The sequence below is a fragment of the Notamacropus eugenii genome, chromosome 4 (assembly GCF_028372415.1).
Source record: "Notamacropus eugenii isolate mMacEug1 chromosome 4, mMacEug1.pri_v2, whole genome shotgun sequence".
In the NCBI taxonomy this organism is placed as follows: Eukaryota; Metazoa; Chordata; class Mammalia; order Diprotodontia; family Macropodidae; genus Notamacropus; species Notamacropus eugenii.
The window spans coordinates 258128944-258201032 of NC_092875.1; the positions used below are offsets into that span (position 1 = coordinate 258128944).

At 37.5% G+C, this 72089-nt stretch overlaps 1 protein-coding gene across 1 annotated transcript; it reads left to right on the forward strand.

Annotated features, from left to right (window-relative positions):
* The first annotated feature begins 546 nt into the window (after nucleotides 1-546).
* Nucleotides 547-50121, forward strand: DSG3 (desmoglein 3). The gene is made up of 16 exons (XM_072604475.1): nucleotides 547-854; nucleotides 15678-15713; nucleotides 16168-16299; nucleotides 17592-17747; nucleotides 17938-18082; nucleotides 25316-25482; nucleotides 26901-27029; nucleotides 27756-27941; nucleotides 30289-30560; nucleotides 34895-35034; nucleotides 36028-36255; nucleotides 39512-39784; nucleotides 41028-41170; nucleotides 41472-41535; nucleotides 43237-43460; nucleotides 46754-50121. Exons 1-16 carry the CDS (start codon nucleotides 807-809, stop codon nucleotides 47549-47551), a joined length of 3141 nt encoding a protein of 1046 aa, XP_072460576.1. The 5' UTR covers nucleotides 547-806; the 3' UTR covers nucleotides 47552-50121.
* The last annotated feature ends 21968 nt before the right edge of the window (nucleotides 50122-72089 follow it).

Here is a 72089-nt window from a genome sequence, read left to right on the forward strand (position 1 = left end):
AGTTATATGATAATGATACTGGGTTTTGATATAGGGCTTTAAAATTTAAAAAGAATTTTACATACATTATCTCATTTGCTTATCACAATAATCCCCAGAGGTATGCAACTACAGATACTGTTTTCTCTATTTTGTAGATAAGAAAACTGAGGCACAGAGGAGTCAAGTCACAGAATTAGTAAATCCCATGATAGGATTCACTCAGACGTCCTGACTCCGAGACCTGAACTTGTTCCACTATTTAAGTTGACATATTCTGCTGGTTCCTTGAATACTTTTTAAAACTTTTTCCTGAAACTTTTGTTTAACTTTTTGTCCCCTACATGTATTTCTACTATATGTATGTCCAAAATTTACATAAAAACATAGTCTTTTATTATTATTATCATTATTATTTTAAAAGTCTAACCAAATGGAGAAACTTGGCTACTTCTTTCTCATTGTGATCAAGGGTGATTTTTTTCATTTCCACGTGATAAATTTATTATTCATCTAGCATCTTCCTATTACACTTTGTCTTCAGCCTGTGAAATTTCCTTTCAGCTTCCATCAAAGGATTCAATTCACAAGGAATAAGGTGTGTCTAAGGTTTTACCTGGAAGCAAAAATGATGCAAGTCTTTCAGGTGAGGCCAACCCAAGGTTTTAAGGTGGAGAATCACATAACAGCTGCATGTGCACACTCTAGAAGGGAGGAGACACACTGCTGAGATCCAGCTCCTCCAAGTTTTCCATTTCAAGAAGTTCAATCCACAAGGACTGAAACAGCCGCTCACTGGGATTTGTTTGCAGGAAAAATAAGAGGCCATGGGCTGGTTTGCTTTAAGAACTGCCGGAGCTCTGGTCATTTTAATGGTAAGTTTTCCCTTCTCCCCAATCATTACAATCTGCTCCTTACATATTAATTACATCTTTTTTTAAAGGATGATTATATGGAAATGTTGAGTTCTTATAGATATTGAGGCGAATCTATAAAAATATAACTGTGCCTATGAAAAAGTTGAAATTGCTCTTTTAAAGGTTGAGTTTAGCAATATTATTGTTTTTGTTTTTCATTGGGATACTATAATTCACATTTTTCAAAATAAGCCAGAGATAAATGTCTATTCTACAAATCACCATCAAGCATTTCTTCAATTTAGTGAACACTATTCTGTGTTTTCTATAGAGGAATGCTAGATTATTTTAAAAAAAAAAAAAACAAGCTGATTTCTTCCTGGCTATGCCTTCACCACCTAAACACAGCAACTAATAGAAAAATCTTAGGAATTAAAGGGAATTTAGATATCAGCTCATCCAGTCTCCAGCCTAGGGTGTGAGTTCTTTCTAAGATATCCCCTACAACTGAGCAAACAAAATAGAGCCAATTCTAATTCTCACAGTTACCTATGACCAGATATCTTATATGTCTGTTCTTGACCCTTGAGATATTTTTTTAATATTCAAGGTTGCAATTGAAATTGTCTTTAAATCAATGCTTTGTTTTATTGAAATTTGAAGTATACTAGTGGCTCAATGGAGAAAGCAGTAGATCTAAAGTCAGGAAGACGAGTTTAAATTCAGCCTCAGATATTAAATGTATGACTGTGGGCAAGTAATTTAACTTCTGTCTGTCTCTGTTTCTTCAAATGTAAAAAGGGAATAATAATAGAACCTATCTCCCAAGTTTGTTATGAGGATAAAATGAAATAATATTTGTAAAAAGTGTTTAGAACAATACCTGGGCACACAGTAGGTGCTATCTAAATGCTCACTCCCTTCCCTTCCCTTACAATTGGATAGGTTAACAAAAGAGTCATTTTAGCAATAGTGCTATTATTAAACATTATAAGCCATTACTAAGAAGACATATTGTACCAATATCAACCATTTTCCTGCAGAAAAGGACTTAGACCACAGAGGAGCCAAGGAATTTTGACCCATTTTTCTGAAGGTAGCTTGTATTTTGTATTTTAGTTGTTACATATACATGTGTTTCTATCTCTACAGAGACCCAGATATAGATATAGGTGGTTTAGATATAGATATGCAGCAGATCCCAAAAACCTTAAACTTTACTGAGGTATAAAAGCTTAAAACTGCACCAAGACTTTTGGAACACCCTGAATAAAATAACTATAAATTACAGAGATAGAGAAATAGGAGTGGGCTGGAGCCAGAGAATATTGTCTCTCAAAAGTCAACTGTTAAATTTTTATTGTGAGAGGTTATACCTAAGCAATTCGCAAATACTACAAATCAGGCTTGATTTATTGTTTTGTGGATTGCCAAACTTAAGTGAGTGATGGAGAAAATGTTAATAAAGAAGATTAAATTCAAAGGCATAAATTTTTATTGGAGACCACTGTTAAATATTTGACAGCAAACCTCTGATTATAGGATGATATATAGGATGATATTGCATATGTGTATATATGTGCATGTGTGTATACATATATACATACATGTACATATACCAAATACACATATATACATATATATACACACATATATATGGGCAGGCAGGTATCACAGTACACAAGCTCATGAAGAATCAGACAACTGAAATGACTAAACGACAACAATACAACATACACACATACATGAAAAACTGATCTCTATTCTAACTCTAGAATGAAAAAATACTAGCTTGGATATTATATGTTGTAAAGTGGTTTCAGTTATGTCTGACTCCTCATGGCCCCATTTGGGGTTGTCTTGGTAAAGATACTGGAATGGAAATGGAAAGGCCATTTCCTTCTTTGTTTACATGGGAGGACCTGAGGCAAACAGGGTTAAGTGACTTGCCCAAAGTTACACAGCTAGTAAAAGTATCTGAGGCCAGATCTGAATTCCTGAAGATGAGTCTTCCTAATCCCAAGTCAGTGCTATATTCACTGCACCACCTAGCTGCCCTGGGATATTATCTATGTATACTATTAATTAACTATTATATTTCTTTTAAAAAATCACTTAGCCTAAGGGTATTAATAAAGTACTTTATGAAGCTCGATGTGTTTTATAAATGTTGGTTGTTTTTATTATTATCATTATACTGAAATAAATCATGAATATAAATCAACAACCACACAGTCTCGCTTTTCCACTGGCTGGTTTCATAGATTTCTAGTTGGCAGAGATATCACAAATCATCTGATCCAACCCTCTCATTTCACAGATGTGGAAACTAAGACCAGAGTGATCAAATAACTTGCTTAAAGTTGAATAAGTAGTAGGTAGCATGGCCTGGACTAGAATCCAAGTCTTTTGCCTCCAAACCAAGGGCTCTTCCTCCCTTACTATGTCACTCTGGGCACCAAAAAAACAAGTCTTTTGTATCCAGAAAACTGAAATAAATAGACCAACAAGTAGTGACAAATTTTGACTCAAAAACAGAAAGAACTTTCCAGTTACAAGAGCTTTTGATTAATGAAAGGAGATGCCTTTTGAAACAATGAATTCTCAATCACTGCAAGCGTTCAAGCAAAAGCTATATATATCTAGGTCTAAGGTTGGCTTTCCAACAGCAAGACTCACATTGCAATTCCATTTTTGTAATCTCACATTTATCTATTTATCAAGAATGTTCTAGAAAGAACTAGAACAGTTTAATGGTCTTTCCCAATACCTCCGAAGAGTCAAGAAGTAACCAAAGTGTAATTTGCCACATAACAAAAGTGCCCATGTCTCTCAGATATATATTTATAGCAATTTAAGACTTATGAAATATGCTCTATTCAACAATCCTGCCAGGGAGGTATAAAAGTTTATTATCCCCATTTTACAGAAGAGGAGACTGAGGCTTGGAGTATTTTGTCAGTCACACAACTGGTTAATGTCAGAACTGGGATCTGAAGCTAGACTTCTAGCATTCTTTCCATTATTTCTATGCTCCTTTTGGCTTTTTGCACACTCCCTGATTCTTCTCCTCCCTGGGTGTCTTAGACAGTAGCTGGGCATAAGACATGACCACTATTGAGATTTCTTTATGAACTAAAAATAAGCTCAGACGTCCTATGTTTCCCATTGTGGCCCACAGCTAGCCCCCAAATCCCAGAGGAACTCTCTGGGATCTAAAATGGTTCTAGGGCCTTCCTACACTGAGGAGAACTCTTAGGCAGCCCTAAAACTGCTCTGCTCCCACAACCCCCACATGGTCAAGTCTCTGGATTAGTACCAGACCTCCAATATGCTCCCAAAGCAGCCACAGTCCTGCGCCTGCTGCTGTAGTGTAGGCCTGAACCTCAGAAGTTCTGAAAGCCTTGAAGAGTCTACAACACCCTACAGCTGGAGGTTGCATGTTCTTGCAGCAATGGACACAGTAGGCTACAAGGAATACCCAATACTGCCATAATTTCTTGAAGTCCATAGTAGATGGATCTTGAGCACCCCCATATTCATCCTAGGGCACCCTTAAAGGTCTGTTGTGCAGCATCAATCAACAAGCAAGCATTTATTAAGGGTCTACTATTTGCCAGGCCCTGAATAAAATAATCCCTATTCTCAATAAATTTACCTTCTAATGGGGAGAGACAATATGAAACATATGAATAAACATAAAGTGAATGAATACAAATACATACCAAGTGGTTAAAGACAAGGTATTTTGGGAGCGAGGGCACTGGCAGTTTCCGGATCAGGAAGGACTAAATGAAAATGATCCTTCCTAAAGGAAGAGAGGGATTTAACAATAGTAATTAGTAACTATATAAGTACTTCCAGTTAATTTTTTTCAGTCATGTCCAATTCTGTATCTTCCCCCTTGGGGTTTTCTTTAACATAGATACTAGAGTGATTTGCCATTTCCTTTTCCAGCTCATTTTGCAGATGAGGAAACTGATAGAAACAGGGTTAAGTGACTTGCCCTAGGTCATACAATTAGTAAAGTAAGTGAGACTAGATTTGAACTCAGGAAGATAAGTCTTCCTGACTCTTGGCCCAGCACTCTATCTCCTGCCACACCTAGCTACCTACTATGTGCTGGACACTAAGCAACATACTTTATAACTATTCTCTCATTTTATTCTTGTAATAATCCTAGGAGATAGGTCCTGTTATTATCCCTACTTTACAAAGGAAACTGAGGTTAAGTACCTTGCCCAGGGTCACACAACCACTGTTTCAGGTTGAATCTGAGCTCAGATCTTGGCCCAGCACTCTATCCACCTGGCGGCCCCAAGCAAAGGCTCTATTCACAAGACTGAAGTAAGGAGAGAGAACATTCCAAGCATGGGAAATAGCCAATATGAAAGGAAGGAGATGGGAAATAGAGTGCCACAGATGAGGAGCAAAGAGAAGGTCAGTTTAATACCAAATGAAAAAGACTGAGTTTTTCAGGAGAAATCAGTAGGGCATATTACTAAAACCCATTGAAAGACAAAGAAATTTTCAGTTGCTAAAGAAAATTCTCACCATGAGAGGTACAGAACAAAAGTTATATTCATTCAACATAAAATACCATAGAGCAACATCCACTGAGAAGTAGCATAGCCCAGAAGTCTTGCAGTCCCATCCTGCCACTGATGTATACAGGCTGTGTGATGTCCTCGCAAGTCACTTAATCTCTCAGTTCTACCAAATGAGCTGCTGACCAACATCAATGCAGAAAGAGTGCGCTCAGGGAATTTCCTATACCAATGGCATCACAATCTAAGAATCAAAAACAATTCATTAAGAAATGATCAAAATGCACGAGTAAGAACTTATATCATGCTTGTTTGTGGTTTTTAACTGAGTAGACCTGAGTTGAAAGTTGATGAGATCAATAAAAAAAAGACTAAAAAAAGAAAGTCAATGAGGGAGAATAAATACTAAAAGTGAGGAGAATAGAAACGGTCAAAAATTTTACGGGCATATGAGTTACACATATACAGGTTCAGAGGACAAAACCAGACTTGAGACTAAAAGTTACAAGGGGGTAAAAATCTGCCCAATTTAAGGAAGAACCTTATAGTAATTAGGCTGTCCTGAAATGCCATGGCCCAGGGATGAAGAACCTGCGACCTCAAGGTCACATGTAGCCTGAGTCCAAGTTTTACAGAACAAATCCTTTTATTAAGGAGATTTGTTATTTGAAGTTTGGATTCAGTCGATGGGCCACACTTGAGGATCTAGAGGGCCACATTGGCCTCAAGGCCACAGGTTCCCTTCTTCTGCATGGTCTATCTAAAGAGTCCTCTTATCACTGAAGGTGTTTAAGCAGAGGCTAGAAGATCATTTGTCAGAAATACTGTAAAGAGAATTGTTTCGTTGGGTCCAAAGTTTGATTCCCTTCTAGCTCTAACACTCTATGATTTTTCAAAGGGCTCATTGAGTGCCTTCTGTGCCAAGTGGTTTGAGATATAAGAAATGTAAATTGTCCTTAAGAAAAATAGCATAGTTGGAGAGATAATATCTGCATTTTAAAAAATTTAAATAACAGGGAATAATAAGTATTAAATTGTATGGCTTTAAAAAAAACATATAAATTCAATGGAAGATCAAAGAGAAAAGAGATCAATACAGGTTTGAGTGATTCAATTTGGAATTCACAGACCTTGGTCCTGATCCTGGTTTGACAAACCTTTTATGATTTTAGGCAAGCCATTCTACTTCTTCTGGGCCCAGTTTCATCTGCCAAGCAGAGATTATATCTGCCCTACCTACCTCAAAGGGCAGATATGCAAAGAAAATGAGATAAGTGTTTACAAAAGATGTTTTCAAAAGCCTAAGGTGCTATGCAAAATATTATCATGAATATTGTCTAGATTATAATGGATAGAAATAATAAAGATGGTGTAGATGATGATGAAAATGGTTATCTCTTTTAACGTTCTGATTGTTTTCAAGGACCATGAATATTATGTTATCTTGGCAAGAAATTAAGCCTAGGGTGATCACAAGTTTCCATGAACAACAAAAACTTTTTTTTAAAAAAAAAGGCAATTGTGAAGTTAATGATAGTGAGACTACCCAAAGAGTAAAAGGTGTTAACTTAAGTCAACATGGGTGTGGAAATTTGACAAGGTGTCAAATGTCAAGTTCCATTCAACATTTTAATTTTCAACTCTACAGTGTGGCATTTCCAAAAAATTTACATCCCATACCCTAGGATTAACAAAATGTTTAAGCTTAGATCCCCAATACATGTATTACTAATTTATAAATTATACACATGTTGCTATCGCAGTGATTGTATACATTGTGAAACTTACAAAAAGTATAGAAATTTACAAAGGCAAAGATTACGTATTTGATCCTTGAGTGAATGAGGAGTCACTGCAGTTTATTGAATTAAAGGAGTGATACAGTGTATAGGGATATCATTTTTGTATTTATGTGGAATACGCATTGGAAAAGGTAAAGACCTGAGGCAGGGAAACCAATTAGGAAGTCCTTGCAATAGTTCAAATGAGAGACAATGAGGAACTGAAATGGGCTGGTGGCTATGTGAACAGAGAGAAAGATAGGATTCTGAGAGATGTTGTAGAGGTAGAAAGGACAAGGTTTGACAATTGATTGGATAAGTCTGGTGAGAGAAAATGAGTATTGAAGGACAGTGACAGGTTGTAAACCTGAGTGACTAGAAGGATGCTGCTGTCCTCAACAGAAATAAGACAGTTTGGAAGAGTGCTGTGAGTCTGGGAGAAAGAAAATATAATCACAGCCTGTCTATGCCTGTTCATCCGGTGCTACTTTCTCCTACGGAAAAAGTGTTTGAGGTCTTTCCAGGCATTCCTCCAAAGCATGGATCCCCCAGGTAGAGGATGCACAGTAGCCACAAGGAGAAGAATGGGAGGGCAGGATGTGGAGATGTTAGGGGGAGGAGGATACAACAAGAAATTTTTCCTGCCATCCCTAGCATAAGTGTCTGGATCAGCTAGGTTATAACCACCCTGTGGAACTGACCCACAGACTTCACAGTCCTGAAAAATCAGAGGTGATAGGGGTAAACTATCCCCTTGTTTAAAGAGATAGTACAGTTGTATATAAAATAGGCCACCAGTTAGCTACCTCTCATTGATTGATCATATATGCTTTGGGGGTCAAACAATAGACTCTCCCTCTCAGGATTATTCCATATATTCCCACTTTGGAGACACTTTACACATCGACTGATTGGGGGCAGGAGAGAGGGAGAATCTTCCTCATGTTAGAGAAGAACATGCCATTTGTTAAAGGGGTTTTTTTGGCATTGCTTGAATACATTTTCATGTACACTGGAAATGTACACATTCAAAAATAAACATTTAGGGGCAAAATAACCTATATGTTTAAAAATGCTCATGGTGTATAGGCAGGGCTCTCATCTCCAATTACATGTTTTGTACTCAAAAAAACATAAAGCATATTTTTGTCAAAGATTTGATCTAAAAACATGAATTTTTAGGGAATTTTAGTTTCTTTTGTTTCATTTACAAGATTAGATTATTCTACATTTTATGTAGATTAAGTTCAGAGTTTCAAGCATAAGGGGAAGAGGACTGGGTTTGGAATTAGAAAAAGGATTCTGCCAAAGTCCTACTTGGCCATGTAGGACCTGTGTAACCTTGGCCAAATCACTTCAGATTTCTAGAACTCAATGTCCTCTTCTGTAAAGTGAAGCAGATGATTTCTAAGGTCTTTCTAGCTCTACATCGATAATCTGAAGTAGTTCAATGTACCAAAACTCTGATTTAATGTTTTCAAAATGTTGGTAAAACTTACTCTAATAAAGACATGAGAAGACACCTCCGTTCTTCCCTCACCTTTTTGCAAAGGTGGAGGAGAAGGGTGGAGAAAGGAGGGTCTACAGATATGGAACTCTGCATATATTTGCACCATATTTTTTGGTGGACTAATCAGTTTTGCTATTTTTTCTTTTTCCTCTTTTAAAAAGAATCCATTGCTATAAAGTATGGCTCTCACAGAATTGGAAGAAAAGGAGGAATATAGGACAAAATTTTAAAACAATGTAAAAAGTAAAAGCTGTCAAAAGTTTATTTTTTAATGCCAATAGTAAATATGCCTAGGCTTAAAAATCTGGGGAAAGACTCATAAATGCATAGAATTCTAAAGCTGAAACATATCATTGGTTTATAAGGGACCTCAAAATCTAGAGCTCTCCAAAGTGGAAACTATAACCTCCTGGGCCTGATCCCAAGGAGTGTGTGATCAACCAGTTAGAGGGAAGGCGGGTGAGCTGCATCCCATTCTCTCTTAAAAAGCCTATCACAGCACTTGTCCCTAACACAATCATACCTGAGTTGATCTCCTAATACTTCCAAATCTGCCCCAGTCCCTCAAAAGTTTCCAGCCTTTGCCCATTCTGAGCTAGATGTAGGTCCTTCAGGGCCATTATAACCAAATCATAATCCAGATACCACAGTCGCGAACCCTGGGAAATTTTTGTAATAAGCCTTCCCACCACACCAACAGCTTGTTCATGCCTTGACTGTGTCAGTCACCACTTGGGTGGTGGACTTCAGGGCAGTGGCCAGTAGGACGTTCTATTCCCCATTTTTCCTGGTATTTTAGGTGAGACTGAATGAATCATGCCGGATGAGCAGTCATGGACAAGTTGTGACAGTTCTTTTCCTCCAAACTTTCCCTTCTTCTAAACTTCCTTGACTGGGTTGAGGAAACCACTTTCTTTCCAGGTTCACAGCTTATATGTACTTTCAAACTCCTCAGTTTCCCTCACCCCACATATTTAATCAGTGGTAAAATGGTCATTTCCACTTTCACATCTCTTGCATCTGTCCCCTTCTCTCTATTCAAACAGCACTCATCAACTACTGTAGGCCTTCATCACCTCTCAAAAGAACTACCAAAATACCTTCCTAATTGGTTTCCTTGCCCCATCTGTCCCCTCTTGAATCCCTCCTCCACACATCTGCCACACCTCCTGAATCTCAAGTCAGAATATGTCACTCCCATGCTCAATGCTCTCCAGAGACTCCCTATTAACTCTAGCATCAAATATTATTTCATCTTTAACTTATCCTCTTCTCACTTCTATTTTTTATGTAAGATTTATAAATAATTATCAGTACATTTACACTTACATATGTATGTGTGTATACATATGTATGTACATATAATTTATAAATAAGTAGATATGCACATATTTGCTTAACAATTTTAGCTGACAGGACATTTGATCAAAATGTTTGGAGGCCATCTATCTAGCACAATGTCTTCATTTTACAGATGAGTAGATTGAGACCCAGATAAGCCAAATAACTTGCCCAAGTTTGTATGACTAATAGATAACTAATAAATAATAAGTCCAGATCCAACCCACCATTATATTCTACCTTAAAGAGTTTTTATTCCAACCCCCTCATTAAGAGATAAAGAAACTGAGATACAAAAAGTCAAATGACCCCTAACTTGCCCACATTTAAATAAATAGTTAGGGTTAAATTTAATACTATGGCCCAGGTTTAGCTTCAAATGTCCTAAGTTTACAATCATCGGAGAGAGATCATTACAATAGGCTAGGTGAGAAGCTTATAATCATAGACTTGTAGGGTTCAGAGCTAGAAGAGAACTTGGAGAATATATATGGTCCAGCCTCCTAATTCTGTAGCTCAGGAAACTGAGGCCTAGAAATATTGAGTGATTTGCTATCACAAAGTTACCAAGTGGCAGAAACCATTTTTCAAAAGAGAAAGAGAGGAAGGAAAGAAGAAAGAAAGAAAAGGACATAAGAAGGGAGGGATTTTTTTGCTGAGAATTTTAGGGGAAATTTTTTTACAACTACACAAAAAGACAAAACTCTAAATCCTAACTCACACAACTCTGATTGATTTAGGCCAAAGTATAGGCAACATTAGTTTCCATTTGTATGAACGTGTATACACAATACCTTCCTTAATCATGGCGCCAATGAAACCTATCCCAGGTTCAAGGAATGATTTAGGTAAGCTTCTCTCTGCTCAAAACCATAGACCTTACCAATGTTCCTTTTACCAGATCAACTATATCAAAGCAAAATACACTTAAACAGCATGAAAAGAGAAGGAAAACTCTGCCCTACTATACACATAGCACACACTCTTCCACAGATCATGCTGTCCTGAGAAGAAAGAGAATACAACTGACACCACGGATAGAGAGTGCACACAGATGATAAGGGGACATACATTCATCAAGTATTTATTGTCAGGCACTGTACTAAACGCTGTGTATTTAGCAAAAACAAAAAGGAAACAGTGCCTGCCCTGAAAGAACTTACATTCTATTGGGAGAAAATAACATTTACATAGTTAAGTAAATACAAAATATGTTGTTGTTAAGTTGTGTTCGACTTCTCATGACCTCGTTTGGGGTATTTTTGGCAAAGATACTGGAGTGGTTTTTTTCAGTCTCTCCAGCTCATTTTACAGATGAGGAAACTGAGGTAAACAGGGTTAAGTGACTTGCCCAGCATCACACCACTAGTAAGTGTCTGAAGCCAGATTTGAACTCAGGAAGATGAGGCTTCCTCACATCACGCCCAATACTCTTTCCATCGTGCCACCTAACTGCACAAAATATATACAAGGTAAATATAAACAGTATTGGAAAGTGGAGGTACTGATAATTGAGGGAATCAGGAATAAACCTGCTGTAAGATGTCAGAACATTCTTCACTCTTCTTTGTTACCATTCAGTTCTGTCTAACTCTTTGTGATCCATTTGGCAAAGATACTGGAGTGCTTTGCCATTTCCTTCTCCAGTTCATTTTACAGATGAAGGAACTGGGGTAAAGGGTTAAGTAACTCCCCCAGAATCACACAGCTAATGTAAAATGCCTTTATGTGTGAATTTTGGCATGATCCTTTTAGCTCTTGGTCCTTTCTTTCTAGCCATAGCAGCACTGAGGATTCACTAGGGATGCTACTAGACACTGAGACATCATTCTTGGTGATCTAAACAACTTTCTTTTAAATATGAGTTTCTATTTAACAGCCTTTTAATGGTTGGATCATTGTGGCTGCTATCCCTTTAATCTTGGTTCTGATCTAGGCCATGCTAACCCATTAGTCACTTCAAGAGTCAGTCCTACCTACCTCTAGTTAAGAGGAAACCAGGAGTCTGACCCAAGAGGCTTTGCTTATTAAATCAGGGAGTTTGAAGGTCTGGCTTCATGATTCCAAGGCCCCCATTCATTACAAACATATTAAGTGAAACTGTTATTCCATTTTTCATGTTTTATCTTTCCTTTGGATACTTCACAGGAATATAGGAATTTGGGTGAGTCGGGATGTGTGTGTGTGTGTGTGTGTGTGTGTGTGTGTGTGTGTGTGTGTTTTAAGGACAGATGAGCCACCTACTGCCACAAAGGATTTGAAGAGGCCTCAATAGGAATTGTACTTTGTATACCTGTAGGAAAAAAAAATCTGATCTTTTGTGTGGTATCAGTTCTAAGCATTTCTCATAGTTTGTGAATCATGACTCTTCCACTTCTTCCAGTAAAAAGAATTGTATTATCCTGGGCTTTTTTCCCAAGGACTTAATAGGAGGAGATTACAAGGTGGTTGCTTAATAAAGGGGAACAGAGGTGAGACACAGACATGATCAGACCTGCTGTAACCACATTTCCTAGTTTTTATTCAATGACTGGAACAAGTGTTCATTAAATATTTGCTTCAACTCAATGTCTTTGATTAGGGGCCTTGGAATCCCTTGGAATGGTGTTCTTTGTTTCTTGGTTCTATCCTGGGCTATGCCTGCCTAACAAGCTTATAAGAGTTGATAAACTGTGTAGCAATCAATCTATAGGGTTCCAGAGCAACCAAACTTTTTGCCAAATTCTAAAAATATAAAATATTTCTCACCTTGGCCTTCCTTCCCCTACTGCTCCTTATAGAGCCACTACTTAATACCGCTACATATTTCTATGAATAAATTTTCCCAAACATTTTAAAGTGTTTTAAACTGTTTCTTTTTAGCTCATGTGATCATTTCACCAATGAGTATAGACTGGGTATCTATTGAAATGCTTAGACTCCTGTTAAGTTCTGTGGTGAATACAAAATAGTAAAGGGCCTAGTATTTGGCCTTGAAGACATCAGGATCTAGTTGAGGAGGCTAGATTCACATATGTGATTTAATGGCGAACAATACAAAATAACTGTGTCAGTGTTAAAGGGAATGGGGCAGACTAGAAAAGCTAGTAGGAGTTCAGTGAAGGGAGAAATCAGTGAGGTCTATAATATAAGGCCAAGATTCCTGGAAGAGGTGAGACTTAGACTGGCCCTTGAAGTATGGGTAGACTTTCAGCCAGAAGAAGGGAGAAGAGAGAGGAACAAAATGAAGGACAACATGGGGACAGATAAGCGAAAGGTGCATTCAAGAGAAAAGGAAGCAGCAGTTGTTTTTTTCTCTTTAAAAAAAGCTATAAACTTCCAAGGTCTTAAGTCTCTTAAATACATTTTGTTCATTTTGATAAAAACTAACTACAAGGATAATTCTTGGTATACTGTGAGTAGGCATGGTCCTACCTCCAATAATACTAGTAGTGTAACCCTGAGCACATCATTTAAACTCTTTGTGCCTCAGTTTCCTTATCTGTAAAATGATGGGGTGGGACTTGGTGACTCTAGGGTCCCTTTGAGCTTTAAATCTATAATTCCTTGATGTGGGTCTTTGCTCTACTAGTACATATTCCAATCCCAAGTAATTTGCTTTGTTCGTGCCCCACTTACCGCAAATCCTCCAAGATAAACTCAACACAGCGGTGGCCTTTCTTTTCTTTGCTTTTTTTTTTTTAACATTTAATCAAAACCAATGTAGCAATTGGGCTATCTATTAGTCATCCCTCGCTCTTGACGCGTGATTGGTCCATCTCCTTTCTTTAATCTAACATTTCTTTGATGCTATGAGAAATAGTGCGATGTACAGAAAGAGGATCTGAATTTAAACCAACTTCAGCTACTTTCTACTTCTGTAACCTTGGGTAAGTCAATTAATCTCTCCAGACCTCAGTTTCCTCATCAGAAAAATTAGAGGGTTTGACTGAATAATCTCCTAGATCCCTTCCAGCTCTAACGTAATCATATTTTTTATATATTTTGTTTCTTGAATAGGTCATTACTAGCAATATGTAGCAGCCCGTTAATGCCAATCATATGTCTCTCCATTGCTTTTGGGTCACTCACAATTATTATGCTTTACAGATTGTGTTGCTAATTATTTAAAGTCATACAGGATCATCAGGAGAATTTTAGGGAAAGGAAAGGGGGAAGAATAGGCATTTATATAGCACCTACTATGTGCCAGGTACTATGCTAAGCACTTCATATATATTATCTCATTTCATCATATTAGTATTTTTAAAGGGTAAGTTACGTTAAGGATGACTGAAAGCATTTTCTATTTTCCCAAATGTCACCTAGTTAACTGCCTTTCTCCAACACAATTCTTGGTTCAGCTTATGGTACTTCTTTCCTGCATAAGATTTGCGCATGTACAGGCAGACTAATTCAATAAATTGCCCATCCAACTGCATGCCATAAAAACATATCTAGCAGTTATATTGTGCTTTAAGATTTACAGAGCATTTTACAAATATTTCATTTCATTCTCACAACCCTGGGAGGCAAGTGCTATAATTATCCCCATTTTACAGATAAGCACTATTATTATCTCCATTTTACAAATGAAGAAACTGAAACAAATAGAGGCTAAGTGACTTGTACAGGTTCACAGATCTGTGTCTGAGGTAGGATTTGCTCTCAGGTCTTCCTGACTCCATGTCCAGTGCTCTTTCCACTAGGCCACTTAGCTGCCTACCTGCTTCATAATCTGGAAAATGGGCATTCGTTATCCACTCATTAAATTATTTTGGTTCAGATAGTATGGATGGATAGTATGGATAACAGATTAACAAACACATGACAAACTACATTTTGTGAATTTGAAAGGATATAATCATCTTTTATCTTACCCAGACCTTGACCAGCTACATTCTCCTCATCCACCAATATCCAATAAAATATATCTCTCCACCATGAATGCTATTAATTTTCTATGAGAAATGGTCAACATAACCTCTAAGCTGGCCTTTTACTATGAAGTGAAGGGGGCTTTGAATTTTAACAACTCCTTTTGGCATTTACTTTAATGAAACTCATCATAATCACACTCTCCTTTGGCTTTAATAGCTACAGGTATCCATTTTTATTTAGAAGGAGATAAAAAAATTGGAGAGCTCTAGAAACAGACTGCCAGGCATGCTTTTTCAAAGTCAATTAGGTTATTTCTTTATTAGTAAAATTATCCTTGTCAGAGTAAAGAACAGGAAGAACTTGTTCCTGAGGATGTCTCATTTCCTGTCAATGACTTCTCTTCAAGTCTTGCTCATCAAAAACCCATGCCCTGTGAAATAGATATCTGTACTTCAAGATCTATCACAGTGACCTTGGATTCAAGCTCCACCTCTGGACACATACTGACTGTGTGAACATGAACAAGTCAGTCAACCTCTCAGTGCTTCCTAGATCCTACTCTAAGGCTATAAGTTACACACAAATTGCTGACCTATCATAGTGGAATGAATTTCCATACCAGAAGTTCCTTATATTGATGAAATCAGAAGTCTAGACCCAGATAACTCCCACAACTTCATGTGTGTATGTGTGTATATGTGAGGTACAGGTATAAAAACAAACATAAACATAATAGTGATTATAATTTTCTTCTTAATTCCAAGAACCCAACTTTGTTCTAATTTTCTCTCAATGCTTACAGGTGGCGGTGGAGGTCAACAGTGAATTCTGGGTAGAGGTAATGTATGAATAAATTATTTTGACTAAAATACAGATAAAAACAAATGAAAGACAAAAATACAGAAAAATAACATGTAACATTAAAGTTGAAACATTTACGCAAGGAAATGTTTTTATTAGATTTCTGCCAAATTTCTAAACAATTTTTACAGACCAGATTTTTATACATGTCCACACTGTAATTCCTCAAATGCATTCTTCCTTTTAATCATCACTCTCTATTAAACAACTGTGCACTCGAAACTCTTAGATATTCTGAGGTGCACAAAAAAGTATGAGAGTCTCTAATCTCAAGGAGCCTTGTCAAGAATATTTAAGTACTTCTTTTGCTGACAAGGTAAACAAAAATTTGGTCTTTGGTCCTAGAAGTTTGCAGACTTCCCTAGCTTAGTGTAAGGAGGCATATGTTAGGATGGAACCTTTTTTATTTCCTTTTGGGTTTTTTGAATAAGGTAAAAGAACAAAATGAAGAAGACGGTACTGCATTGCAGAAGCCCCTGAGAAGGTATAAACGTGAATGGGTCAAATTTGCAAGACCTTGTCGAGAAAGAGAAGACAATTCAAAGAGGAATCCGATTGCTACCGTAAGTTGTACATGAAATAGAAGTATGAGTACCAAAAAGATTAGATTTAATTGGAAATAACAGGAAATAGGACATTTATTGATCATTTAAAATAACAAAATTATTGTGTTTATTGGGCATCTCCTAAATGTTCAGTCTTGGGTTGGTATAGGAGGGGAGCCTGAGAGAAGATTATCTCTGTCATCATAATTTAGTTGGGGAATGATGATATATTCATGAAACTGCTAGGGAAGTTTGCAAGGCTGAATACGGCTAAATGCCAAAATTAATTGTATGAATAATAATTGCTCTGGAGTATCGGAGAAGGGAAGAATATAATATAATATATAATATAATATAAGCTGGTGTGGTCAGTAAAAGTCCATAGGAAATGAGATACTCAAACTGGGCCTTGGAGAATGGATAGAATTTTGGTAAGTGGAGATGAAGTCTTGAGGGAGTCACATGAGCAAAGATTAGTTGGAGTTAAAATTAGCACAGCACATGAGGGATGTAGGAAGGAGATTGGTCTGGTTGGACTAGAAGGTTTGTGTTTCAAGAGTAGTAAAAAAGAGAGTTGGATGAGTAGGGTAGGCCCAGGGGCAGCTCTAGATTGTAGAGGGCATCAAACACCACAATAAGAGAAGTTTATGGTCTGGTCTAATCCTGCCATCACATTCTACCACTTGGTTATCATCACATAGGAATTAACAAGCTTTTGGCAGGACTATATTTGGCCTCAGAGGCCATTTAAAACCACCATCCTTTTACAGATGAAGAAATTAAGGAGGTCCAAGAAGTACCACAAAGAGTAAGCATCAGAGGCAGCATCTCATCTCAGGTCCTCTGATTCTAAAATCAATACTCTACATGGCTTTCTTTCCTTCCTTCACATTTAACCCCTTGGACCTGCAACTAGAGGTATCATAAAATGCTTTTAAATAACTGAAAAATCTAGATTGATCTTTGCACATGTTTTAAAATCTCTCTGCCTGTGGACTTAAGCATGGTACCTAGACCCCTCACCATAACCCTAGTTCTAATGCACAAAGGCCTCCTTAGAAAGTTGATATGCTATGTACGAAAAATAAATGATCCCTTCTTGATATCACTGACAGTTTGCATGTGAATTTTTTTAAGTTCCTCAGTATTTACAGATTAGGGAAGGAGCAGATGGAGACAATAAAGGAGGGCAGAGAGACTGTCCCCAAATAGAGAAGAGAATCTATAATGAGAGGTGTTTGGAGAGGGAAAGGGATTTATAAATTGTTTTTAACGGTGATCCCAATAATTTTTCATATATTTTGATGCAGATTACTTCAGATTTTCAAAAAACCCAGAAAATTACATATCGTATCTCTGGAGTGGGAATTGATAAGCCCCCTTACGGTATCTTCGTTGTTAACCCCAGAACTGGAGAAATTAACATAACAGCAATCGTTGATCGAGAAGAAACCCCAATGTTTCTGGTAAGTAGTGCCATAATACAGTTCTGAATTTCCCCTTCTGTTCTACGATTGATGATGCCACTTCTTAATTTAGAAAAATTTATTTGCGCTTGCATTATAATGTACAATTAACCAATCTATATAGTACTTGTCAATTTAGAGTCATGGATATTTCCTCTGATAGTGAATGCCATTTTCATTTTTCTCCTAGATCAACTGCCAGGCTCTGGATGAAAGGGGAAGAGATGTAGAGACACCACTTGTGCTTACAGTCAAAATTTTAGATGTCAATGACAATGCTCCAGTATTTGCACAAAGCGTATTCTACGGTGAAATTGAAGAAAACAGTGCTGCAAGTAAGCCTTCCACAGAACCCACCATTATAGAGTTCTTTCTCACACTAGGCATCACTGTGGTTTGCTAGACGGATACAACAAATTGCAAATCTCATTTCTCAGAATAATCCAGTGAATGTAATAAGGAAGCATTTTTCTAATTTTACAAAGAAGGAATTTCAGATGAAGTGTAATTTATCCAAGATCACACAGTAAAGTGTTAGTTGAACTGGGTTAAGAGCTCACCATTCCTGAATTTCAAAGCTAATACCTTTGATGTATGAGTAACATTCTCTTTGAACTGTATTAATAGCATTATTGCATATCATCAATAGGATACGCATGTATGTGTATATGCATATGTGTGTATGTATGTATATGTAAATATATATGTATGTAGGTATGTATGTGTATATTTATAGTCCCAGGGCTCTATCCATTGTACCATCTAGCTGCCCATGTATACCATGCATATAGATACAGATATATAATATTTACATGTGTATATATTATATAGCATATAATATTATGAAGTGTATTATACATGTATGCATGTGCACATATAACATGTCATATATTTACATATATATTTGAACTCAGGTCTTCCTTACTTCAGGTCCAGTAGTGGACACTAGTAGTAGTGCCACCTAGTTGACCATATATATATATATATATATGCACACACAATATATATACTTACGATATCTATATGTTTATATACATATATAATATATTGCATGCATATGTATATATACATATATAACATATATTTAATATATTTAGAGTTGTCTACCTGACTTCAGGCTCAGTACTCCATCCATTGCACCACCTAGCTGACCATATATATACACATGTGTGTATGTGTATGTATATGTTTGTGTGCATATACACATAATATCCTATATATATGCATGTATGTATATGCATGTGTGATATATCTTACATATACTGTGCATATGCATATGATGTATATACATGTGTGATATATTATAAATATATATATTATATATACACATACGTAGACCAGTGGATAGAGCACTGGGTCTGAAGTCAGGAAGACCTGACTGAAACAACTGAATACACACATACACACACACACACACACACACACACACACACATACACTTAAGTACTATGTGTACCTTTTTGAGAGGTAGATGGCCTTCTCTTCAAGTCCTGTTCATCTAAAAATCTATGCCCTTTGAAATAGGCATTTGTGTTTCTCGACTTGAGGAGGCAATGTAATGTAGTAGTTAAAGGGCCTGGCTTGGAACCAGGAAGACCCAGTATCAAGTATTGTTTCTAACACACATTAGCTATGGGACCATGAGCAAATGCCTCTAAGTGTCCTAGCCAACTCTCTAATAATCTAAGTTGCAGAGAAATTACCAGTGTGCACTAAGTGAAGGCAATTTCCATACCAAGAGTTCCTTATGGTAAAGATTTCTGTCTTGATCCCTCTACTTTTTGGAGCTCTCTCTTTCCTCAAATGATCTTGTATTTATTTATCCATGTATCTATTGAATCTACTCCAATCAACAAGCATACATATGAGACTAATACGTACCAAGGCAACAGTCCCTGCCTTCAAGAATCTCATTATCTAATGGGGAAAGGAGGAAGGGAGACAACATGCAAACACTATATAAAAACAATGTATACAGCCTAAATTAGAAATAATCTCAGAAGGAAGACATTAGCATTATCAAAGGACTGAGAAAGGCTTCTTGCAGAAGGCAGATTTTTGTCTGGGGCTTGAAGGAAGCCAGGAGGCAGAGAAAAGGAAGGGGAGAATTCTAGGCATGGAGGACAACCAGTGAAAATACACAGAGTGAAAAGATGGAGGCCAGAGTTACTGGACTGTCCATGGAAGGAGTTAGGTAGAAAGGTTATGAAGGCATTTAAAAGCCAAACAGAGGATTTTATATTTGATCTTGGCAGGTATACAAAATTCAGACCAAGGAGAGTAGGGAGAGAAGAAGGAAATAAGGAAGTCTAGGTGGTCTTTGGGATTTGCTTTGAATTAATCTTGATCTATGAAGGTAACAATAACCTACTGTATTGCCTTAAAAAATGATCAAATTAGTACAGTGTCCAGTAGGGCATAGCCCCTGAGATGGGTATGTTTTTAAAAGGCATAAGGAGCAACGAATTCAAGGGGCAAGAGCTGAAAATTCTGCCCTGATACAAGATCAAAAGAGATAATGAGTCAGGCTATTTGGTAGTACTGCCAAAGAAAGTCAATAAGCTACTCTGTCAGGGAACTATATTAAATATTTGCCTAGTCAAAGTGGTTTGCTTGAAGAGGACATATTAGAATCCTTGGAAAAAACCTACTTAACCAGGCTACTCTGGTGATCTGAGCCAGTGAGAAAGGTGTTGGCAGCCTGCTGAAAATATAACCTAAACCTTGATGTCTGGTTTCTACTGAAAAACAATGAGTGAGAAGGAAGAGAAAAAAAAACATCTGACCAATAAGAGAATGAGGGGCTACTACCTGACAGAAAATGGGTCTAGTGCCTAGCACAGTGCCTGGCACATAGTAGGTCATCAATGAATCCTAGTTAACAGATTGACAACAACCAAGGCAGGGTGAAAAGGGCTTTGCAACAGGGTATCAAAACAAGATGGTGACAGCTCTTGTAGTATTCAACAGCATAGAAACAACACTTTAGTAACTACTTATTAAGAGTAATTAAACTTAACAATTTCAAATAGTGGTTTTGGAGTTAGCTTCTCCTTCAACTATGGCTCAACTGGGGGTACACTTCATACCCTGCCCACAGTATAATTTGTGGTGTTTGCCCTGCGTGCAAAGGGTCTTAGAGCTCTGTTTAAGGGGAGTTAAGATAAGTAGATCCCAAGGGTATAGCATATAAGGCTGATAGATACAATGAGAGACTTTTCTTGAGACAACTTTGTAAAATAAAAGCACACATTTTTATGGCAGGAATGCTCATAATGGCACACATTCAAGTATTTTTTTGATAAGGGGGTACTGCAGATATAGTCAGCTCTTGATAAGGAGGGCTGCAGAGTTTGACACAGCTCTGGGAAGAAAAATTGTTAAATCTTCCATGAGACCATTTATACTTTGGAAACCAGAAAATACTACAAGTCATGGCTTGATTTATCCTTTTGTTGATTGTCTAGACTAAAGAAAGTGATAGACAAAAAGTTAGTAATATAAATTAAACTTAAAAGTGTGTCATGCAAACTTTTTTTAGGCAAGTTGGTTGTCAAACGTTTACTAACACACCTTTGGGTGTAGAGTTTAGGGAAGGTTCAGAGTCATTAAAAGTAAATTGAGTAGAGTCTCAGGCAGGTATGTGTTAGATTAGATGATTCATAGATAACCTAGAGATTCAGTGATCTATGACCTGACTGCAGACAAATGACACTCATCTGCTTCTCAGGATGATATTAAAATTGATTTCCCCAGAAACTCTAAATCTAATATAAAAGCAAGTGTCAATGACATCCATAAATAGAGATCATTTGTCCAAAGAAGGAACAAGGAAAGTTACCTATATTTAGAACTAGATAATATTTTAGCAATTATCTAGTCCAACCCCCTCATTTTGCAAATGAGGAAACTGAGGCCTGCCAAGATCTGCCTAAAGTCATACAGGTAGTAACTGGTTTGGGTAATTCATTGTTGAGGATGTTAATAGTTATCATTATTAAAATAATAAATGCTAATTTTTAGTTATAGCTAGTTGTGCTTGGTTATGACCAACTAAGACAGAAGGTTGCACATTAATCTAAAGAATGAGAGGACTGTAGGAAAGCAGAAAACATATCCGACAATAATCCCATTTGGCCCATGCCTCCTGAAGTTTCCAGGGAGAATTTAAGAGTATAATCTTCCTCTTTACTAAATTGTGCAAGACCTAATTGGCATAAGTAGGTTGAAGCAAAATTTACATATTTGGGATACATGTTTTTCAAGGCAAGAAAAAGAGTCAAGGTGGTTGGTTAAATAGAGTAATTAAAGGCTTTTGCTTTTAACAAAGCCTAGAGCTAAATTCAAGACAATTTAAAGGCTGTGTCACATGAAATGAAAAGCTATAATCATAGAAGATTTTTGAAGACCATTATTAGCTTCGCCTGCGTTGTATGAAGAGAGCAAGAAATTATGGTCATAAATAAAAATGGAGTAGATTATAGGATAAGGTAGAGTAAAACACACTCCCTCTAGGAAGCAAAGGCATCACCTAGAAATCCCACTCTTTCTAATTCAATTTGGTGTTAAAATATATTTGAAGAAGTTATAGTTGTAAAGCATGGCTACTGGACAAATCAACACTAAGTCACCCCTGACAGCTGTGTATCTCCCTCAAGATAGGCTAGGCCGATTGTTGAATGAATTGGATCAAAAGATAAATAGACAATCTATTCAACACTTAAACCTATGTGTTAGGCATTACACTAAGAGCTAGATGTACAAATACAAGAAAACAAGATAGCCTCTCACCTCAGAAAGCTTATATTCTAATGGGGAAAGATAACACATAAGAGTTTTCTGTAAAGCGAGTGTGCACACAGTGGTGATGGATGGGAAGTGGCGAGGAGGTAGAGGTCTGGGCCCTGGCAAGATAAGACAAAACCTTACCTTTCAAAGCTTGGGGGAAGTGGGAGAAGTGAGTGGGAGGAGGCAAAGAGTGGTATCCAAAGGGAGATGAGGATAATGACCACAGAGCTGAAGGCATGTGTGGAGACAACTGGGAAGTAAAGGATGCCTAAACAATGCCAATATAAGACAAAAGAGAAGGGAATTGCTTGACTATTCCAAGCACCAACTCTACCATCCCCTTTCTTTGAGCTCCTGTAGCACTTCTTGCATTTGCCACTCAGTGGGCACTAAGTCACAAGCTGTCATATAGTGCTATTTTAATCTTGATGCTGAATGCCCTGCCCCCACCCAGGCGTTAAGGGTGCCTCAAGAGAAAGAAGTTATATTCCTTTTGTATTTGCCACCTCCACTATATTCCTGTCACCCACCTAGCACACCAAATGCTATCCTCCCCCTACTAAAAATAAAAATCTACTTATCACATCAAATTGGATTCATCGAATGTGGAGCATAATTTGAATCTGGACTAAAATTGCTCCAATTCTTAAGTCCAATAAAAGTGAATTCAAGCCATTTCTGTCCCCTTGAAGTAGAAATCTGAAAAAAGATTAGACCAGGTTCACTTGCATCTGCAAAGATATAATAGCATATTTACTATCACCAATAATCAAAAATAGCCACAAGGCTACTTCTATGTGCCCTCAATTCAATTTGTTAAACATTTATGAAGTGTTCTGGGCACCGTGCTAGGAGCTGGGGAATGTGCAAAGTTTGTATAAGACACAGAAATAACAGTGATGCACAATAATGAAAGACGCATGCAGAAATGAAGCACAATGTGCTATGTGAGGTCTGAAAGGGAAAGGTCCACTGCGGAAATCAAAGGCATCATAGGAAGGCATTTGAAGCAAAATTTTTTTTAAAAAGGAGCAACATAAAGTTGGAGCTGCCCTTGGAGTTCATTAGATCTGAATTCCAGTTCCAAAGAGAGTGGGCAACTCTCTGAGACTACAAGTAGCAGGTGTAATGGTCACTCTGACAGTGAAACAGTCCTTCCAGCAAGGAAGAGACTGCCTACCTTGAAAGAGGGCCCTAAATCACAAATTACTCTGAAAGTTGTATTTCTTCCTAGTTACAGAAAAAAAGGAACCTATTAGAAGAACAGAATTAGAGGGCAGAATTTTTTCCAATACACTGAGAGTTTTAGAAATCTACCTAAAGAAAAACAGAGAGAAAAGGGTTTAGCCAGGGTTGGGGAACCTATGGCTTTTAGGTCATATGAGGCTCTCTAGTTCCTCAAGTGTGGCCCTTTGACTTAACAGAACAAATGTATTCTTTGAAACATCACTTCATTTCTCCTAATGACTTTTTTATGCTTTCCAAATTGATTTATGTATTTTTCTGGCAAGTTTAATGCCTTCAATTTGATTTGAGAGATGTTCTAATCTTATAAAGGTATCAGAATCTTGTTAGTTACTTTGGGATGAGAAGTTACAGATTCAATCAACCCGCGCTCTTATACAGAGAAGGTATCAATGTACATTGGTAAAGGAAATTTCCTCACAAAGGAGCTCCCTATACCAATGAAATAACATGCCCAGATCCTATTCCTTTGTATGTGAAATTACAAAAATTTGCTTTTTTGTAGGAAAATGATTAAATCAATCTTTCTCATGAGTTATTTCAATTAAATCTGCCTGGCAGTATGACCAATGAAATTCTTCTTTGAAGTTATTTTTATCACTTGAATCATTAAATTTGGAGACATTCTCCACCCCAAATGTTCATATGGACTATTTCTGCCTGACCTGTGAGCCTTCTGAGCTCATACTGGTCTGATCAGCCACAGTTGGACACGCTCTAACTTGAGTCCAACATAATGATGTCATTTTGGTCCTCTTTGAGAACAAAGGACAACGACCATTGCTTGAATCATCCAAGAAATTCCTCAATTCTCCCCTCATTTTTCTTTTTAAAAAATATTTTATCATTAACTAGAAAATATTGCTTTCCTTATTGAAATAATATTTCAACTTGTGTAGACAAAACCTTGTTATTCAAAGTTACAACAGTATTAAGACATATTAGAGCTAAAATTGTGCTTGTAACAAAACAAACTAGTTCTCAGTATTCTTGCTAGTATACAAAAGTCAGCCCTGGAGACTAGTAAGTGAACATGGCAGGTGTTGTCTTAATTGGGCAGTGAGAGGTTAAATGACTTGCCTGGGCTCATCCATCAGGTATATGCCAGGGGCAAGATTCACACTCAGGTCTGACTTTCAGATAATATCCTATCACTACATCAGGCCATACACATCCTCATTTATGCAAGTCAGCTCATCTGACTCTCAGAATGTCAAATCTGGAAGGGACCTCAGAAACCACCCCTGAACAAGGATCTCCTTTATGCCATCCTCAACAGGAGCTCATCTAGTCTTTGCTTGAAGATTTCTAAATCTGCATGTTGCTTTTTCAGCTATCCAGATCCCATGCCTTTAACAGCTTTTAAAATCTGACTCAGTTAACTCCTGAGTATACTGTTATATCCACAAAACAACTATAAACAATAGGCATTTTAAAAAATAAATTTAGGAACAAAATGAAATTTTGTTGATTCTTTTGTGTAAATATAACAAAGCTTTGTAAGTATTCATTTTATTCAACTTCTCTTTCCCTAGATACACTGGTGATGGTGTTAAATGCGACAGATGCTGATGAGCCAAATCATCTAAATTCTAAAATTGCCTTCAAAATAGTCTCTCAAGAGCCTGCGGGGCAACCTATGTTCCTTCTCAATAGACACACTGGGGAAGTGCGTTCAATGACCAGCACTCTTGATAGAGAGGTAAAGTAAAAACATTTTTAGAGACTTCCTTGCCAAAAGATTTCACTTGAACAAAGCCAGAAGAGGGAATTCCCCAGGCTTACATTTCACCAAAAGACAAAAAGAGAAAAGAAGTTAGAACAAGCCCAAATTAGTTAGTTTGGGTGTGGATTTGTTGTGCAAAATACAGTCCTTCTAAGGCTAGAGATACAAGTCACCTACATGCTGTGTGAATTTAAACATTTGAGTGGTTGCAGAGCAAAGTATGGGGATAACAGAGGAAGTATTGGACTGAGAACAAATCCTCAGGTTACCAAAAAAGAGGAGAGATCTTTGAACAAAAAGGAGAGATTTTATTGGAATCCATTTCAAACCTTTCTGGAATTTCAAACTGCAATCCTCTAGTCTTCCCCATCTGTAGCTTACTGCTACTTTCTTTTTCTTTGCCTACCATCTCTGGCTTCTTTCAGTTTCTCTCCTGCCTCTTTCTACAATAATCAACCTTCTTTATCCCTTCCCCTTTCCCTCTTGAATTCTCGAGTTCTTTTCTCTGCATTGGGTTCTGGAAATGGACAAAAACAGGGAATCATTATCCGTGAAATGGAAAATCAATTTTCTTTCTTCCTTCTCAGGGGTACAACCCCTATTACCTTCTGCCCATTTCTACTCAAAGAATATCAACTTGTTATGGACTGCCTGCCACACTGTGGTCTACAAAACCCACAGGGCAACAAAGCTTCCTAGAGCCCATCAATGGAGCATCCTATAAATTCGTAACCATCACTCCTCAGGCTACAAGAGGCAGCAATTAAATAGTTACCTATCAAAGATATGTAGTGAAAGCAACTTCTGCTATACTTTTCATGATGGCTGACAACATCCATAGTCCAACCACCAAATGTAACCTAAGATTCATTTCTTTCTGGAGCTAAATATTCAAATCTCCTAGGCAATAAGAAACATAAAATAATTTTTAGTAATGTTTTTACTGGACCTGTGATTTCACTGATATGGGGAGCTCCCACTGAGAACTTCCCTCTAAGAATCTAGGTTGGTGATCTCTCTGGAATATATTGTCTCAGAGATTTGTCAGGGACCATGAGAGAGTAAGTCATTTGTTCATGGTTTCACAGAAAATACTTATCAAAAACTGATCTTAAACCTAGATCTTCCATACTCCAAGGTCAGCTAGCCATCCACTGTGATATCATTGCTTTTCCGAAGCACTTTAGTGTGAATACAATCAACATGTTTTTTTCCCCAAATGTAGTTCTTATAAATCCTGAATGGAGCTTTATTTTCAGTGTTTGATAATATAGTTCTTCCCTTTCAAAGAGTTATTGATTTACACAAAAATATTTTTATTCTGGGTGTTCAAAATAAAATATTTTTAAAGTTTGAATAAATGATTTTCTTTCTTTTTCTTTTATTAAATTTAGGAATACAGCAAATATAGCCTGACTGTAAGTGGTGCAGATCTTGATGGAGCTGGGCAGGCAACTGAATGTGGATGTCAAATTACAATTAAAGATGTCAATGATAATTTCCCAATTTTTGAAAAATCAGAGGTATGTTTTTACTTTCTGACAAACCTATTTTTGGTAGACAGACAGATAGATAGATAGATAGATAGATAGATAGATAGATAGATAGATAGATAGATAGATAGATAGATAGACAGATAGATAGATTGCTTTGGATTCCTCTCTGCAGTTAGATGTTGTTAACCTTGCCTGTTTTCAACAATCCCTAATACAGTGTTTAGCAGCTCACTGGCCCTGTGTATGGAGTGCCAGGCTTAAAGTCAGGAAGATTCATCTACCCTGAGTGCAAATATGGTCTAAAAGACATATTATCTATGTGACCCCCAGTAAGTCACTTCACCCCATTTGCCTCAATTTCCTCATCTATAAAATGAGCTGCAGAAGAAAATGGCAAACGACTCTAGTGTCTTTGCCCAAAAAACCCCAAACGGGGTCATAAAAAGTCTGACATGACTGAAAAGACTAAACCACAAAAATAGCACAGTATTTTACACTCAATGCATGTTTGTGAATTGAAATGAATTAAATGACACCATTGTGATCATAGATATATACTAGTGGACTAGGAATGCCAACACACTCTAGGGGAGCATTCCCATTGATCTTTATACTTTTCTCATGGTGGGCAGCCCCAATGTCTCTCTTGTAAGTGAACATCTCCACTTTAAAGAAGAAAAAAGTAGAGCAAAAATGCCTTTGCGTAAAGGACTAATAATTTAACCTTAATAAATTCTGCAACTCTCTTTTCAGTATTCAGTAAAGATTGAAGAAAATACTCTTCGTTCCGAAGTGATTCGGTTTCAAGTAACAGATCTCGATGAAGAGTTCTCAGATAATTGGAGGGCAGAATATTTCTTCACCTCTGGAAATGAAGGGAATTGGTTTGTAATAGAAACTGACACAAAAACCAATGAAGGAATCTTGAAAGTGGTTAAGGTATGTTGCTTGGGGGGGCAGCTAAGAAGAGCTGTGATTTGCCTGTTGTAGGTGGTTCTTCATGAGGGGAATTTCAACAGAGAACAACTGCAATTTATACTCAAGAGAGTGGCTTGAGGACACTGAGAAGTTAAATGATTTGTCCAGGGTCACACAGCCATTATTTTTTAGAGTCTTAAACTCACCTTCCATCTTATGTGGAAAAAAAATACTAAAATTAGATTCTTAGCAATGATAAGAGCTATGACCTTCACAAATAGCATTAAAATTATAATCTTAATTGAAACTACATTTCCCCAACAAATTCAAGTGAATATATTTGTTCAGTTATTTGTATATATATTACTATATATATCTGCATATTACATTATCACAAGAATTTAAAATAAAATCAATGTATTAATGTCACCCACTGTAATTGTCCAATACTCAGGAAAGATGGGTTAAATTTTGGATTATGGGATGGGATAATGAGGCAGTTCTTACTGAAATGTCCCTCTAAATGAGTTCTAGCTACATGAAATAGCTAGGGCTGAAAGACTAAAACTAAAGACTATCCCTGGAAAGTGGAAATATCTTACTTGAATCTCCTGGGGAGAAAAATAATGGAGAGACAAGAATACCAATGGAATGGTACAAAGACAGGAGAGAGATATCAAATATCAAATAAAGAACAACAAATAGGTTGTTATGGCCAGATATTATTGTGGTAGATGAGAGTAATATATAAGAAGAGTGGAAAAGTAGGCAGGAGCTAAGTTGTACAAAGTTTAAATGTCAGATGAGAGTTTTTAGTTATTTTAAAGGCAATTGGGAGCTATTGAAGTTTGGGGAGCAGTAGGGTGGCATGATCAAACCTGTACTTTAGGAAAATTACTCTCCCAGGTGTGTAGAGATGGATTAGAGGGAGGGCAAACTTAAGGCAAGGAGACCAATTCAAAGTCTACTCTAATAGGTCAAGCAAGAGGCGTCAGGTGATGGAGTCCTGAACTACTGAAGTGCTTTTGTGAGTAAAGAGATGGAGAGAGTGGTGACAAGATTAGACAACTGATTGTATTAATAGAGTGAGTGCATGTGAAGAATTGACAATGTCACTAAGCTGGGGAACCTCAATGACAAAGAAAAAGTGGTACCCTCAACAGATGAGGAAGGTTAGCAGAGAAGAAGGTTTGGGAGTAAAGATAACAAGCTCTGCTCACTTTCCATTTTGGCAATATAATTGTAGGTCATCTCCAATCACTTACTAGCTCTGTGACTGGGAACAAATCATTTCTATCAACTTCAGTTTCCCCATCTACAAAACGGAGGTGATAAAACTTGTGTTGTCAGATTCACACTATTCACAGAACCATAGAATACTCGAGCTAGAAGTGACCTAAGAGATAATCCAGTTTAGCCAGCTCATTTTGTAGGTGATAGTTGGGCTGACTTGCCTAAGATTGCATAATCAGGAAATGACAAAAACTAGACATTAATCCAGGTTTTCTCACTTCAAGTTTAGTTTTCTTTGAGGAAGGCACTATGTTAACTTTAAAGTGCTATGTAAACATGAATTATTATTCTTACCTTTTTTCATTTGTATATAAACAAGAGTGTAATGAGAATTTTCAGGTTTATAAGACTAGACAGCCATCAGACAAATTCTTATGTTGCTAGGTCACCTGACAGTTTCCAGGAGCGGTAGATGGTCTGCCCTAAGGCTACTGGGTAAATGCCCAGTTGTCTTTTATATACATATATATATACATGTGTGTATGTGTGTGTATGTATTATATATATGTGTGTGTATAGATATAGATATAGATAGATAGATAGATAGATAGATAGATAGATAGATAGATAGATAGATAACATGCTCATCACATCTAAGAAATTCTGAAAGTCAAGACAGAGGAATTGTATATGTAGCCAGTGAGGAATCTCTGAATATTAGGAGGATACTTGGATAGCCTAAGAAGATACGTTTTCTCTAAGCATCATATATTGGACTTGGGTTTGAGGAATTTAGGCGCCAATAAATCCCTCTCTCCAAATGATCTCTTCATTTGGGTTGATATGTACAGAATAAGGATACATAGCATATGACCACAAAGTACTCTGATTCCCTTTCTAAGGCAGCATTGCCAGTGGAAACAGCACAGGATGACAGGCAATCATAAAACCTAGTTTCAAGTCATGCCTCCCAACACTTAGCTATGTGACCAGAGGCATATCCTTTCATATCTGAGTTCCCACATTTGAAAGATAGGAATGAAAATAAACAAAAATTTTAAGTTGTCTGTCTTAAAGAATTAGATATCATTAATGCTTCCTTTCTTTTCTTTTTTTTTTTTTTTTAACATTTCAGGCTCTGGATTATGAACAATTTCAAACTATGCAAATTGGTATAGCTGTTAAAAACAAGGCTCCATTTCACCAGTCAATTATCTCTCAGTATCGAATTCAGTCGATTCCTGTCAAAGTTGAGGTTATAAACGTAAAAGAGGGAATTGCATTTAAACCTACTTCAAAGACTTTTACAGTACAGAAAGGCATAAGTTATAAACAATTGACCAATTATGTTCTCGGACCATTCCCAGCCATTGATGAAGATACTGGCAAACCTGCAACATTGGTCAGGTAAGATTAACTTTCACACTAATGTTTATTATTCCTTTAAAACATCTCAGTTTCAGACGATATCACAAATGAACACATCAAGATTTTCAAAAAAATCAATTTTACATTTAGGATCTTTCACAAATGTGGTACATGGAAACGTATTCATAAAACTCGGTATACTACTATATCTTACAGCTTAGTAATAAATAGGAAATGACATTATTTCCTTCCAATAGGTATAAAAGTTGTCTGAAGTTCTTATTTCCCCATAATCATAAAGCCTTTCATAAAATAAGAGACATCACAAACAAAAACACACTGGTGCTTACCCAATTATCTGACTGGATAAAAATCCTAATTAATAGAGGTTCAACTGTGACTTTTTTAAAAATTTTGACAAATAAAAATTTTTTTAAATAATCATTGGCAACGTGCAAAACATTTGAATAGTCTGGTTTTAATGAATAACTTTTTCAATACAAATTTAATTCATATCCAAAATACACATTTAAAAATTTTAAATTAGCTACAAATTCTACATTGAATATTTGTAAGTAGGCAACTTGCTAAAAAGGCATATAAGACCATAGGATCACAGATCTTCTAGAACTTGAAGGGACTTTAAAGGTCATGTCCAACAGCTAAGGAAGCCACACCAGCTTTTAAAGTTTTTGAATGGATAAACTTCAACAAGATCTGCATTTTATGCATAAACAAACAAATAAATAAACAGATAAATAAGTAAATAAATGCACCTTTAAGATGTTTGCACCATTTTAACAGCTAACAATGTTTTCTATAAACTTCATCAAATCAAAAAAAAAATTCATAGACTGAGTTCCAAAAGAATAAGGAATGACCAGAGTGAGGAACGATTAATAAAGGGAAACTTTCTGGAGTTGATGAGCTTTACTCAAGGTTTTGATGGGAGGACACAGATCTGTGAAAGGAGCAAAGAGTAAAGGGTTACATGTGATAAAGCACAAGCAAGTCATATAGGGAACAGACTAGATTAGTTCTTCTGGAGTAGGGTCTAGACAGATATTCCTATGGGATCAGCAAGAAGAGAAAATAGGGGAAAGAGAGATAGTAAGCAATGAACATTGAGAGTCAGGAAAAGCCATTAGATTTTAATATGAAGGTCATAAGGAACCACTCAACCTTGTTGAGTTCGCGTCATGATGAAAATGGTGTTGTATACAATGAATTAAAAATGTAAAGCCCTCTGAACTTAGAATCAGAAGACAAGCTCAAGTTCCTCAGTTTCGACACTTACTAGTTGTACTACTGAGGCAAGTCATTTAGTTATTTGAACCCCAGCATTTTTATCTTTAGGGTGGATAAAAGATATTTATTTGGTTTCTCTCTCAAGGTTGCTATAGTGAAAACAAGGTGATGCAGTGGAAAGCTCACTGCATTTAGGGTCAGAAAACCTAGCTTCAACCTAGGCATCTGCGTGATAGAACAAGGAAGTCTGGGGTCAGGAAAACCAGAATTCAAATTCATTCTCAGACACTTACTAGCTGTGTGATCCTATGCAAACCATTTAACTTCTGTCTGCCTCAGTTTCTTCAACTATAAAATGGGGATGATACTAGCACCTACCTCCCAGGGTTGTTGTGAGGATCAAATCAGGTAATATTTGCAAAGCACTTAGCAGAGTCTGGCACATAGCACTTCTCTCTTTTCAGTCCCAGATCTGCCACTTACCACCTCTGTGACCTTGGGCAAGACACTTATCTCTCAATCTCATTTAATTCCAGTCAGAGGAATGGACTGAGTAAATGACCTGTAAGGTCCCTTCCAACTCTAAATCTCTAACTTTCCATGAAATGAAATAATTAAATAAAGCAGCACTATGTAAGCTGATAGTAACATTAATAAAGAGAGGAGTAGTTAGAGAGATTGGGGAACTAGGAGAATGTGAATTTCTTATGAATTCCCCTTATTCTTGATTATTCCCCTTATGAATCAAATAAATTCTAGATTCATCCTCTACAATGAACTAAATATTCAACTCATAACTCTGACCCCTCCTAATAATCATCTGCTATTAGTTCTTTTTCTAGCCACCTAGAAAAGCTCTTTAATTGTTTTTTTAATTGATTTATTTGTTTTCAGTTTTCAACAATCACTTCCCTAAGTTTTAAATTTTCTCCCACTCCCTCCTCCCTCCCTTCCCGAGATGGTATGCAATCTTCTATGGCTTCTACACATACATTCTTATTAAACACATTTGCACATTAGTCATGTTGCATAGAAGAATTAAAACAAATGGGAAAAACCATAAGAAAAAAACAAAACAAAACAAAACATAACACAAGAGAAAACAGTCTGCTTCATTCTGCATTCTGATTTCATAGTTCTTTCTCTGCATGTGGATGGCATTGTGCATCAAGTCCTTTGGGAATGTTTTAAGTCCTTGCATTGCTGTGAAGAGCTAAGTCTGTCAGAAACAATCCTCGTACCCTGTGGCTGTTATTGTGTATAATGGTCTCCTGTTTCTGCTCATTTCACTTAGCATCAGTTCATATAAGTCCTTCCAGGTTTTTCTGATGTCCTCCTGTTCATCATTTCTTATAGCACAATAATGTTCCATTACATTCATACACCACAACTTGTTTAGCCATTCCCCAATTGATGGACATTCCCTCAATTTCCAGTTCTTGACCACCACAAAAAGAGCTGCTATAAATATATTTACACATGTGGGACCCTTTCCCATTTTTATGATCTTACAATAGAGATATTTAAAAATATTAACATGAATTTTACTTCTTTGTGGTACAGGACTTACTGCTTTGAGCTATGTGCTCTCCCTTTGTTTATTACAAAATAGAACATAAAAGGGAGAAGATTTTTTTCAATTAATCAACAATATTAAGCTTTCATTAACATTACTATACCTACTATGTGCCAGGCAATACGCTATTACAAAAAGGGAAACAGTTTTTGTTCTCAAAGAGATTATGTTCCACTGAGACAGACGTGTGTACATACACACATATATAGGATCAATACAAAATCAATACAAGGTAGTTTACATATGCATATATATGTGCATACCTGTAAACATACATATGCATAATATATACAAAATTAATACAAGGTAGTTAAATATCAGACAGTCCAGTAGGATAGGGCACTCATAGTTGGGGATCAGAATAGGCTTCACTTAGAAGGTATTGTTTGAGCTTTATCTTGAAGGAAGGGAAAGATTCTGAGATAAAGTTGGAAGGGGATGTATCTTAGGTAAGAACAGTCATTGCAAAAGCATAAAAAAGGACAGCTAGGTAGTGCACTGGGCCTGGAGTCAGGAAGATCTAAGTTCAAATTCAGTCTCAGACACTTACCAGTCATGTGACCCTGGACAAGTCTCTGAACCCCTAGTTGCCTCAATTCTTAATCTGTAAAATGAGGGACTGAAGAAGGAAAGGGAGTATCTTTGCCAAGAAAACCTCATGGACAAGTTCAAGAGGTCATAAAAAGTTGGACACAACTGACCAACTGAACATAGAAACAGTAGATGGAGCGCCAGGTGTAAGGAACAGAGCTATCTTGGCTGGGTTGTCAAGTGCAGGAAGTGGAGTAATATGTAATGAGGTGGATTGGGCCTGGTTGTGAAGGGTTTTCAAAGTTAAACGGAAGAGCTTAGGTTTTCTCTTACAGGTAAGCTACTTGAGCTTAGTGAGTGACATGGTTGGAAAAATCACTTTTGGTAGCTTTGCAGTTGGTGGATTAGAATAAGCAGAGTCGAATCAGGGAGACCAATTAGGAGGAGATTACAATAATCTATACAAAAGATGATGAGGACCTGAATGTGCTGGGTGTGAGAAGGGAGGAGACTGGTGCTAGAGAAGTGGCGGAGGGAAAAAGAGTAATATTTGGCAACTGATCGGATATATGGGGTGAGGGAGGATCAAGTTATGTGGCTGATTACTATTCCAATTACAATTCACTGACATAAAGAAGAAAACTAGGACGCCAGGCCATGGTAGACTAAAGTTTATGAAATTATGTTTGTAAAATAATTTGATAAAAGTTTTGTTTCAGTTCAATTTTCTTTTCTCTGGGGTTCAGATTCTTGTTCACGATAATTATGACAAGCTTCATGTTTTGTTCTTCTCATTTATATCACTATAGTCATTACACATTATTATTTTCCTGTCTTCACTAACTTCATTCTATATCCCCTCAAATCTTTCCATGCTTCTCTGAATTCCTCATATTTCTGCTACTTTTCTCAATGTTAATGTTACATAGTCAATGTAAAACTATACTTTTCAGCTGAAAATATATAACATTATGTAACTGCCAGGGTCCTCAGGGTTGTTTTTTTCTGTCAAAAACAGATATGCAATGGGACGTAATGATGGTGGTTTCTTAGCCATTGATTCAAAAACTGCTCAAATTAAATTTGTCAAAAACCTTCATCGAGATTCTACATTCATAGTCAATAAGACATTAACAGCTGAAATTCTGGCGATAGATGGTAAGTAAAAAGATTTCAATTACTTTTCAAAATAGCAATATATTTTGCTTAAAATTAAGGAATCAAAAAACCAGATCAGCAAAGGCTTTGGTTCCCAAAGTGTGTTAAATAAAAAATGATGTTTCCTTTTCACGTGTATGTCAAACTATGATACAAGGTTTTGGAGTAAAAAACTGTCATTAAAAATAAAATATTGAGCCTATTTTCTCCACTACAGTGAACATGGAATTATTTTTAGGAGCATCCTATTTGCAGTGAACATGTCAGAGACATCCTTCATGACAGGAAGCATGATACTGTGCAAAGACAATGGTTTTAGAATCAGATAACAGGGTTTTAAACCATGCTTAGGAAGATATGTACCACCTACGTAAATTTGAACAAGTGACTTAACCTCTCTGAGCCTCAGTTTTCTCATCTGTAAAACAAAAGTGTTGGTTGGACTAAATGATCCCTTCTAAAGCAGTGGATAGAGCACCAGTGCAGGAGTCAGGAGGATCTGAGTTCAATCTCACCTCAGACACTTGACACTCACTACCTGTATGACCTTGGGCAAGTCACTTAACCCCAACTGCCTCATCCTGGGTCATCTCCAGTAATTCTGATGAATATCTGGTCACTGGATTCAGATGGCTCTGAAGGAGAAGTGAGGCTGGTGACCTGCACAGCCCTCTCTCACTCAAAACAAAGTCAAGTGCAAGTCATGTCATTATTTCTCTGATGGCATGGTTTTCTTCGGCAACGAAGGACGAACACACACATATGATCCTTACTTCAAAAAATGCTAAAGTAATATACAACAAGGTCAAGTCATATGAGCTGCCCAACTGGGAGAATTTTTACAGTCAGTCTGATTTAGAAGGTTGAAGTATTTTACAGTTTTAATATTTACTAATAAAACTTCTCATGGTCAGTAGGTTCCATGATGATGTTTTTGCATATACTAGCAGTTGCTTTTTACTGTTCTTTAACTCCACAATGTTATTGTTACAGATAACACAGGGAAGACATCAACAGGCACCGTTATTGTTAGAGTACCAGATTTCAATGAAAATTGTCCTATGGTTTTCACTGACAAGAGATCGGTTTGTCGTACATCTGCATCAGTTGTTGTCACAGCAAAGCCTCTGCCAAATCAGCCCAACAATGGACCCTTCACATTTTCCTTGGTTGAACAGCCTCTGGGGACCCAAGCCATGTGGAGCATTACAACAATAAATGGTAAGTAAAAATAATTTTCTTCTTTTATCTTAACATTTTGTATTAACAAGTACTTCATTTCTCTTCTTCCTACTTCTCCACCTCAAATGAAATGAAAAATAAAAATACAGCCCTTATAACAAATAGGCATAGTCAACCAGAACAAATCCCCATGTTGGCCCTGTCCAAAAATGTGTATCTCATTCTGAATCTTGAATCCATCACCACCGTGTCAGGAGGTGGGCATCACGGATCATCGGTGATGTTTTCAAACAGTGGTTGGTCATTGCACAGATCAGAGTTTTTAAATCATTCAAGACCATCTTTACAATATTGCCGTTATCATATCAATTGTTCTGGTTCTGTTCCTTCACTCTATCAATTCATATGCCTACCCAGGTTTCCCTGAAAGTGTCCGCTTTGTTATTTTTTATGGCAGAATAATAATCAATTACCTTCATGATCTGTTCAGCCATTCCCAACGGATGGGACCATCTAATTTCTAAATCTTTAATGCCACAAGAAGAACTACTATAAACAGAAAATGAATTGCCCATTCATAAATAAAAAATGCTTCTTCTTCATTTCCAGATCACTGGCAAGAGCTCATTTAGTAGGCCCTAGTCCAGTTACAACCAGAAAACTTAAAGATCAAATGTGATCATTCCACTGCCTAAGTGGGAGATAGACTGTTAACACAATGTTCTCATTGCAGCACTTCTCTAGTTTTAAAAAAAATTAAAAAACAAAAACCTTCACAGGGTCTCTGTTGCCTACCAATTAAGATCTGGTGAGCTAAGTTACACAGACCCAGCCACGTGTCTTTTCCACATTGTAGAACAGAAGCAACCAGAATATAATACCATTTTCTCCATGTACTAATCTTTGACTGCCTCTCTCTGCACTTTCTCTGATGATCTCATCCACTCTTCTGGCTCCTCTTGTGTCCTTTATCCACCTCAACCTCCCCTCATATCTCAAGATATGTGCTGGATATATCTACCTACCCATAATGCTGGCATATCAAATCCAGTAGGTTCAAAACTGACCTCATTATCTTCTTCCCTAAATCAAATCCTCATCCTAACTTTTCTGTTTCTCTTGATCACGCCACCCTCCTCCTAGTTACCTAGGCTCATAGGGGCAGCTAGGTGGTGCAGTGGATACAGCATCAGTGCAGGAGTCAGAAGGACCTGAGTTCAAATCTCACCCCAGACACTTGACACTCATTAGCTGTGTGACCTTGGGCAAGTCACTTAACCCCAATTGTCTCATCATGGGTCATCTCCAGTCATTCTGATGAATATCTGGTCACTGGATCCACATGGCCCTGGAGGAGAAGTGAGGCTGGTAACCTGCACAACCCTCCCTCACTCAAAACAAAGTCAAGTGCAAGTCATGTCATTATTTCTCTGATGGCATGGTCTTCTTCAGCAACAAAGGACGAACACACACACACCTAAGCTCATAGCCATGAAGTCATCTTTGACTGTATCCCTTCTACCAACCCTTGTATCTAATCAGTTGCCAAGTCCTCCCTTCACAATATCCCTCTCACCCATCCTGTACTTTTAGCTCCTACTATGAATGCTTTAAGTCCCTTGTGTTTTTTTAACCTGGATTACTGTGTAATCCTTCTAACCTTTCTTCCTAACTCTAGTGCCTCCTGCTTCTAATCCTTTCTTCACACTACTGGTCAAGTAATATTCCTGCCTTACTCCAATCATGTTTCTTCAAAAACCTGCAGCTACTCCCTATTGTCTACTGAATAAAGTATGACTATCTGGTGCTGGCATTCAAGGCCTCCTACAATTTGACTCCAATCTACCTTTCCAGGCTTATCGCATATTGTTCCCTCTTACTCTATATTCCAGCCAGAGTGGACTACTCCTTTACTTTTTCTCCTCCTGTTCTTGACAATGCTTTTGCCCTGGCTACTTGTCATATTGCAAGTCTAAAATATATTCTGCCCAGGTTCTCCTTACACCTCCATCTGTTGAGGTCTCTTCCTTCTTTCAATGTACAATTCAAGTGGTAACTCTTCCATGAAACCTTCTCTGACCTTCCAGGTAAAATTTCTTATACCTTACTATTGTTGAATTGTATTTTGCATTATTGTATTTGTATATGGTACTTTTGTATATTTTTTTATTTTGTATATTTTTGGTATTTTTTATATATTATATATCTATATAATTTGCATATTATATAACTGCATTATTATAGTATTGAACATACTATATCTTACTATTGCTACCCAATATAACTTACTATTGCCTCTGTCCCTCCTTTGCACATATTCTGCTCTCCCCTGTATCAGTCATCTTTGTATATTTCTCTCTTTTTCCCCTTTCCTTGAGAGTAGGTTTGGTGCCACACCTTTTCTTGTATCCCTACTATGTCCACCATGGTTTGAACATGATAGACACTCAGTGAATATCTGTTAAGTAGAATGACCTTCTCTCACCAAGTCAGGTTCCAAAAGGAGATTATTTTAGCATGACCATACAAGATTTAGTGCCAACCTGAGCTGAAATTTTGGTGACCAATATTCAGGCTACCAAGTAAACAATAAAAAATACATGGAGCAAAGGTAAATAAACTTGCTAAGATATTTGATAAATTTGGAGAAAAAAGAATAAAAATGAAATTCTACTTCAACCTCACAATGTCATATAAATTACAGTCCTATAGGTAATCTCTGAAAGACCCAAATGATTATTTAAAAATAAACAGATCATTCCAATTTCTTAGATTTTCCAATCACTACTCTGTTCTTTTGAAAGTTTAGCCAAAGTAACTACGGGGGTAAAGGAGGCTGGGGACTGGACTGCTTCCTCTTACTGTCGCATCTTTGCTAGTCTCTAGACCATTTTAATTCAAACAATATCATATGGACTTTAAGTCTTTCCAGGATTTTATTAATATGGGCACTGACATCACAGCTTAGTACTGTCTTATGAACAAAAAGAAAAAATCGTAACCTAAGGGCCACTGGTGATGAGCCTCTCTGAATTAAGCTTAGATGGTTTCTAGTCTACAGTCTGTCACAGGGCAAGAATTCTAAGCCTTTCTAACTCTGCAGGCGCCCACAACAGTTGGCATGCCACTGATACAGCCTTGTAGGTCAAGGGTCAGATCCATACCCCAATGAGCTATGAGAGGAGGACTTTACTAGCAAAACAGCTACTTTGAATATAACTTGAATATTATCATAAGAAGTCAGTTTTAAATTTGTAATAATAATCATTATCTCCTATTCCTTCTTTCTCTATAGATACCTCTGCAAATCTGAGAGCCCAGAGAGCATTATCTTCTGAAACATATGCACTTTCTCTCATAGTAACAGACAGGCAAGGGAATAGTTGTGAAATACCAGAGACTCTGGAATTACAAACCTGTGACTGTGATGAGAGGCAAACATGTTTAAGTAGGGTTCCCTTCCCAACTATAAAACCTGATGACACTAACAGGCAAAGAGGGACACCGCTGGCAAGCCTTGGTCCTGCTGGCATTGGGCTGCTCATTCTTGGCCTCTTGATGTTGCTGTGTAAGTATTACCTTCCACTTTTCTACTCTAGTTGTAACAAGCTTGTGGAGTGGAAAGGCTCATTTGGGAAACTTCTTCTGAATACAATATTTTTATACATAATGTTTTTCCCCATGGTGTTACCTGCATGCAGGAGCTAACTGCTATAACCAGCTTATATGTAAAACATATAGAACATATAAAACAATAGAAGACTTATTTCGGTTTGAAGAACCATGGGCATTTTCCAATATAAGTAATCACTGGGGGAAATGGACTCTTAGGAGGATTTGAAGGTGTGACTTGTCCTTTGACAAAGCAAACGATGTAGTTTATCCATGTCGGCAACAACACAGATTATTTAGCTCAAGGTATGTGTGTTCATCTTTTGTTGCCGAAGAAGACCATGTCATCAGAAAAATAATGATCTGACTTGCACTTGACTTTGTTTTGAGTGAGGGAGGGCTGTGCAGGTCACAAGCCTCACTTCTCCTCCAGAGCCATCTGGATACAGTGACCAGATATTCATCAGGATGACTGGACATGACTCAGGATGAGGCAGTTGGGGTTAAGTGACTTGCCCAAGGTCACACACTTGTCCAGTGTCTGAGGTGAGATATGAACGCAGGTCCTCCTGACTCCTGCACTGGTGCTCTATCCACTGCACTACCTAGCTGTCCCAGTTCATGGTATATCAAACAGAACAAAGAACTTGGAGTCAGGATGCTCACTAGCTGTGTCACACTGGGGGGAAGGGGAATCACCTCAGTTTCCTTTTCTGTAAAATGAGATTCTTAATACTATGACACTGCTAGGCACCTAGGTCATGTAATAGGGAGCTAGGCCTGGAGTCAGGAAGACTTGAGTTCAAATCATGCCTCAGACATTTGAAGCTGGGTAAGTCACTTACCCTCAATTTGCCTTAGTTCCTCACCTGTAAAATGAGGATAATGATGGTATCTATTCCATAGGGTTCTTATGAAGATCAAATGAAATATTTGCAAAGTGCTTAGTAAAATTTAAGTCATTATATATTATTGTTAGCTAGCTAATTACTTAGTGAATTAGCTCTTATTATTAGGTAGGAATAAATGAGATTATACATATAAAGTGTTACCATGGTTTGGGAACCTGCCACCTCGAGGCCACAGTTCCCCAGCACTTTAGAACTACACAGTGTCCACTGTTATAGCTCTCACTGACTTTGGATATTCAGATATAATTTTCAATTAATTCAAATAGCTAATTTTTTTCTTTCTTGCAGTGGCCCCCCTTCTGTTACTATTTTGTGATTGTGGAGCAGGACCTGGTCTAGGTGGCGTTGGATTCGGATTTCTTCCTGTGCCAGATGGGTCAGAAGGAACAATTCACCAATGGGGGATAGAAGGTGCTCAGCCACAAGATAAGGTGTGTACTTAGTTTGTAAAACATTCATTTAAATGTCATAGAGAAAACTAGATTTGATTTTGAGAAGGGCAAAGGAAGAAGGAAAAATGGGGAGTAGAATGTACGTAGTTTGGGGCTCTCACCATAGCTCTTAGAGGCATCATTAGGTCTCATAGGGTATTTTGTTCTTGAGCAAAAAAATGAAAGAAATTATTACTCCCACGTATTTCTATCATTTGTAGAATGTTATTGCATATCAATATGGTTACAGAATCATAGCAATTCATTTTAAAATCAGCATTTTTCTGATGATGATTTGTAGGAGATCACAAATATCTGTGTGCCTCCAATAACAGTCAATGGAACTGAACTCATGGAAAGTTCTGGTAAGTGAATATTTACTTTTTTTTCCTAGACAGGAAATTCGCATTATACAAGCAGATTCCCACAATTGTGTGCTCTATTGCCCTTTCCCATTATATTTCTCACTGTTATCATCTAAAAATGAGAGGCAGCATGTTGTCATGGATAGAAGGCCAATCTTGGAGACCAAATCTACCCAAATTGTAACACATACTAGCTGTGTAGGTATGATCAAGTCACTTAATTTCTCAGCACCTCTTGAGGCAGTTCCCTAAGACCATAAACTACCCAATGTGTCCTCCTGGATTCCATGAGTATCTCAAACTCAACATGTCTAAAATATAACTCATTATCTTCACTAACTCCCCAAGTAAAGCCCACCTCTCTTCCTACCTTTCCTGTTTCTGTCAAAGATACCACTGTCCATCAAGTCACCCACTCCACTTGCAAATCTGGTGTAAATCCTGACTCTTTCCTCTCTTTCTGTCCCCTTATCTAAATCAGTTGTCAATATTGTGTCTACCTGGTAGTGCACTTGTAAATGTAAAATGCATATAGTAAATGTCTGACTATTCTACTCAGAAACCCTAACACTTCAGTAGCTCCCTATTGCTTCTTTGATAAAACTTAAACTCCTCTATTTGAAATTTAAAGTCCTTTTCAGCATCTGGCTCTAGACAATCTTTCAAGACAGGTTCCACATCACTGCCTTTCATGTTTTCTTACACAGCACTCCTTTTCCTGCCTCCATGTATTTGCACAGACTGTACCCCTCATGCCTGGAATGTTTCCTATCATCACCTCTACACCCTGGAATTCCTAGCCTACTTCAAGTCTCAACTGAAGTGCTACATCCTACATGAGGCCTCTCCTCTTGTAGTCATTTTGCATTTTCTTATCTTATGTACGTGGTCACTTCACCCCCATGTCAGGTAGAACATAAGCATATTGAGAGCAGGGACTACATCATTTTTGTCTTTGTATCCCCAGAACTTAGCACTGTCCTGCCTATATAGATGAGGCAGCACAGTAGGATGGAAAGAACACTGATTCTGGAGTGAGAGGACTTGAGTTCAAATTCTGCCTCTGATACTGCTTGTATGACTTTGGGCAAATTTCTTTATGATCCTAACTCTCAGCTTCCTCATCTATAAAAGGAGGAGGCTGAACTAGATGGCTGCTGATGTCCTTTCCCCCTCAAGATCTATGATCCTATCATCCTGTACAGTAGGCAATTAATCAATGCCACTTTCCCACCATTTTCATACCATGCTGAAATGCATGAACCTACTACCCTTCCCCCCTCCTGCCTTTCTAATGCTCCTTTATATGTTTTCTTCTCCTATTAACATATAAGATCCTTGAATATACTGAATTGAGGAATTGATCTGAACCTGTGGAAGAAATGCCCATACCAGGAGTTCCCCAGATTAACAAATTAGTAGGTCCAGGCCAAAATTATCTTTTAAAACTATTTTTTAATATTCAGCTATAGTTTTCAATTAATTTTAATTACTTTTAGAGTTCTCCTTTTCCTAGTAACCCACTCCTGCTCTGACAAATAGGAGCAAGAAGATATGATTATACTCTTTTAGATACAAAATTGCATTTTCTCTCCCACTGTGTATTTACTTCCTGAATAATATTCCCAGCAATCAAAAGTCAAGCAGCAGAGAATAATGATAAATCACAGTACTGAACATAATTTTCTCCCCTGCTTTTAGAAGTTTGTACAAATGCCTACGCAACAGAGACCGTGGTAGAAGGAACTTCTGGCATAGAATTAACGACCAGAGTGAGGGCGGCTTCAGGATCAGGAGGAACCCCAGGCCTGGGAGGTACTGGCTACTCAGGAACAATGAGGACAAGACATTCCACTGGAGGAACCATTAGGGAATGTGCTGAAGGATCAGTCAGTATGACTTTCCTGGACAGCTATTTCTCTCAGGTAATTGGGTCAGCATTTTTGTGGCTATGGGATAATACATCATGTTGAAAGTCTTTTCTTTGGGTCCTAATCTGGTTTTGTATTGAGCTTTACTGAAATCTCAAAGATTGTTTACAAATGTATTTCTAGCTAAATTAGCTATGTTACCAAAGTGTTAATAATGCTTGGGCATGATTCTAATGAGGTCAGTGCTTCAGGTTCAGTCCTCATGTGAACCAAAAGAGGTTCATAGAAAAACTCAGCTCTGACTGGTGAGCTTTCACCTAACCCTGCCCCAAATTAGCCTTCTATGCCACTTTCCTGCCATTTCCATACTGTGCAGAAATAAAATACCTACTCCTAACCCTTTCTCATGTTCCTTTATGTGTTTTCTTCCCCCACTAAAAGGTAAGGTCCTCGAGAGCAGATACTATCTTGCCGGGTAGTATTATTATCCCCAGCACTTACACAGAACCTGCCACATAATGAATGCTTAATTAATGTTCTGCCTATGATTAGAAAAATCATTGTGCTCTGTTTATGATGTTTTCATTAACATATCAGAGAGATAACTGAAATTCAATGCCCTTTTACTGAAGATTATTTGCATTAAATAAATTTTCTGTAATTAAAGAGTCTAATTTCCTTATATGTGGAGGGGAGTGTCAGTTCAGGTGTATAAATAAACTCAAATCTTTACTTATTCATGTTGGCTTTGGAGTCAGACGATACAGGTTCACATCTTATCTCTGACACTATCTGTGTGAATTTGGGCAAGTCATTTCACCACCCTCCTTTTCAGTTTCCTTATCCCTACTATGAGAGAGTTGGAGTAGTAGTAATCTTTCAGGTCTCTTCTAGCTCTAGATATAGGATCCTATGATCTTAGCTCTGAACCACCTCATGAATATAAACTTAATAAACCTTCATGAGGTAGGAAATTTTGCTCTGTATCATCATTATCAATACCAGAACTCATGATTATGAAATGTAGAAACATACAGTTAGAAGGAGTTTGGAGATCAGCTAGGTCAAGAAAGACTGCTCTCTACTATCCTCGACAATGGTATAATGAGAAAGGACCAGACTAGAAGCCAAGAGACCTATATCCTAGAGCTGATGTTACCTTAGCTTACTGGGTGACTCTGAATAAGTCATTTAGCCTCTTTTGGTCCAATTTCTTGTCCTAATATCTTTAAATAGTCTAAAACTATACAGGTGTGATTCTAATACTTGATCATGCAGTAACTTCCCCTTGAACACTTGTAGCGATAAGAAAAGAGCTCACTATCTAACAAAGTAGAATACTGCATTTAGGAATAACCCTAACTGTTAGAAAGTTTATTCTTATATTGAGCAAAAGTCTACATCCCTATAACTTCCACCCTTTGGTTCTTCTTCTGCCCTCTGGTATTACACAAGATGTCTATTCTCTCTTTCATAAGACGACCTTTCAGATACTTGAGTACTGTGGCCATATCCTTTTCCTTCCCAAACTGAATATTCCCAGGACACTGAATCACACCTTATAATGACAGAGGTTTGAGGCTTCTCGCTATTCTGGTCATCATTCTCAAAATGTCTGCTGGTTTGTGAATGCCTTTTCTAAAATATGGAGGCCAGGACTGAACACAGTACTCCAAATATAGGCCAACTAGCCCACAGCGCAAAACAACCCTAGGCTCCCTAGAGCTGGACTCAGGGTTTCTGCTGAAGCAGCTAAGATGGCATTAGATCTTTGGGCTGTCATGTCACACTGTTAATTCAGGTGGACAAAAAACAGAAAACAAAACAAACAAAAAATACTGCTTATTTGCAATATACTTTTTCTTTCAAAACTTTTCAACAGTAAAAAGAGATTTAAAAAAAAACAAATCTAGTGACTTCAACCTTCCCACATAACATAACAGCAGTAGGGAGCTGGTATTAAGCTTAATAAGTTCTGGCAAACTCTCAGTCACATGTCAACCACATAATCCATGAAGACAATATATTGGTTAATTATCCATGCCAAATCTACATGTGGCTGTTTTTTAACCCCTCGGTAGGGAGTCATCAACAACCACAACATTTTTCTTCCTCTTGGTCTCTGTAACAGACTTCTATGCACTTGCTATTTGTGAATCTTCATTAGCAAATGCTTTTACTAGAGATAGTCCACATTTGCATTTCCCTGGGAGGGTTTCATACCTGTTATAAAACTTCAGCAATTCAGAATTTCTTCTCCTTTCCTTTCTCTGCTATATTGTTTTCTTCAAATTACAAGATTCTTGACATTAATATCAATTGCAACCATCTCATCAATTTTTTTTCCTCCTGGCTTCCTTAATAGAGCCATTTTCTCCCTCCTGTCCATGACAGTTGCATCTTCTCTAACATATTAGAACAAAAAGATACGTTTCTCAGGCCTATTCCTCTTATGCTTAAGCTGAAAGTTTAACTTGCATTTCATCAACATATCATTGGTGAGTGCTTCTGGAAAAAAGACAAAAGTACTACAAACCCTTTGATCACTGGAACAGTGCCTCTGGTTTCTGTGCTTCTTAAAGATCCAGCCCTTGATGGCTCTCCTTGGAAATCCTCTTTGAAAAGTCCACGGTCATCAGACATGGACAGCTCCTTTCAGACAACTGGGTCGCTGGAACACAGAGCTACACTTGAACTGTATTCTATGGAAAACTATCTGGAAGGAGTTTTTTGTTATTGTCTGAGGGAGGGGGCTGTTTGTTTTTGTTTAACTGTTTTGTTTTGCTGAGGAAAATTAACCTTGACATAAGTGAGCATTCAGAAGCTGGTCACTATATTTTGTTAAGGTGTTAAAGTCTCTTGAAAATATTGGGTTCTAAAATTATAAAAAGGAGTAATGTACCTGTACAAAAATACAGTTCGTAGAAATAAAGAGAACTAGAAGGGAACTTAGAGATTACCTAATCCAATATTTATATCCTTCAGATTGGGAAGAAAACTATTTCTAATAGCTTAAAAACTAAAACCATCTCTTCTCCCATGCCTTCTCCCCATTCCCAACAAACTCACAATTACTTATCCCTGATAATCTTTTCTCGGTAACCAGACAGGAACCATTTCTGAAGTAAATATCAACCATATCTGTTTTGAATCACCAGTATCTGTGCAAAGAAGTCTGAAATATAATTTGCATTCTAAGGATATCATTCCAGTCCTTAAAAGGCTGAAGGGTTGCCATATAAGATGGATAATAGTTGTTCTGCTTGACTTTGAACATAACAAGAATCAATATATGATCAAATTAATTTTTTAAAATACTTCATCTTTCTCTACTTTTCTGTTTTTAGAAAGCATTTGCCTGTTCAGAGGAAGATGACAGCCAAGGAGTAAATGACTGCCTCTTAATCTATGACGATGAAGGAGGAGAACCCCCTAGTTCTCCTGTAGGCTGTTGTAGTTTTATTGTAGATGATTTCGATGACAGCTTCTTGGATTCCTTAGGACCAAAATTTAAGAAGCTAGCTGATATAAGCATGGGTATTGATCATGAAACCAAATTCTCTCAGGCATCTGGGCAAACAAGCATTACTACAACTGAAACACCTGGATCACAGTCAGCATCTGCCACGTTCACTAATGCTACCTGTCAGCCAATCACCAATGCTACTTGTCAGTCTACCACCAATGTTACCTGTCAGCCAATCACCAATGCTACTTGTCAGTCTACCACCAATGTTACCTGTCAGCCTACCGCCAATGTTACCTATCAGTCTACAACTAATGCTACCTGTCAGCCTACCACCAATGTTACCTGTCAATCTGCCACAGGATCAACTTTCTATAGCAATGAAACTTCAACTTTCTCTGCTTCTGGGTCTCTCTTGCAGCCTGCAATCCCAATACCTGATCCTTTGCTCCAGGGTAATTTCTTGGTGACTGAGTCTTATACTACTTCTAGTTCATTCCTACAGCCTTCCACTGTAGTCCTTGATCCTCAGCACACAGAAAACGTGACAGTGACAGAAAGAGTGATTTGCCCCATTCCAAGTGTTCCTAGTATTCAAGGCACCTTACATGGTTCTACTCAGTTAGCAGGGTCATGTAGTGTGACCTGCACAGAGGATCCATGTTCTCGACTCATATGATCAAAATTAACTTCAGTGGAATAATGATAAAACTTGGCCATTTTGTCCTATTTACATAGCCCAAAGATGTTATTGGCTATTTTTGTATCTAATGACTAGGATTATGACCCAAATTCTTAAACTCAGACAATATCATGTTGTTATGGTTGATATAAAAACATTACTTGAATTATGGGGATTCTGACATCAAAAAGAAACCTAGTAACATTTTCAACATGCAAAACTGTGTGAAGAAGGTTTGAATCATTCTCTTTTTGTAATACTGGTAAGGGTAGCACAGCATAGTACACAGAAGACCAGCCACAGAGTCAGAAACACTTGGGTTCCATTTCTGTCTCTGAGACGTACTGGCTCTAAGATCATGGATAAGTCAGTCGATCTCATAGTCACCTGCACTACTCTCTACAACACTAAGTTACAAACAAGTTGCCCATATGTATTGGTGGAGGGAGTTTCCAAGCCAGGTTTTCCTTTGCCTAATAAAATCAGAGGTCCTAAAAAAATGAATGAAGGTAAAAGAAGTAGATTTGTATTTCCAAAAGTAATGCAGTTTAGAGAATTCAGTCCCAACTATGAAGGCAGAAATGAGGTTTCTTCTTGACTGTTACCCTTTCTTGTGCCTTATTATTTTGTAGGCATCAAAAGCTATCTTCAGAAGCACTATAAGCTGCTAGGAGAGAAAAATAATAGTCTATGTTCAATGCAGTCTATTGCATCTCTTGGTGTTGGGAGACATTTGTGCATAATAGATATATGAAGCTGCTGTCATTATGCTTTAAGCTTTTGCTATGTCTCCATACTGATGAGAAAATAAGCAAATTGTATACTAAGGACTAAGCAAATTGTTATTGATTTGTGAGCAATAGAGAATATATTCTATCACCTTGAAAGAATCCAAAGATTCCATTTTATCCTTGACATTTACAGCTTCAAGTACTTCTCATAGCGAGAGGTAAGCATGATGACTGTCTTTGAAAAATGGCTCCATTTTAAACAGTGTTTGGTTGAAAGATGTCATCTATATAGGTGGTCAGCTACAGACATAATGGGGATGACATGAGGGTTCTCCTAATAGGTGGCGCCTGATTATGACAGACATGCTCATGGCATCCTACATAATCTTTCAGGAAAATTAATCACCAAATCACTTTCTGATAAATCACATGGATGTGGCAAGGCATCAACATTTTTAAAGGCCAGTGGCACTAGCACTACAGCTATGATGAATGCAGTAATTTTGTGCCCTGCCAGGGGTGGGTGAGTTGAGCTTTGAAAGGTCAGAATACATTGCCATGAAGTTCAATATTGTTTTCTTAATTTTTCAAGCTTTTCCAGTCATTCAAGAAATTCAACCTTCAGATTATAGAGATTCACATAGCCTACCCTTTTATGCATACTCTTACCTTATTTGAGACTCTAAAAGATTACTGTTAAATTCCATTACTTCCAATTTTTTATAAAATATAAAATATTTGTTTTTCTCCTCACTTTCTAGACATAGTCCAGCAAATATTTTGTTACTTTCTCCAGATTCCATGCAAAGTAATAGAATTTGAGGATTACTGATTACAGAATTACAGAATTGTTCTCTGTAGGAAAGCACTAACTCTACAATTCATGAAGGAGAATGGACACACTACAGTTCTCTCTCCCATGGCCCTTAAGAAATGTTTGACTGTTGAGTGAAAGACATTAAGTACAATTTGAAAAATATTTACTGAAGGTCTTCTCCAGGACCATATTTGCCCTACTCTTTCATCAATGAGATAGAAGTGGCTTATTTTGAAGCACAAGAGTGCCACTGTGGACATAACAGCACTAGTAAGGTGAAAGCTGACATAACACCGTCATTGGGGAGATTATCAAAAGGAAACTGGGTCTAGGGAACACACAGTTTTGGTACATATGAAAGCGCACAATTCATCAGTGGCCAAAGTGTCGATCTATGCACTTTTGGGGTATCTTTGCCTCCTCCCTAGTCCTAGAATATCAGACTTCTTACATAATAACAATGTGTTTTATTACATTAACAAGAAACAGAAAAAAACAATAGGAATTATATAGTATAATAGAAAGAGTATTGGATTAGGAACCCAAAGATGTGGATCAAAGTCCTGTCTTTATCATCAATCAGCTGTATGACTTCCTATATCTCCTTTTGCCTCAGTTTCTCTATCAGCAAAATTAGGTGGTTGGACTAGATGATCTTTAGGTCCTTTCTGGTTCCATAGCTTTATGAATGCTTGGGGCAAAAGGTTTCTGTTTGTTGTGGGGAGTGGAATTTTGTTTAAATAAGATGTTTATATAAATGAAAAATGAAGACGAATTGTATTTTAGGTTGAAAAAAGTGCTATTGTTTGAATTTGTAATGTAGCTTTGACTTTCCATGTTGAATTCAATTCAACACTAAAATGTTTCTTTTTTTGGTACTTTTTTCACCAAAGTAAAATTTGAGGTAAAGACAACAGGAAAACAGTTTGATATTTTTATTCGTATGTATTATTAATTCTAAATAGCAAATGTGTATCCTTTTACAATGGAACTTTGTATATTAAAATATTTTTGCCAAATTTCTGTTTTGTGAATATTTTCTTAACTATTTAGTATAAGTCAAAGCATTATCCACAAATCATAACTGATGAACTCAGAGCTACAAGAAAATAAGGGTATGCCCCTGGGGGATGGAGAGAACTGAAAACAGATACTGTTTTTTTTTAATCAGCATTTCACTCTTTTCCAGTATTTCACTTATTGGAATCTTATGCCTCAATATATTGCAGGTACCAAAAGCTGTCTTCAGAAGAACTTTGAGCTGCTAGGAGAGAAAAATGACAGTTTGTGTTCAATGTAGTTTGTCTTATCTCTTGATGTGGGGAGATATTTGCACAAAATATAGGCACAGGGACAAAGACAGGTCAGCCTCTGTTCATGCCCAGACCACACTGGGGATAGTCAAGACAGAAAGCTTAAGGTTGACTGTGGATGTTGAAAGTGGTTCCTTTTTTTGCAATTTGCCCACTAGGCAAAACTCTGACATTCCACTGGGAATGTGTCATAGAGATGAAAAAAATAAAGAACAGAAAACTACTCTTAGACCTGGTACAGATGAGAACAGGGGAAGGGGAAGAAAAGGAAGGGAAAGTACACCTGTTGTGCTAGAGAAATCTACCAGACCCAGATACTTTTGCACTGCATCTGGACTGCCATCAAAGAACCCCTTTGGTTTTAAAGAGAAAAATACTAATTATTGTCAAAAAGTGTTTAGCTGATACTACAGGAAGAGATTTTTTTAATGCAGACTTGCAGATAAGGTAAGTATAAAAAAAAGGTTACCTATTTGCATAGCTCTGCCCCACTCATCCAATTCATGCACAAGTCAAGTCATTAGCCTTGGGATGTCATTGGTCCTCTTTGAGAATGAAGGACAAACAAAAACTACCTATTTGCCATTTTATTGGAAGTACAAGGAATGAAAATAAAATTAATGTTTTATTACCATAACTTTTGAAAACTAGTACTGGCCCAGTTATGTGGGTAAATTCCTATTTGCTTTTGGTGAGTTGGAAGATTCAACTTGATATGACCAAGAAAGTAAGAAATGCAAGGTAAGGACATGTTTCCCTCCTTCATACTACAAAAGGTGAAGTTGAAACTCTCCAATTTATGACTTGTTCACATGTGCTCTGTGGGAGAAAAAAATCAGAAGAAAGTAACAACAATAATTTAAATAAATTGCAGGTTCCTGAAGCTGAGCCATTTTTATGAAAAGTCCAGATCTTTTTCTGCTTTTCCTGAGCCTGAGTTTGCTGACATTTCAAGTATCACGTAAGACATCTGACACTCTTTTAATGTTCTCTTTTTGGGGGCGTTATTTTATTTGATTCTGTTTGTAAGGTTATTTTTTTTTTTTTGCAAGCATCCAAAAATCCCATTGCAAGTTGGAGAAGTGAGTTAGAACCCACTGGAATAAAATTCAAAGTAGGTAGTAGAGTGGGGGAAGGGAATGGGAAATCTCCATGTACCTAGAAAGCTACCAAAAGACAATGCTTCTGTGTCAATCAATGATGTCTGAAGTGCATGAAAAATTAGTTAAGTAGAGAAAATATAAGTAAATATGATATAATGGAACCCAGAGACCACTCTTCCACTCTTTAATGTACCAGCTTTGGTTGACCAGCCTCTTGGATTTGGTAGGCATCCAGGAGCAGTTATTCCTTGCCTAAACAGATCATGGGAGTTGTGACAATCTGATCTCCCCCATTAAAATGTAATTTCATAGAGGGCAGAGACCATTTTTGCCTTTCTTAAGTCTCACACTTAGTGTAGTGCCAGTTTAATAAAATGGTTGTCAACTCATTGCCTTGGCCATACTGTGTTGACAAGCAGGGCACATATTACTGCAGCTGAGAAATGCAGATAATGCCTCCACTGGTGACCAAATTTCTTTCCCCACTGGTGGGGTATTATTTTACACGAGGACTGGAGGCTGAACACTCTAAAAAGGAGGATCAAAGGTTGGATCCTATTGCCCCCAGCAGGAGACAAGCTTCTCAAGGACAACGATTATATCATTTCGGGATGGGTCGTAGTTTGTTATTGTTTTTAATTTTTATATCTAAGTACCTGCTACCTAGAATCATAAATTTAGATCTAGAAGAGATCATCTAGTCCAAGCACCCTCATTTTACAGATCAGGAAACTGAAGCTTAGAGAGGGTTAATAACTTGATAGGCAGCAAATGACAAAGTCAGAATTCAAATTCAGGTCACCAGTGTTTTTACATTCAGTGCTCTTTCTTTCCACCATAGCACACTGGGCACTGAACAAATTGTTGAGCTAAGGTACAATGATAATTCTAGGCTCCATAGTTTAAAAGGCAATAAAGGAAACAACGAAGAATCCGCAGAACAATAAAAACCATTAAAGGACTGGAGAAAGCAGAACTAATCTGAAAGATTAAATTGGTTGGTACAATCTGGCTAAAACAATAGAGAAAGTAATGGGTACTTAGGTTCTGATTTTAAATGGAGTTAACTTGGATGATAAGGACCAGCTCTTCTTTTATCTCAGTACAATATGCACAGTATAGGACCTTCCAAGGAACAAGTCTAGCATATGTGGGTAAATATACAGAAATGGAATAGAAACCAAATATCTCAGCCCTAGCAGTGATGGGGAAGCAAGACTCCAAGTCCTAAGGGGTGAGGGATAAAACCTCTAAGTCCCTACAACAAGGAAGTCAAAAGGAAATCAAGCCCTCTAACCACATCTAAGACCACTTTCCCAGGGCCAAAATCCTCTTATTGGCTAAATGCAGCCATAGATATATAACATCTAAAGAACATAGCTTGTCTAGGCAAGGTTGAACCTAGGTTTGGGCTACCCTTCCTGTGTTTGTTCTGTCTTGATCTTGGGCAAACAAGTAGTAGTGCCATAATGGATATATCCAGGTTTAGAGGCTGCCTTGTGGATTCAAGATGTTCAGAGGTCCTGGGTCTCATTGGGTCAGACTCCACAGCAACTGTTCCAGTTCTCTTGAAGAAGGCAGCCCCTGAGAGAGAGCATTAGTCCAGGACTGACTCTTTTACTAATATACCAGGAGTTGTTTGGACAGTGTAAAAACAAGGCAAAATGTGAAATGCTTAGTCTTGCAAACTACTTTATGTTCTGATGAAGTTCAATTATCCTCCTCCCACCAGATTCAATACTGAAATCTGCTGAAGTCATTCTGTTGACGTGTACTATGAATCTTCTGTGTTTAGTGTTTCTTTTGTGTATAGGAATAAATTTCCTGTCCCATACCTGATTCATGATGCACAATGAGTGCCTTTTTACTTCCCCATTTTAGATGTGAGCTATTTCCTTAGCTATATCCTGGTCCAAACTACATGACTGGTGCAAAACTAAAAGTAGATATAAAATTCTGGCCATATAAGACTTATAAAACTCTTAACTTAAAAACTAAATATTTCATGAAACCACTGTTTTCCTATTTCCATTCCTGTGAACAGCACGGCAGTAAAATGGTACAATCAATAGAACTCTAGATGTGTAATCCAGAAGACCAGAGTTCAACTCCAACCTCTGACTAGCTGTGTGACTCTGGGTAAGTCACTTAACTTTTTTTTGCCTCATTTGCCTCATCTGTAAAATGGGAATAATAATAGCACTTCTTAACAGGGTTGTTGTGAGAATCAAATGAGATAATAATTATAAGTACTTACCGGAGTGCCTGACAGAGTAAGCATTAAACAAATGTTAGCTATCACTATTATCATCAATGTTAATAATGCCTCCCTTCCAGGACTGTTAGATAAAATAATAAAATGAAATAATATTTATAAAGTGTTTTGCAAAACTTAAAGCATTATAGAAATGTTAGTTACCATCATCATTACTATTGTTATACTACTGTGAAATCTGGGCTGTTGGTGTTCTTGCGACTAGTTTGGCATGACACAATGAATGCTGCATTTGAGAACACACATATCCATTAACGATAACAATAAGCAAAACGTAGTATTTGAAGTATTTCAAGGCTGTTTTCTCAGTTTTTCCTATTCTTTCATAACAAAATAACACAAGTGTTTTTAATTAAAATGTAAAGGGCAACACATAACATTTGATTTAATAATAGAACGTTATGATATTTAGGATCACAAGTGGCCATTGATACTTGTATGCATAAATAGATCTTTTTGAGTACTCAACAGTTTAAGTACCCAAATTCTTAATCTATTTTTAAACAGAGGCAACAATAGATGTAGCAGTTGCCTCCTCGGGCTCTTGGAAGAATCAAATGAGAAAAAGGCACATAAAGTTGCTTTGTAAACCTTAAAGTTGTCTTTCCCTCTCTGTAGTGTCTTCCCTTTTTAGAATGTAAGCTCCTTAATGTCTACCTTTTTGTATTTGAAATTCTAACATTTAGCACAATTCCTGCCAAAGTAGCCTTCTTTTCCTTAGGGACATCAGGGAAATCAATTCTCTCAGTCATGATCAAGAGTATCTTCCTATGACCCCGAATCCCTCACCTAAATGCTTTTCTATGCGTTCATTCATTTGAATGTCAGTTGTTTTCATTCTCATTGCTATTACTATTACACTATCTACTTTCACAAAACACAATCTCTCACCGTGTTATTTTCAACTTTGTCTTTCCATAAATCTTTCCTTGAGGAACTATCCACTATGCTGGAAGCTTTGTTCTTTAAAAAATAAATAATAACGACAACCATCACAAAAGGGATGAACTACGGTTATAACTTAAAGCTACCAGTGAAGCTATCATCTTCTCCATTTTATGCTATGTCACTCTTACTATGTGACCAACCCACATGCTTTCCTAGTCACACATACCCTTGATGTCGTCTTTTCTTCAACATTTTCAAGCAAAATAATGATGGAGGGTGCCTCCACTTGTTTCATCAATAACATGCAAGCAACCCACTTATACTTGCTATAAATCTTCCCATTATTCTTTGACTCACCTGCAATTTTAACTCTTTCCTGAACGCTCTGCAAGCATTTAACATCAGCAGGACAAGGTTAGAATTAAAGAGATGGGCCCCTCCATTCATAGCCAGGCTGGTCCTCAGAAATTAGACTCAGTCTGTTCTCTGGCTTGTACTCAACACCTTCCCAGAATCATGGAACCTTCCAGAGTTTGTTTCTTCTGGCAAAGCCTCTGAAAACCCAGAACTAATTCTATGTCAAAATAATGCATCTGAATAGCAGCACTTTATAGAGGATGCATATGAAAACACTCTGTATCTATCATTTGTACCTTTGAACTATTTTTTCCTCCCAGAAATTGGCTATTCTTTGAAAGCAGATAATAATAATAAAAATAATTTATATTTACTTACTGTTTCACAATTTACAAAGTACGTTACCACAGTGACACTGTGGAACAGTGAAAGAATTACTATTCCTATCTTGTAGATAAGGATACTATAGCTCAGAGAACTACCAGTGAGTTATCCAACGTCACATAAAAATTGTCAAAGCAGGAACTTAAAACCAGTAGATGATCTAATTCCGATTATGATGTTATTCTCATTATACTATAACATAAATAAATCCATCAAACTCAGCCGGGTACATGCATGGGGCCAGGAACACAAAGTGCTTTTGAACTGGACATAAATGTAGGCAGACTGCAAAACAGGTCAAAACGTGTTATCCCTGTTCAACCAACTCTTCTCCAAGAGTGTGAAAACATCACGTGTGTGTCAGGAGGGAGTCATGGCTGCCCTTGAATATTGTGCTAGGAAATAATGAGCAAAGAAAACCCCATTAGCAGATACAATAAGCACTAGATCTTTACTGTGGGAACTGTCAGTTACGCAATTTGGCTGGATTTCTCAGTAACCTCCTATTTTACTTCCAGCACCAGCATAAGCTAAACTTGCATCTCTGTTCACACAGTAAGAAATTTATTCAGGGCCTTGGGAATTTTTTAAATAATTAAATTGATTTGAAATATCTTCATTTATGAAATAAACATACAAAATAATACAAGTGGTTTAATTACAGAAAGCTCCTCTGGAGGGTTTCTTCTATCTTCCTGTCTTTTTACTGTGATGATGAAGCTATTTCTTTGTAGGGACTTTAGAAATAAAAATATCTGAACTGTGTCTACATAGACAAACAAAGATAGATGGATGGAGATCACTTAGGTAAAATTGCAATTGATGGAAAAGCAGAGTCTTTTTTCTGAATCATCTGATATGATATATTTCCACAGACCTATCACTAGATGAAATCACTAGATGAACACTAATTCTGTATTTCATTTTCCCTGGCAAAGTGGAAGGCTTTTAAACAAAATTAGGGGGAGGGCATGAAAGGTGGGGATCATTAAACTGTCTGGTCTACCTGGCTGCACTGTTCAAATACCACAAGGTAACTATTAATTTCCCCCTTCATTTTATGTGTTGAGAGAATTTGGGGAATTTTTTTTTAATTTCGCTATTTTCTTCCAGGCAGACAAAATAGCCAGTACATAAAGATTGAGTGAAACGTTTTGAAAAATATGTCCTGTATTTCATACAAAAAAAATGATGCTACTGGTCCACCTTCAGAAGGACTTTCACTAGCGATAATGATGACTTGGGCTGACGTATTCTTGCTTTCTCGCTTCTTTCCCTTGTGATCAATGATCAACCATGATTGACCAAAGGTAGAGGTGAAGTTTGTGGTCACAGAACCAAGTACTTCTTGGTACAAAGCTAATTAGTCCACTGAGGCAGGGCCAAGCCTATACAAACCTATCCCTATATATACATATATAAATATACATATACATATGTGACTTCTGTATTTACTCTTCCAGTTTCTCCTTCCAATGTCTTTTTCTTATTCAAGTTCCTCCCACATTCCCAATGGCCTTTCTCTTTGTCCTATCACTGATCAAAACCTGCCCTTATCTAATTATTAATTGGAATACCTAAATTAGCACTAAGATATAAATGGGTCTGAACACCTTAATGATTTCTTAAAAGGATATATTTTAATAGTAGACAATCCCTGAAAATTTCCCTTCCCCTCAAAAAATGGAATTAAATAGTAAAATTTCAGGGACAAACAAAAGTATGGCATGTGAACTGTGGTGAGAAAGTTTTCCCAGAGCCTTCTAATCACAACACTAGGCAGATACCTACTGGCCCTAAGCATAAGGCCAACTTCGCATGGTATTGAATTAGTCACATTGAACTTCTTTCTCTTCTCCATCAGACAAAGCAATAAAAATACACAGAAATTCAGTCAATCATCCAGTATTCTGATGAATTTTAAGTATCTAAAAACCTACTGACAAAAGACCTTCATCTAAACTTAGCATTACTGCTGGCAAACTTTCTTATACCCTCACTAAATTAAGAGGAATTATGAAATTTAATCTTTGGAGTGACACTTCAGATTATTTTTTAATTTTATTTATTTTATTCTGAACTTAAGAAATAAGATAAGCATTTCCATAACATAGTAAAATATGGAAAAAAAATTATTGTGTATGTTCTTGTAGATTCTCAGATAAAGGTCTCATATCTCAAATATATAAAGAAGTTTGTCAAATCTATAAGAATACAAGTCACTCCCCAATTGATGAATGGTCAAAGAATATGAACAGGCAGTTTTCCTTTGAAGTAATCAAAACAATTTATAACCATATGAAAAATTGCTTTAAAACATTATTGATTAGAGAAATGCAAATTAAAACAGCCTTGAAATATCATTTTACACCTATCAGATTGGCTAAAACGATTAAAGAGGAAAGTGACAAATTTTAGAGGGAATACTAATTCACTGTTGATACTTTCAATTATTGAAAATTCTAGCCAGGCAATCATTTAATCTAACTATGATTATATGTTATATCAAAACAATGCCAATTCATCAACCTATTTTGGCAACTTATCATAACCCTCAAAGCAATTTTTTGCAGAAATCATTGTTTTTACTCCTTCTACACCATTTAACATATGAGTTGGTCAGTATATTTACCCATGACTTCAGATAAATGCTACTAAAAATCTAGGGGAAAAAAGGTAATGAACTGGATACACTTTCTTCCTCTTTCCCACCCTTCGAAAAATTAGTCACCAGCAGGTTTTGTTGATTTACCTTTATTGCAGTTGACTCAGCATGAAAGGGGTGTGGCTCCATCAAAAGTCATGATAAAGTTCAGAAACCATTTAGCCAGATATCTTGTAAGGAAAATTCTAACAACAGGACATTACAAAAAACCAACCAACAACTGCCTAGCAACAAGGACTGTTTCTGAGGCAGATAAACAATGAATGCTAACCATGATAGAAAAGGAATCTTCTAAGCACAAAAATCCAAGCACAAACTGGTTGGCTGTCTTGAGATTATGGTCAATTCTCAATTATCTGGAGTAATTTCACTCTATTACCTAGTTTGTACCCAATCCCAGGTCTGCCGTTTGTTAGAGAACAGAAAGTGAAAAAGGAGTTCAAACCCTAGCTAAGGACTATTCCAGTAAAAGGTAAAGAATAGACAATAGAGGCACAGGTTGTCCTTAACCTAAATCATCTGCATAGTTGATATAATTCTCCTGTCCATTTTGTATGAGTAGCTGTGATAGACACTTGGCAAAATAATTACTATCATTTTCATGTTTATATATTTACTCTCTTTCATCATAAGAAGAAAATACCTATACATAAATAATAATTTGTCAGCCCTCCCTCACTCAAATCAAAGTCAACTGCAAGACATGTCATCATCATCTCCCTGATGTCATGGTCCTCTTTGAGCAGGAAGGACAAACACAACAATAATAGTTCATCCCAGAAAAACCCTTCAATAATATTAAGTATGAAATATCAAATCTAATTCCCCCTAAAATAATCAATTTTCAAAGTGAATTTGGAGGTTGGGGTTACAAATTTGGCACATTTGGGTCCTTTTCTCATATGATATTGGATTTATTCAGCATCTTCCCCCCAAGGAGTTTGCCATCATCACTTTCATGCAAGGTGGGGCAACATAACTATTCTTGCATCCTCCAAAGCTACCAGCTTATTCTACTGTTCTCGCAGTAAATAATAACTGCACTTTTTCTCACATCAAATAAGTGAAGTAACTACCAAGAACAAACCTCAGCTCTGTCTTTTGAGCCTTTTTCAACAAAATAACTCCATCCCCATTAATCATGTCCAGTCAGCAGTGACTCCCTTAATCTTGACATTCTCAATGAATGCTTATGCTTCCCAAACTACGTGGCTAAGCCTGTGTGCCTGTGTTGCTTGGGGGTGGATTCCTTTCTAGCAATATTGCTAATAAATAGTCACTTTTGTCTATGACAGCCCAGGCATGCCCCTTATCAGCTCAAGAATTTCCAGAAACAATTCCTGTTATGTATGGCTTTACTCGAATTTAAATTACACACCAGGATCCTTGGTATGTAACAATTCATATACCACTTTTCAGTTGGCAAAGCAGCTTTGTTTTTTGCAAACACTGTACAAATATAACTACTTCCATTTTAGAGATGGGAAAACTGAAGTTTAGAGTGGTTGTGCCTTATCTATGATCATACAGCTGACAAGTATTTGAGGTGAGACTTTAACCCTTGTCTCCTGATTTTGCTCTGTCCCATATACAACCCTGTCTTTCAAACATACTTTCTCCTTAATTTACAACTTTGGGGAAGGATCTGCTATATTCTCTACCATCTTCCCACTTCTAGACAAGGTGTGAATAACATACTTAATCAACTGTTGCCTGAGGGGAATTTATACTAAGGGATAAACTTGCCTTCAGTGACACCTTCTAAATACTCATACCATATAGGTTTGTCCCCTTTACCTTCTCCAGGAGCACCTCAATATTAATTAATAAATTTTTCTCTCTCCAATTACTGTCTCCCCCACCCCCCCAAAAAAAGCTGAACTAAGGAAATTACCTGATAAATTTATTAATATTGAGGTATAAATGACTTAGAACAGATTAAAATATTTTCTTCCTAAAGGTACTTACATTTTAACAATGTCCTTAAGTTAAAGCAATTAAACTCTAACTTTGGAGTTTCAAGATCAGTGGTGGAGAGGAAGAATATTTCCAGGAATAACAGTGTTCATGGTTACCTACTCTAAGGGTAACATTGACTTATAGTATTCTTTTAGTACTGTATTGTATTTACAACTATAATAAACAGATAACAAACTTCATTAAGGCTACAAAAACTCTTAATGTTACAACACATTTAAGTTATACAGGGTCATTTATATAAAACCTATAAAAATAAGAAAATCTATAGATAACAACTCCAAAAATGTTTCATTTTGAATTATTTGCTGTAGCAGGTTCTATTTTATAATGTATAATAACTCCATCAATTCCCCTCCTTACAAACAAACAAAAAACTCTGAGGTTTTCAGGGAGCATTATAGAGAGACTAAATAGTCCCTATCAGCTTAACTCATAGGGAATGTGTTCTGTCTAGGAGAGATGGGTGGTGCAGTCAGGCAGGGTGACTCACCTTCTTTGTGGGTATTCCTCACACTTTCAGGGAGGAGTGGTTTTGTGGTGTACTTCCACGGCTGAGAGAACACTCTTTCCAACTGATATACTGTGAGGCTTGATTTTTTGCTATGAATTAATTATATCCTGAAGGTCTACTTCAAAGAGTAACCAAAATGTTCTTTTGTTTCCTATTTATTCTCTATATAGATTGTTCCCACATAATTGTTTGCTTTCTATCTCCATCCATTGGATTGTGAGCTCCTTGAGGACAGGGATGGTCGTCTGCCTCTTTTTATGTCCCCAGTGCATAGCACAATGCTCCGAACATAGGTTTTGATAAAAGTTTAAGGAATGACTGCAACATTTGGACCTTTTGACTAACCTCTTCTGAATATTCTCTCCTTATCTCTCCCTAGCTTCCATTATATTCAGCCATTCTGATTTTTCTCCTCCTAACTCATAGCTCCTGCTCTAAGCTGGCTTTATTTGGTCATTCTGCAGCTACATGATAGAGTGAGTAAGAGGGCTGGGCTTGGAGTCAGCAAGATGTGAGTTAAATTGCTGCTGAGTCGTCTGACTCTTCCTGACTCCATGTGGGGTTTTCTTGCCAAAGATGCTGGCATAGTTTGCCATTTCCTTCTCTAGTTCATTTATAGATGGGGAATCTGAGGCAAACGGGTTCAAGTGACTTGTCCAGGGTCATGCAGCTAGTAAGTATCTGAGACCAGATTTGAACTTGGGAGGCCCAGTACATTATCCATTGTACTGCCTAGCTGCCAGTTACTACTTGAGTAATTCTGGGAAAGTCATTTAACCTCTCTCTGCCTCAGCACCTACTTCAGAGAATTACTTTGAAGATCTAATGAGATAACATAAGTAAGGAAATTTGCAAACCCTAAAACACTATATAAGTTCTAGTTGTTTGTTTGGTTTTTTTTATCTATGGATTACCAAATTAATGCCTCTTTCCAGAACTCCAGACTCAACTTCCAATTGCCTGATGGAAATTATCCTAGATTGTCCTCTCAATGCCTCATACTCCACATGTGTAAAGCGAGCTCACTTTCTCCTAATGAATCAAACAATATCATCTCCATTTTACACATGTTCATCCAAAAGATGAACTGTCAAACAGATAGGAAAATCAGGACTTGACTTCCAACTACACATCAAATGTTCTTTTGACTATTCCATGCTGTATTGCTTGGGCTACAATCCGGATAATCTAATCTGCCCTCAGTGAAGGGCAGGACTTGGTGACTGGTTGGACATTGGGGATAAGGGAGAGGAAATTTATGAAAAATGATTCCAACCTCTTGAATCTGGGTGTTTAAGAGAATGGCAATGCTGTGGGCAGAAGTAGGGAAGCTGCTCTGAGGAAAGAGATAATGAGCTTTCCTCCTCCTAACTCTCACTGCTCCTTTTCTGCCTCCTCAGCTGAATTCTCTTCCTTTGGCTACCTTCTAAATGTAGACATTTCCTAGATTATGCCCTTAGCCTGACCTGCCTTGATAACGCTAATTCCCTCCATGGGAATTCTCAACATCAATGAATCACAGGTTTAATCCACATCTATCTATTGATCTATAATTTGCAAGGCAACCCCCAAGTTATTTTGAATAGGCCTCCACAATACCATCTACAAAGTGGATAGAGGGGTTGGGATCTGCTCCAACAGAGAAAGCATCTAAAGTATTCACAGATTTTTTGAAGAAGTAAATAATAAAAATTATAATGAATATGCTTTCACTACAACCTTCTCAAGTTTTCCAAAGAAAAGTCCTTTGTGAATTGTAAAGTGCTCTGAAAGTGCAGCTATTATCATAACCAGGTGGCTCCCTCTCAAATCCAGCTAAATCTTTTTTTGCAACATAAATAGTGATGTCTGTTCCTTGTGCAGAGAAAGGAAGCTGTTGACTCAACTTCAACAGAGCTTATGTTCTGAGTTACTTTTTCCTAACAGCCCTGAGTCTGGTATACCTTCCTGTTCCATTCTTTTTGTGGTCAACCTCACGTATAATACTCTGACTCAACCAAATAGTGGATAAAGATACCTATATTGTCTTCTGACACTACCTTGTAATATTTTTTCCTAGGATCATCTTTCTTGTCAAAACAGATTCCCTATTCATGAAACGCTGAGCAAGGTAAGAGATTGCAACACTCAGTCCCTAAGTTATTTTAAATATATATCCACTGGTTTCAGTATAACAGGGGGCTTAAAAACTTCTGTTTAGCCCTGTCCTTCTACATTCCTCTTAAAAGATATAACTGTCAAAAATTCAAATTATCCATCAGGCTTTTCATTTTATAATTACATAGGCAATCATTGGGCAAACCTCCAGCAAACATATTAAATAGCCTCTAAATGTGATGAGAAATCCTTTATTGATTTATCTTTAACAAAGTTTATGTTTTTTAAGATTACGAAAAGAGAGGAATTTTGATAAGTGAATAATGTGCTAGCACAGCACCTCTGTTAGGTCCATCGAACTTGGAAAAGCTTTGCTTATGGGCCCAGAAACAGATTGTGTGTCAGTTGTTCAAGGATTAGCCTAACCAACTTCAGAGAAACTCAATCCTTGGGCTGTTGGTGGAGGCTAAAGGTACAAAAACTCTCATAGATCAATAAATACATTGTAGGGGAGTCATGTTTTGCGTCAGCAGAAGGTGAATTCATGGAGAAAAAAATACAAATCCTTCAAGCATCAAGGCAAGTATATGTTTGGTAATGATGTATTATTTTTTTAAGTGTCTTATGAAATTAAGGTGGATAAATATATGACTTCTGTCCAAGAAAAGTAAACAGTCTATTATTTGTCAATAATGTTTCAAACTAGCTGTAAACATGCAAAAAAGTAGTATTATAGGGAGGTGAGAGGGGAGAATGGGGGCTAGCAATAGATCCCTTCCAAAAAAGGAAAGGATGAATATCAATGAGTTATGTTAAAATGCTCAGAAAAGAATAGGATAAAGTGTCAAGGTAGACAGACACAGGCAACAGGCAGCTTTGTACCTAACATGTTGAGTTTATTATATGCTTTAGGAAAAAAATTTTCTTTTTTTTTTTAAGAGATTCAGTTTCCTATTAAAAATCTCTTTTTCTCTTTTTTCAGATGTGTAACAGAGGCTAGTGAATATGCATAGTGTGTTTGGCTGGTGAAATTCCCATGTGGAATAGGCTGAGGAGACTGCTTCCAAAAAGACCTTTATCTCTGCCATTTTGGCTGCCACTATGTGGAAATGTCCTTTAGGTCAGAGGTAAGTGAGATAAGGAATCACCCAGCAGCTATGCCACATTTGGAAGTGAACCTAATGGGGCAGAATGCTGTGTAGAAACTGCTTTAAACCTGAATGCACCACACCCTTCCTTGGGCCAAAATGGCGTAGGTCCAACCTACAATAAAAGAGACTTGAGGCAGAGAGCTCTAAGTCAACAGCACTCTATTAAAGGGTTTGTGGTCTCCTCTAACGAAGTGGAGCTCAGATCTTCCTCACAATCTGAGATGCCCCCTTCTTCCAATACCTTGTTTTTGTAAGGTTTGATACTCAATATGCAAAAAAGAAGCTACAAAATACAGAATCTGATTGGTTGACAGATCTTGCTCTTGATTGCTAAATATGACATATTAGCAGGGGAGCCACAGGTTGGGTGAAGCATGGGGCATCTTCCCTAAGTAGGCATAAGGTGGTTACTTTCTCAAGTTGGAGAACAGAGGTACTCAAATAAACTGGGGGACTTTCCAAACCTCAAGGCATCCCACTCGTGATGAGTTTGGACATGGAATTTGAGCAAAACAGGATGGAGATAGCTTTGTCAGCATTCTTGTGGTTGCCCAAGTGAGCCTCATAACTTGGTAAACAAGTAATGAACATTACATTAAAGTTTAAGGCCCACTATAAGAACCTATCTATTCCTATATGATTTATATAAAATAATAAACTGATTGGAGTGGAATAGGGTTCCAAATGAATTCTTTCTCAGGATGGTAAAAAAGAAAGTATGCCCCCATGTGTTAGTGGAAAATATCTCGCTATATTTTTTCAGTAGATATCCTCTTGTAAAAGCTAAATGATGTTAATTGGTTAAATGGAACTGGAGTTCACTGGCAGTTAACAGTTCAGAGTGGCTGGGGGGGGGGAGGGTTAAACTGATCACATGAGATAAGTCAGGCTCAACCTCTCAGAGACACCCCTAGAACCCTGAGAGGGTAATGTGGCTATCTTTGTTTTGAGGAAATGAGTCCAAAGTCTCATTACATGTGGAAAAATAAAAGCTGGAACTAGGATATGATATCATACCATAACATCTTTAAATGCCAAAAAAAGGAACTAAAGATAATAGAGAATCACTAAAGTTTCTTGAGCAGAAGAGTGGCACAGACTTGTGCTTTGGTAATATAAATTTACTTGCTGTGTGGAGGATGGACAGGAAAGGGAAGAGGCTGGATACAAGGAGGCCAATGAGAAGGTTACTACAATAGTCCAGGTGAGAAGTGATGAGGACCAAGACTAGGCTTATAGTGACATGAAAATAGATAGGAGGGAGAACTGACAAAACAAGACAAATGAGGACATGTAGATATGAGACTGCCTCAATCTATGGATCACATTTTTTAAAAAGCAAATTGTAGGTTTTTCTGTCTTGCTCCTTTAGTCTACGAAAAAGATAAAATTATCTCTCTCCTCCCCTAAGAAGATGTGCCAAGATGTGATTTTTATTTGTTTCTAAAAATGAGTACTCTTTGGAGAAATAAAGAAGTGCTGAGAATACCTGGGTTCCAATCCCTCTTTACAAATAAACTGTCTAGTGGAATCTAGGTGACGCAGTAGACACAGTCCTAGCTCTGCAGTCTGGAGGACCTGAGTTCAAATGTGAACTCAGATATGTGACCCTGGGGAAGTCACTTAATCCTGATTTCCTTCAAAACAAAACACACATGCGCACAAATAAAAAACAAAAACAGTCTTGGAGTGAAACGAAAACTAAGACCTGCCTAAAAATAAAAAAAAAATAAAAAACAAACTATCTTAATGGACTTTCCATTTAAAGATGACAGAAAAAAAACATTGAGATTAGGAGGCAGCATTTAGCTCAAATCATGAATCACGGACACATTTAAATGACTGCAGTTTTACACATATATATATATCACTTGCTGTATTCACCTGACATATACATAACCTTAAAAAAAAAATCTATCATAGAACATTATTGTCACTGTAGAGCTATCTCAGTTCAATGTACTAAACTTTACTAGAAAGAGCACTGAATTTTGAGTAAAAGAACTTGATTTCCAATCCCAGTAGCTCAGCTACTAACATCCCTGGGCAAATCACTTTACCTCAGTATCCTCAGTTATAAAATGAAGGAGCTGGACTAGAATCAGGGGTTTTTAATCTTTTTGGTGTCGTGGACCCCTCTGGCAGGCTGTTGAAGCCTAGAAACCCTTTCAAAGAACAATGTTATTAATTGCATAAACTACACTGTATCCCAAAGGAAACCAAAGGTTAGTAAAAAATAAAGATGTATTTTTGTTCCCATCCAAGTTCACATACCCTCCTCATGGCTAAAGGACCCTAAGACTACATAATGTCTAAAGTTCTTCCAGTCCTAAATTTTATGAACCTTTTTGATGGGGTACTTGGGTGCTTGGGTGCTTGTGCTTGGACCCCAATTCCAACATCACCTTTCTCCCTAGCTTCAAAACACTATCCCTGACAGTTTTCTCCCCAGCCCAAGGACACTATGCCTAACAATAATTCATGAGTGGGCCCCCAGCAAAGTAAACTATCTTTTCCTCTCACAAGAACAAACTGACCTCTGACGAAATTTTCTAGTAAAAACAGGACTATCTTCTAACCACAGAATTATTATTGACTCCCAAAGTTCATATTCAATCCAGAGGTCAAGCTATACACATCAACTCTCAAAGCTATCCTGCTACAGATGTAACAGACCAAAATACATCCCTGAGCAACCCCTTCCCCTGGTTTCCAGCAGTAAATGACACCAGTGACCAAGGTTGTAGGTTATCACCTAATTAGCATAAGCTTTAGCATCACTCGTTAAGCTGCAAGTTCTTTAAGGAATGCAAGTTCCCTAAGGAGCTCTGCCAGATATACTAGTGTTACAATAAACCTTTGCCATCATGACTTAAAGAATGCTTGAGTTCATGAATTCATTCCAGACGACCCTCTTTAGTCTTTGGAGGGTCCCACAATTCCCACCCCCCAAACCTCATTATTTTGGTTTTGTTTTTTTTTTATCATTTTGACATATATGGAGTGACTACTGTGTACAAAGCACTAGTGATACCAAAGTAAATAAAGTAAAGGGAAGGGAATATGCATTTATATAGCACTTACTTTATGCCAGGCTTTTTACAACTATCATCTGATTAGATGTTCACAATAACCTTGCAAAGAAGGTGCTGTTTACATCCTTGTTTTACAGTTCAGGAAACTGGGACAAACAAACAGAGGTCAAATTACTTGCCCAAGGTCGCAAATGAATGAGTGAATGAATAAAACAAACAAACAAAGAAACTGGTCCCTTTTCTCTAAGCTTTTTAATCTAATAGGAAGACAGTACTTAACTAACCATAATATAAAAGAGAAGAGGATAGGTATTTACAAGACTTCCCCGCCCCCTCCTCATCCCAGTCCTCTAGCCCCTTACCCCAAGGCTAGTGGCTAAAGTGCTAGGTTCAATAAGACCTGGGGCCAAATCCAGCCTCTGACTCACACTAACCTCGGGACCAAAAGGAACTCCCTTAACCTCTAAGTGCCTCAGGTAACTCCCTAGGCCTTATCAACTAAGTCCCTAACTGGGTGTGATCAGCTTCCTTAGAAGGAAACCAGGAATCTCTGTCCCTGATACAATCACAGCTCCTTCACATATCTGCAAAAAGTTTAATGCATGGTTTACATTCAAGCAAGAAGGCAGTAAAATTGCTTCTGGGGAAATTGCCCAAACCTTTTGACAAACCTAAGTTTCCCACTAAATTCAGTTTTCACATTTGATTTTTTTAATTCTGTTTCATTCTGGACAAGTCACTTAAAATCTGGGTGCTTCCAGTCAACTCCCTAACACTTACCTACTGAGTCATAGACAGTTAAGAATTTAACCTGCATGCAGTTGAAATCACCCAAGTGCCTAAGAAAAATACAGTTTCATGGGAGTCCAAAGAAGAGAGAGAACATTTCTGGCCCAGGATGGCAAAGAATCAGAGGAGACAGTAAATAAACTAGATTTTGAAAGATGGTTGGTATGGATGTCAGCAGAGGAGAGAAGGGTGTATGAGAAGTGGGTGAGCTGGGACCCTAAAGAAGGGAAGAGCAATATATATTCATGGAACAGTGATTTTATAATTGTACAATAGTACTTTTTTTTTTTTGGTGAATGAGATAGATGGGTGGCAGATTATGGAGGGCTTTGAATGCTACCATAAGGAACTAGGATATTATTTGGTGGGTAACAAGGGATCACTGGAAAGACAGGATAGATCGGTGGGTTAGTGTAGAGGGAAAGCAAGCTATATACAGGCGTGGAGGGAATTCTGATTTTTATAATAATCAATATAATGTGTAATGAATATACTAATAGATTAGATTTTGCAAAATTGCCTTTTCCAGTTTACAAGTCAGATTCATAACGCAGCTTGAAATGATCAACCAAATCTGGACAAGGCTCACAAATCACTGGCGTCCTTTTACCTCCATATCTGAAGTGAAGCAAATCAAAGACTGTAAAACCTGTTCCCAACAGAGAGCTCTGATCCTGTGACCCACTAAGTAATGACCTCCAAGGACTTGAGCAGTATGGGTCCTACAGGACTCCAGAATTGTTGTATTCTCTTCCATTTGCGGATTTGGCTTGAAAATCACTCTGGCCCTGGGAATGATTATAATCCACCTTCCTCCCTCCCTTCCCACTAACGATTTATGTATATAATCTCTATCTTCACTTCAGCAAGGCAAAATTCCGATCAGGAAAATTCCCAATTTGCAAATCTGTTCCTCTCTGGCCAGCTGTTTCATCATTCTCAGGTTGGGACTGGCTCAATAAAATCCTGTTAACATTAGGAAAATTAACCTGGCAGGGGTGTATAGGATAAATCTGAGGGAAAAATTGGGAAGTAGAGAGGCAGTCTAAACAATCCAGATAACAGGTAATGAAGACCTGGATTCTATTGCCAAAAATAGTCATTTGTGAGAGAGATTCTAGAGCTAGAGTCAGTAGTACTTGTAACAGATACACCTGGTTAAGGATGTCATTTTTAGGTATTTGGGAGGGAGAATATTGGTAGTGAAATAATAGGAAAATGAGTCCTTAGAAAGTGCCTGAGTTCAGTTTGGGACATGTTAAGTTTGAGGATCCAACAGGACACCTAACTTTTCATAATTCTAGCACATTCTTTCTCTTAATTATTTCCTATTTATCCTGTATAGAGCTTGTTTGTACATAATTGTTCACTTGTAGTCTCTCCCATTCGATTCTGAGTTTCTTGAGGGCAGAGACCATCTTTTGCCTATTTTTTTTTTTTTTTTGTATGTTCAGTCCTTATCACAGTGTCTTGGCACATAGGAGGCACCAAATTCATGTTGAGTGACCCATTACCTAGGGACTTATATACAGGCAGTAACAAGTAAGCATCTGGAAATAAAAGTGTGGAATTCAGGGGGAGGGAGGAACTCTGGAGTCAGAGATAAAGATTTGAGAATTGTACACACAGAGATGAGAAATGAGGCCACAGGGATTAATGATATAAACAAGTGAATGTATGGAGAAAAATAAGAAGGCCACCGAAGGAACTTGGAGAGAGCCTATTGTTAGAGAGTGAAAGGAAAAAGACTAGCCAACAGGAGACAGTTAAAACCATGGATGAGTTGGTCAATAATTATATCTTCAGAGAATACCGACTGGGGGGGAGGGGAGTCATTATGCTTCCTGATAAGGAGGTTACTGACAGGCTTTCAAGGGACAATTTCTGTAGGCATCTGTAGATAGGTGGGGTGGGGGTGGGGGCTCAGAGAGAAAAATTTCCACAAATGAGGGCCATTTTTAGAAGTATAGCAGGGAAAGACAAAAGATGAGAGTTTTAAAAGGGATCAGGGTAAAGTGAAGGTCGTTTTAGGACAAGGGAAGCCTGAGTATATCTGTAGACAGAGGAGGTGGGATGAATCACCTGGAGAGGAACAGGACAGGCCTATTCGTGATGAAGGTTGCTCGGACTGGGTCCCTTCCGTGAAAAGGAGGAGGAGGTAAATGGAAATATAAAACACTAGAATGACTGACAAATCTTTGAGCTCAGTGACTGACTTCAAAGAAATTCTACCAATAATTCTTTATTCTTATCTGACCTAATCAAAGATGCCTAGGGTCCGCATATCCTACATAAGTACATTTGTAAGACCCTCTCAATACAAATCTATATAAATCAATATAAATCTCAATATAAAATCACAAAGACTTTCTCCATCTCTCCTCCCCATTCTCAATCCCATACTACTTCAAATCTGTCTATAGACTGGATAGATCCTATTTCCTCATTACATATGGCCAGTTTTATTTCCCAGAACAACAGTCTAAGACCCCTGATTGTGATGTGGAAGTATATATCTCCTTGGATCCACTGTGAGTGCTTTGTAGGTTATTAATGTGAGTGCTGGTTTGTAGGTTATTAATAACTGTAGCTCAGTCAAAAAGTGGGTGTGGATGTGCTTATTTTCCTAGGGATCCAGAATCAAAACAATACATAAGGAAAGTCAGAGGGAATGAGATGAAGGGTACAGGTAGAGAGGTTAGCCTTGATGGAGAAAAGAAACACTTCTTTCTCTCATAGTGCCAGGAGGAAGAGAAGAAGGATAAAGACAGAAGTTCAGAGATTGTAGAAAAAGCTTTCCCAAACAGTCATCAAATGGCTTCTGTGCTTAAGAGTCTACCTCGACTCAGGTCACAAGCCCACCTTCCTCTGCTCATCTTTCAGGGTCCTCTGCAATCTGGTTCCATGGAAGACAACTCATGAATGCCCTGTTGGCAGAGCCAAGAATTGGTTCAACCATCCTGGAACCACGAGGGGAACATTACTCTGTAGACCTCAAAGCCTTGCCATCTGCCAATTGAGGGAACTCTAAAGAACTACTGAGGGAAATAAGGTTAGGTAGACTCAATCCTCCTCCAATAAAAAGGAGAAGATTACTCGGTAAATCTGGCTCATTCTCCCAAAGCCAAGCAGGTTACATCTGCACCTCAAGGTTCCTAGGTACCCTGAAAGGTTCAGAATGTCTCTTTTCTACTGCTATCAGCTCTGAACTCCCACTAGACATGTTTTCACCACTGTTAGATCTCAGCATTACTCTCCAATTCCATTTAACTTCAATTCACCCTTACAAAGGAAAATTTACTTCAAAATAGAGCACTAACAAAGTATAAACATTCCCCTCAATGGGGACACACTCATCTCCATTCCTACATAACACTGATATTGGCAAAGTTCAAGCCAACTTCACATCCAGATGCACCAAGGCAGATGGGTCCTCCTCTCAGTTACTGCTAACCTAGGACCAGAAGGTTGCTCCCTGCCCCCCTGGGTATTAATGCTGCACTGCAAACCCACACTTTAGAACCAAGATGCTAGGGTGCCTTACTGACTTCTTGAAATTCATAGGATTGAGGCACTACTCCCTTTAAACTAAAGGGAAAAAGACCAACACGTAGTCAACGACCAAGGTCAGTTTCACAAAGTCACATGGCCTTGAATGGGAGAAGGTCCCAAGGTCTCCCTATGTCAGAGTCTCTCATTAGATCACATAAGTGAAGAAGTCTATTCACAAACAGAGCAGACTAAAGGACTAGCATTAGACTGACTCAAGCTTTTCAATGCCTGAGCATTCACCAAGTGGTTAGTCATCCAGAACCAGATATAGACTACCAACTCATGATCCATTTCTCTAAAGCATTTCCATTCTTTGTTATAATAATGCACCCAGAAGTAGGCTTTTCATCTCCCCGTGTGGAGAGATGCCATCCAAGGCATTTTGTGTTTACACCAAACCCCTGTTACACAGAGAATAGTGTTGGAACCAATTTTGTAGGGAATACAAAAAGCAAACTAATGAGAATTGATTACAATGTTGAATAAGTAGCAGAAAAGGGCCAACTAAGGTCAAATAAGACTTAAAAAAAAAACTATTAGTGCCTAGTAGTTTGTAATGGCCAAACCTGTGGCCTTGCACATAACAGATACTTGATAAATATAGGTGCTCAATAATTGTTGGATTTGATTCATTCACAACTATTTATGAAGTTCTTAAACACCAAATTTTTAATTCTTATCCTATCATAAATGTGAGGCCAATGGAAATGGTTTTTATCATTGGCTCACATATCACTCAGTCTCAAAATTGGTTCACTGGTTTCCATAAAAAAGATCTAATAAGTCATTATAAAACATAATGTATAGCAAACTCTAAGAAATATTTTTTAAGTGTTCACTATATACATAGCACTGTAGATACCAAGACAGTCTCCGCTTTCATGGAC

Excerpts from the sequence above, each read along its gene's own strand:
- DSG3 (XM_072604475.1), top strand. The coding sequence starts at position 807 with ATGGGCTGGTTTGCTTTAAGAACTGCCGGAGCTCTGGTCATTTTAATG. Across the intron at positions 18,083-25,315 it reads TGAAGAAAACAGTGCTGCAA|ATACACTGGTGATGGTGTTA; the intron begins GTAAGCCTTCCA and ends CTCTTTCCCTAG. Across the intron at positions 36,256-39,511 it reads GAGCATTACAACAATAAATG|ATACCTCTGCAAATCTGAGA; the intron begins GTAAGTAAAAAT and ends CTTTCTCTATAG.